This window comes from Eutrigla gurnardus (assembly GCF_963514095.1).
Source record: "Eutrigla gurnardus genome assembly, chromosome: 1".
In the NCBI taxonomy this organism is placed as follows: domain Eukaryota; kingdom Metazoa; phylum Chordata; class Actinopteri; order Perciformes; family Triglidae; genus Eutrigla; species Eutrigla gurnardus.
In genome coordinates this window covers 37,337,311-37,408,364 of record NC_139915.1, presented here as the reverse complement: position 1 = coordinate 37,408,364, position 71,054 = coordinate 37,337,311, and the positions used below count along the sequence as shown (strand labels likewise).

At 48.2% G+C, this 71,054-nt stretch overlaps 3 protein-coding genes and 1 long non-coding RNA gene across 9 annotated transcripts in view; 2 read left to right on the top strand and 2 right to left on the bottom strand.

Annotated features, from left to right (window-relative positions):
- Window positions 1-13,242: 13,242 nt before the first annotated feature.
- On the bottom strand, window positions 13,243-14,423 carry cebpa (CCAAT enhancer binding protein alpha). Its single transcript, XM_084010504.1, has one exon. It carries the CDS (start codon window positions 14,238-14,240, stop codon window positions 13,287-13,289), a length of 954 nt encoding a protein of 317 aa, XP_083866630.1. The 5' UTR covers window positions 14,241-14,423; the 3' UTR covers window positions 13,243-13,286.
- Window positions 14,424-18,636: 4,213 nt separating this feature from the next.
- cebpg (CCAAT enhancer binding protein gamma) lies at window positions 18,637-21,676 on the top strand. Its single transcript, XM_084016471.1, has 2 exons — window positions 18,637-18,796; window positions 19,700-21,676. Exon 2 carries the CDS (start codon window positions 19,755-19,757, stop codon window positions 20,241-20,243), a length of 489 nt encoding a protein of 162 aa, XP_083872597.1. The 5' UTR covers window positions 18,637-18,796; window positions 19,700-19,754; the 3' UTR covers window positions 20,244-21,676.
- Window positions 21,677-22,177: 501 nt separating this feature from the next.
- LOC311017855 lies at window positions 22,178-23,155 on the bottom strand. The gene is made up of 3 exons (XR_014597657.1): window positions 22,502-23,155; window positions 22,256-22,277; window positions 22,178-22,211 (listed from the first exon to the last, which is right to left on the bottom strand). It is a non-coding gene; the product is annotated as an uncharacterized lncRNA (long non-coding RNA).
- Window positions 23,156-49,362: 26,207 nt separating this feature from the next.
- Window positions 49,363-71,054, top strand: part of fhod1 (formin homology 2 domain containing 1) — a 44,364-nt gene continuing 22,672 nt past the window's right edge. For 5 of the 6 annotated variants that reach the window (XM_084016211.1, XM_084016210.1, XM_084016209.1 and 2 more), the window contains exons 1-7: window positions 49,363-49,619; window positions 57,317-57,423; window positions 57,659-57,723; window positions 64,739-64,806; window positions 64,965-65,070; window positions 66,375-66,469; window positions 67,019-67,130. In XM_084016211.1, coding sequence (XP_083872337.1) covers window positions 49,455-49,619; window positions 57,317-57,423; window positions 57,659-57,723; window positions 64,739-64,806; window positions 64,965-65,070; window positions 66,375-66,469; window positions 67,019-67,130 — 718 coding nt within the window. In that variant the 5' untranslated portion in view covers window positions 49,363-49,454. The remainder of the gene's footprint in view (window positions 49,620-57,316; window positions 57,424-57,658; window positions 57,724-64,738; window positions 64,807-64,964; window positions 65,071-66,374; window positions 66,470-67,018; window positions 67,131-71,054) is intronic. The other variant, XM_084016212.1, reaches the window with a different exon arrangement.

Genomic DNA, 71,054 nt, shown 5'->3' with positions numbered 1-71,054 from the left:
GGGGACTCTAAGGCTGTCTGGACCACATGATGATGATAATTTACAAATATCAACTGTTCGTCAACATTCGGCGTTCTCCCACAATGTTCCCCTGTTGATATCGTCACCATGGCAACCTGAGTGAGCTTCATGCACGTGGGACCTTTCTAGTTTATTTACTTTATTCTAGTTTATTTACTTTATTTAATAGAAACTAGATTATGTACTTCTCCTTGGTTTTGTCTTTAGGATACGTTAAATTCCACTTCTACACTGACGACACCCAGATCTACCTGTCCAAACCCAAACCCAGTTCCATGCTTCCTCCCTGGTCCCTGTCTGACTGCTCCAAACCCAGTTCCATGCTTCCTCCCCGGTGCTGGTCTGACTGCTCCAAACCCAGTTCCATGCTTCCTCCCCGGTCCTGGTCTGACTGCTCCAAACCCAGTTCCATGCTTCCTCCCCGGTCCTGGTCTGACTGCTCCAAACCCAGTTCCATGCTTCCTCCCTGGTCCCTGTCTGACTGCATAGCAGAAATGAAAACCTGGTTTGCTCAAACTTCCTCAAACTCAACAGTGGCAAAACTGAAATCCTCCTTGTTGGCTCTGAATCCTCCATCTAAAAGTCTCAGTTTCCTTCTCAGCACCGACGCCTCCATAGTCCCCCACAGTTCCAGAGTCTGGGTGTTGCATCACAAAAACACTTCAATAATCTCACTGAGTCCTCTTACTCCCTCCTCTCTGGTCCAGAACCTCCAACTGGTCCAGAACCTCCAACCAGTCCAGAACTCCGCTGCCCACATTATCACCAGAACCCCATCCACAAACATCTTCATTGGCTCCCGGTCCAACACCAGTTTTGTGGTCCACTAACTAGCTCCTTCTGGAGCTTTTGGACCACTAACCTGGTCGTCATAGAGACGGCTCAGCTGTGGCATGATAACAGGTGTCACTACTGTCTGTTGGATTGACCTTTGAGCTCTCTCCATCAGGTGAGTGGAGATATGAAGTCTTCCCCCCGTCTTCTACCGTGTGCCTGTTGTTGCGTTGCCTAGTGACCGGCCTGCGGCGGCGGTCCGACCCTGCATCAGCGGTAATGTCAGATAAGCCTCAACAAACAGCGGCGGTATTTATGAGTGTAATGACGAGGCAATCACACTTAACGTGATTCCTCCACACCCAACCAATCCAGACGGAGGGCGGGGCCTTAATCCTCCAATTAGATCGTCTGCAAACACACACACACACACACACCCACAGCAGTTTGTGAGTTGCTCATCTTTTTCAATCATTTTATTGTTTCTTCATAGGAAATTAAACAGTCCAGGTCCAGGTCTTAGATATGAGACTCAACTACGGAGACCAGCCACCACTCAGGAACAGATTAATGTCCTTGGGTCTCTTTAATTCAGTGTTGGACTGGCTGTCTGGCAACCTGGGACAAATTCTGGTGGACTCTGGACCTGTCTGTCTCTGGACCTGTCTGTCTCTGGTCCTGTGTGTCTCTGGTCCTGTGTCTCTGTCTCTGGTCCTGTCTGTCTCTGGTCCTGTGTCTCTGTCTCTGGTCCCGTCTCTGTGTTTCTGGACCTGTTTGTCTGTGGTCCTGTCTGTCTGTGGTTCTGTTTGTCTCTGTTCCTGTGTGTCTCTGGTCCAGTGTCTCTGTGTCTGGTCCTGTCTGTCTGTCGTCCTGTCTGTCTCTGGTCCTGTCTATCTGTGGTCCTGTCTGTCTCTGGTTCTGTCTGTCTGTTGTCATGTCTGTCTCTGGTCCTATGTGTCTCTGGTCCTGTCTGTCTGTGGTCCTGTCTGTCTCTGTTCCTGTGTGTCTCTGGTCCTGTGTGTCTCTGGACCTGTCGGTCTGTGGTCCTGTGTGTCTCTGGTCCTGTCTGTCTGTCATCCTGTCTATCTATGGTCCTGTCTGTCTCTGGTCCTGTCTGTCTCTGGTCCTATGTGTCTCTGGTCCTGTCTGTCCCTGGTCCTGTCTATCTCTGGTCCTGTCTGTCTCTGGTCCTGTCTATCTCTGGTCCTGTCTGTCTCTGGTCCTGTCTGTTCCTGGTCTAGGGTTGCTGGTTCCATGCTGACCTCCGTCGTCTAGTAACGATGTAGTAAATGCCCCATAAAGGTTTGTCCTGTTTTACATCAGCACTTCTGATCCTGAGGCGAGGAACGAGTTCTCATGGACCAACCTGGCTCTCTGGTCGGTGCTGGTCCCTGGGGGCCACGCTGACGGTCCTGGACCACGCTGACGGTCCTGGACCACCGGCCGAGCCCTGCGGCACTGTGTTTCCAACATTCCCAGTGGCTCCGCGGCGGGGGGTGGAGGTGGTGTAGTGGGGGGTGTAGTGGGGGGTATCAGGAATCCTGTGGTCGGAGTGGGCCGGCGACCAGAGCCGCGTCCCAAACATCTTGTAAGAATAACAAGGAGCCAAGCGAGGCCTGGACCCCCGCCATGTTTGTGTGTTGGTACATTCCTGCTGTGTGTTTTCTGTCTCCTGCTCTCTGTCTTCCCAGGGGGCCGGCGGGGTGGGCACGGATAGCTGTGGTCGGGTTGGCGGCGTGAGGAGGGGGTGGTGCCGGGCCTGGGGGGGGGGGGGGGGCGACTATCACATTCACCATCAGGACCTCGGACTCGAAACCAGCGAGTGTGAAGACAACTCCTGTTTTGTTTTCTAATTCTTTCTATTCGCTTGTTCCCTCCCCCTCCTCCTCCCCTCCTCCTCCTCCCTCCTCACTCCTTGTTTTTCTAAAGAAGCCTCCTTGCCAAGAGCTGAAACAATAGCAAAGCTTTCCAAAGCCTCCCTGGCTTTAAACAATGCCATCAATCACAGTGAGAACACACACACACATCATGTACGCTGTTTAACTCTTCACAAGGACGGAGACGGTGAACCTGTAAGTCAGAAGTCTGTCAGAATCAAAACACAACAGAGCCAAAACCTTTCACCTCTAACCTCTGACTTGTGAACTCTGACAGGTGAACTCTGACTTGTGAACTCTGACATGTGAACTCTGACTTGTTAATTCTGACAGGTGAACTCTGACTTGTGAACTCTGACTTGTGAACTCTGACATGTGAACTCTGACTTGTTAATTCTGACAGGTGAACTCTGAATTGTGAACTCTGACTTGTGAACTCTGACATGTGACCTCTGACAGGTGAATTCTGACAGGTGAACTCTGACTTGTGAACTCTAACTTGTGAATTCTGACTTGTGAACTCTGACATGTGAACTCTGACTGGTGAACTCTGACAGGTGAACTCTGACTTGTGAACTCTGACAGGTGATCTCTGACAGGTGAACTCTGACTTGTGAATTCTGACTTGTGACCTCTGACAGGTGAACTCTGACTTGTGAACTCTGACAGGTGAACTCTGACTTGTGAATTCTGACATGTGAACTCTGACTTGTGAACTCTGACATGTGACCTCTGACAGGTGAACTCTGACTTGTGAATTCTGACATGTGAACTCTGACTTGTGAATTCTGACATGTGAACTCTGACTTGTGAATTCTGACATGTGAACTCTGACTTGTGAACTCTGACATGTGACCTCTGACAGGTGAACTCTGACTTGTGAATTCTGACATGTGAACTCTGACTTGTGAACTCTGACATGTGAACTCTGACTTGTGAACTCTGACATGTGAACTCTGACTTGTGAACTCTGACAGGTGAACTCTGACTTGTGAACTCTGACAGGTGATCTCTGACAGGTGAACTCTGACTTGTGAATTCTGACTTGTGACCTCTGACAGGTGAACTCTGACTTGTGAACTCTGACTTGTGAACTCTGACTTGTGAATTCTGACAGGTGAACTCTGACTTGTGAATTCTGACAGGTGAACTCTGACATGTGAATTCTGACTTGTGACCTCTGACAGGTGAACTCTGACTTGTGAACTCTGACTTGTGAAGTCTGACTTGTGAATTCTGACAGGTGAACTCTGAATTGTGAACTCTGACTTGTGAATTCTGACAGGTGAACTCTGAATTGTGAACTCTGACTTGTGAATTCTGACAGGTGACCTCACACCAGTGACTGACCAATAGGAGCTTGACCTGAGAGTGACGAGTCCAGGAAGCAGTAAGTTTAAAATCATTCAAAGCTCAACATCCCATAATGAGGTTTCATGGGCTGTGACTCAGCTCACTCAGTGATCTAACCAGCAGCCAATCAGGGCCCTGCAGGTCATCCTCACCCACCCTGACCACTGGGTCAAGACGGCTGGACTCTGCCCTCCTGGCCTGACCCCCCCCCCCCCGGGCCCGGTATCGGCCCAGGAGCAAACAGTGAAAGGACGCCCCTCTGCTGGATGACTCCGATGGAAGGACTTTAGTCGTTGACTTATGGGAGGGGAGGAGGAGAGGGGAGGAGGGAGGGAGGAGGAGAGGGGGTGTGTGGTTAACGAGCCCCCTCCCTGAGTAAACTTGCCATGTGAACTCTGTTCTCCTCGGCCTGCATGTGGACTTGTTCATTTGTTTCTCTTCTAGAAGCTTCTGCTTCCAATCACAGCAATCTCCCACAATGCAACACTGCTGGAAAGGGAGAGCTGCACAAAGAGAGAGAGAGAGAGAGACACGGTGATATGAAACTTTGACTAACACCTTTAGTACACAAAACAGACAGACACCTGCCTGTCTGTCTGTCAAACATAGTGAGTTAGTGTCGTTAGTAAACATTAGTGAGTTAGTGTCGTTAGTTAACATTAGTGAGTTAGTGTCGTTAGTAAACATTAGTGAGTTAGTGTCGTTAGTTAACATTAGTGAGTTAGTGTCGTTAGTAAACATTAGTGAGTTAGTGTCGTTAGTAAGCATTAGTGAGTTAGTGTCGTGAGTAAGCATTAGTGAGTTAATGTCGTTAGTAAACATTAGTGAGTTAATGTCGTTAGTAAACATTAGTGAGTTAGTGTCGTTAGTAAACATTAGTGAGATAGTGTCGTTAGTAAGCATTAGTGAGTTAGTGTCGTGAGTAAGCATTAGTGAGTTAATGTCGTTAGTAAACATTAGTGAGTTAGTGTCGTTAGTAAACATTAGTGAGGTAGTGTCGTTAGTAAGCATTAGTGAGTTAGTGTCGTGAGTAAACATTAGTGAGTTAGTGTCGTCAGTAACTATTAGTGACTCAACAATCCGATGAGTCATTCTGCGTTCCTCACTCACTTAAAACTGTGTTTCACTCCATGACATTGCACCACGCTACTTCCTGTTTCTGCAGAAAAACTCTACTTCTTCTTTACTTTGGAGATGAGGAGGACCACAAACCAAAACGTGGTCTGGACCAATATGATGTGTTTCTCTTTTGACAGACAGACAGACAGACAGACAGACAGGCAGGCAGGGAGGCAGACAGGCAGACAGACAGCCTATCAGAGTATGTGAGTCTGTCTGTTCTCTGTCTCTCTGTAGGAACTGTTTGAATTGCAGACTGATGAGATGACGTCATCCAGGTGATGATATGATGATCTCAGCCAGGACTTAATGATGAGATTAAATTTCCTTTAATTGTTTGATTTTTAATTGGAATAAAATAAAACATCAGCTGTAGCTGAACTATGAGTGCTCTTATTTTGAAAACCTAGTTTCCTGTTCACGTACAGGGCGGTGTCGCTTCCAGCAGTGAACCGATAAGGAGACAAAACACTACTACTACATCAGGATGAGGCTCAGCTCGGCCTGTAGACCTCACACATGGACCCAACTGGGGCACCTGGACCGCCCCCGGACCCACCTGGACCAACGTGGGTCACCTGGACCCACCTGGGAAACCTGGCCCGCCCCTGGACGCACCTGGTACACCTGGACCTACCTGGGACAAGTGGACCGCCCCTGGACCAACCTGGGACACCTGGACTGCCCCTGGATCATCCTGGGACACCTGGTCCACCCCTGGACCCACCTGGGACACCTGGACCTACTTGGGACAGGTGGACTGCTCCTGGACCCACCTGGGACACCTGGACCGCCCCTGGACCTACCTGGGACACCTGGACTGCCCCTGGACCAGGTGTAGTCTAGCTGATTATGGAGAGTCACGATTAAAGGAGATACTGGTGTCTTCAGGAGGAACCATGGAGACACAACAGGAAGTCAGACCGCATTAAGGGACCGGACTAGTTTGACCCTTTAAGGAGACAGACTTGTTGTTACGGTGAGACACTTTGTGATAAAGATAAAGATAAGATTGTCCGATGGTTTACAGACGCAGCTTATCTCCGTTCAGACATCAGGACCTCTGTGGACTCTGGACCAGCGTGGCGGCTCAGAGCCAACTCCAGGTTCTTATTGGGGACTCATCAGAGCAGAACAGGACACGCTGCTCGACCCTGAACGCATCGTGAGGTGTCCAGGGTCACAGCAGCTCCAGCTGTTCTTCCCGCTCCCAGAGAACCGGAGCAGGGTCTGGAGTCGGGTCTGGAGCCGGGTCTGGTCTAAGTGCTGTGAATGATTAACACCGACTATCAGGGTTATCAGATTCAGGTCTGAGCTGGAGCTGCACTCAAATACTGAACACTCATTCACCCGCTCAGCTCCTTGCTGGTTCTGGAGAGACTCTAGACACGCTGTAGCGGACTCAGTCTGACTCAAGGTCTGTGGATCTGAGGGAGTCCACATAACATGGAGGAGGAAATAAGAGGTATTTTGGTTGATTCCTCAAGGCTCTCAACATCGTGACGGCTAGCCAGCGGCCAGCAGCTAACGGAGGTAATAGCGCTAACAGTGCTTTCAACAGCCATGGTGCTGGTGCTGCAGACCTCACAGTCTTTACACTGCTAGCAGCTAACGGTGTTCAGTTCTAACAAAAGCAGCAGTGAAGCCTGTATCCTCCTCCTCCTCCTCCTCCTCCTCCTCCTCCAGATAGTTGTCTAAACCTAACTAAGGGGTTTTGTTGTCTAAACCTAACTAAGGGGTTGTGGTGTCAAAACCTAATTAAGTCAGGACTTAATCTCTATTAAAAACGTGACGTGGTGAGGTCAGCACCGCCGCAGTGATGTCATTGTGAGAGTCTGAGCCATGCTAAATGCTCTGAGCTAAATGCTAACGTATTGAAGCAGATGAAAAAGAGGTTCATGTGTCCGAGGAGCTGCAGCAGCTGTAAGTTGTTAAACCAGTGGCCAATAACACTGGGTCTCATAGACCAGGACCGGCAGGCCTCGGACCCTGAAGAGTCCACGTGACTGAAGCAGCTGAGTCCGAGTCTTTTCTATCGGAGAACAAACAGTAAAAGCAAAGTGCTGCTCAGTCAACTCTGTCTGCTCCGCTGAAAAGAGCCGGTTAATCTTTAAGCTGCGGCCAAATACAAGAAGTGGATTCACACACACTCCACACACACACACAGTCTACACATACACACTCTACACAACGCAGTGAAGCACTTTGAGACAGCTAACACCGATCTGAAAATAATCACACGTCGTCCCGCATCTGCGTAGAGACTCGTCCACCAGGAGGACATGACTCCTTGTCAGTGTTGGGAGTAACGCGTTACAAAAGTAATGCATTACTGTAATGCATTACGTTTTGCTGTAACGCGGTAATGTAAGGCATTACAAAAAAAAACGGGTAATATTTTATTCGGTACAAATCTCAGTAACGCGCGTTACAATGCATTTTAATTCAATTCAATTCAATTTAAACCCGAAATCGATTGACTCTACATTCGCTATCGCGAGATGGGCATACACTCCACTTTTGGAAAAGTGTGAAAGCAGGTCCGTGTAACTCTACACTATGTTAATGAATCGCTGTTGTTAGCAGGCGGAGGCTCTGCTTTTATGTCCGCGTCATAACGCTTTTGGTGCGTGTTTAAAACAGTAGGTTTACTTCAAAACGCGAGCGTCAGACGCTGTCAGAGCGTTAATGAACAGTGTTTTAGAGCTCCCCCTAAATGTCTCGGTAGGCTTTCAGGTAATTTCACAGCATAACACAGCGCCTTCTGGGTCATTAAAAAAGCCGTACGGACAATCTGGAATGAAAAAATGGCCCTGTTATTTCATCCCCGAATCCCATTCATAAACACAATATCTAATATCAGTTAACGAGTCGTTTTCCGTTTCTCGTTTTCCGTTTTTAAAACGAATAACGGGATACGAGTCATTTTCCGTTTTTCATTCTTTTATTTTGAAGCGAAAAACATCACATCCTGCTGTGTAATGAGCTGCATTGAACACAAGAAGATCTATTGAGAACAACAAATCCATATTTCCTTTTATTTTGGCGAAAAGTAATGTAAAAGTAATGTAAAAGTAGTGTAATGCCTTACAATTCAAAGACAGTAATATTGTAATGTAACTAATTACTTTGAAATGACAGTAACAAGTAATAAATAATGCATTACGCTTTTGAAGTAACTTGCCCCACACTGCTCCTTGTTACAGAGGACATGACTCCTTGTTATGGAAGACATGACTCCATATTACAGAGGACATGACTCCATGTTACAGAGGACATGACTCCTTGTTATGGAAGACATGACTCCATATTACAGAGGACATGACTCCATGTTACAGAGGACATGACTCCTTGTTATGGAAGACATGACTCCATGTTACAGAGGACATGACTCCTTGTTATGGAAGACATGACTCCATGTTACAGAGGACATGACTCCATGTTACAGAGGACATGACTCCTTGTTACGAAGGACATGACTCCATGTTACAGAGGACATGACTCCTTGTTATGGAAGACATGACTCATTGTTACAGTTAATTTATAACTCTCCATGGCATCAATGAAAAATTCCAGTCTGGCTGTAAACCGTGCCACTGTACTGAAACAGCTCTTTTAAGAGTTTTTAATGATCTTCTGTTGATGCAGGTAACTCTGCTGTCCTTGTGCTCCTAGACCTGTCAGCTGCCTTCGACACTGTGGATCACAGGACCCTTCTGTTACAATTAGAACAGTGCGTAGGCATCACAGGTACTGCCCTCAAATGGTTTGAGTGTTATCTGTCCAATGGGAGTTTCACAGTTCACCTGGGGGAGTTATCCTCTACTGCTGCCCCTCTCACCTGTGGAGTCCCTCAAGGCTCTATTTTGGGCCCTATCCTGTTTTTACTGTATTTGCTGCCCCTGGGATCCATCTTAGCGAAACACAACATTTCTTTCCACTGTTTTGCTGACGATGTACAAATCTATATCCCTTTAAAGTCCAAGAGTAAGGATACATTGCAGCCATTGCTTGATTGCTTATCAGATGTAAAAACTTGGATGTCCATACATTTTCTCAACCTTAATGAAAACAAAACTGAGATTATTATGTTTGGGCAAAATGTTCATGATTTCTCTGCTGGTTTTCTGGGCCCACTTACTCCTAACTCCCGCACTCATGTCAAGAACCTTGAAGTAACACTAGACAGTGCTTTTAAATTTGACAGGCAGGTTAGTTCTGTCTTTAAGGCCTATCTTCCTCCCAAAGACCTAGAGAGAGTGATCCATGCCTTTATTTCTTCACGGCTGGATTATTGTAATTCTTTGTATGTTGGTGTCGACCAGTCGTTGCTCCGTCGCCTGCAGCTCGTGCAAAACGTTGCCGCTCGTCTCCTGACTGGTAAAAGACAGCGAGACCACATTACACCAGTCTTGGCCTCACTACACTGGCTCCCTGTCCGCTTCAGGATTGATTTTAAACTTTTGTTATTTGTTTTTAAAGCTTTAAATGGACTGGTACCACTATACTTATCTGAACTTTTACACAGTCACAATCCAGCCAGAGCGCTGAGGTCGGCAGATCAAATGCTCCTGAAAGTCCCCAGGACCAGACTTAAAACCAGAGGGGACCGAGCCTTTGTGGCGGCTGCCCCGAGGCTCTGGAATAGCTTGCCCTGGCATATTAGATCAGCCCAGACCCTAGAGGTTTTTAAGTCCTTATTGAAGACCCACCTGTTCTCCATGGCTTTTAATTCAGGCTGAGCATGACACCCATCTACTAGAGTTCTCAACAGGCCTGAAAATTACAACCCGACCCGACCCGACCCGGCCCGTGGCTTTTAAAGCCCGGACCCGATGTAACCCGACACATCAACATGAATTATCTGCCCGAACCCGGCCCTCCTTGTTACAGAGGACATGACTCCTTGTTAGAGAGGACTCTGTGTTACAGATGACATGACTCCTTGTTACAGATGATTCCTTGTTACAGAGGGCATGACTCCGTGTTACAGAGGACATGACTCCTTGATACAGAGGACTCCATGTTGGTTGATCCATAGCTCTGCTGTAGTTTCAGCTGGTGTTGAAGACACACAGGTCTTTGCTCTGGTTTTTGGATGATCTGGTTTTTGGATGACCTGGTTTTTGGATGACCTGTTGGATCCGTGTCTCCTGTTGGCCTGGAGACTCTTCCTGCGGATGGAAGACATTAGCCTGTTAGCGTCTGGAACTACTTTCTCTGATTTATTTCCATGTTCTGTCCAGAGATCTTCGCTCGTTGTCTCTCTGTCCTCACTGAATCCAGAACGGACCTGGCCTGACTTCAGAGGTTAGACCCCTTTCACACGGTCTTCATGCTATCCTGGGAGCTGATGCTTCATGTCCACATGCTGAATGCTACGTTAAACCTGGACAACCACCTTTACTTGAAGACAGACGTCCATTTTAAAAGCTTTTCTCTTATGTTGCTATTTTGTAGCATTACAACCGGGTATTTTAACCAGTGTAGCGTTAATGATTCGTGGTATTAGCATGCTAGCTAACTACCTAGCTGTCTGTTAGCAAGGTAGTTAGACAGCTAGCTAGTCTGTCTGCTAACTAGCCTGCTAGCTCCACGGCTTTAATAATGTGTTAGTTATGAACAAAGTAGTGAGTCGTGTGACATCATCAGTGTAGTTTCCTCCCATGTGATCAGAGTGAGGATGTTAAATATTCCTCATGTAGTCTGTTTCTGCTAGTCTGTCTGTCTGTCTTTCTTTACCTGGCTGTCTGTCTAGTCCAAGAAGTCCTGAGTCGAGTCCAGCTGCAGACAATACCAATACATCTTTCAATTTAGGAAATATCATGTGCTTAATGTTTTTAAATTAACAGACTCTAGAGGTGTGAATACGTCCCCGTGTTAGATGGAGACTCTAGAGGTGTTTAGTGTGAATACATCACCGTGTTAGATGGAGACTCTAGAGATGTTTAGTGTAAATATGTCACCGTGTTAGACGGAGACTCTAGAGATGTTTAGTGTGAATAAGTCACTGTGTTAGATGGAGACTAGTGTTTAGTGTAAATACGTCACCGTGTTAGATGGAGACTAGAGGTGTTTAGTGTAAATATGTCACCGTGTTAGAAGGAGACTAGAGGTGTTTAGTGTAAATATGTCACCGTGTTAGACGGAGACTCTAGAGATGTTTAGTGTGAATAAGTCACTGTGTTAGATGGAGACTAGTGTTTAGTGTAAATACGTCACCGTGTTAGATGGAGACTCTAGAGATGTTAAGTGTTAATATGTCACTGTGTTAGATGGAAACTAGAGGTGTTTAGTGTAAATATGTCACCGTGTTAGATAGAGACTAGAGGTGTTTAGTGTAAATATGTCACCGTGTTAGACGGAGACTAGAGGTGTTTAGTGTAAATATGTCACCGTGTTAGATGGAGACTCTAGAGATGTTTAGTGTGAATAAGTCACTGTGTTAGATGGAGACTCTAGAGGTGTTTAGTGTAAATACGTCACCGTGTTAGATGGAGACTCTAGAGGTGTTTAGTGTGAATACATCACCGTGTTAGATAGAGACTCTAGAGGTGTTTAGTGTAAATACGTCACTGTGTTAGATGGAGACTCTAGAGATGTTTAGTGTGAATACGTCACCATGTTAGATGGAGACTCTAGAGGTGTTTAGTGTAAATATGTCACCGTGTTAGATAGAGACTCTAGAGGTGTTTAGTGTAAATATGTCACCGTGTTAGATAGAGACTAGAGGTGTTTAGTGTAAATATGTCACCGTGTTAGACGGAGACTCTAGAGGTGTTTAGTGTAAATATGTCACCGTGTTAGATAGAGACTAGAGGTGTTTAGTGTAAATATGTCACCGTGTTAGATAGAGACTAGAGGTGTTGAGTGTAAATTAAAACAGTGACAACCGAGTTTGAATATCCAAAACATTGATATTAAAATCTTCCCGTTAGACTTTGATTGATTTCATGTTATTGTTTGTGTTTACTTGTTGTTTGTGTTTACTTCAGTCAGCTTGTTTTTAAATGTATACAATTTTAATGTATTTATATGAATAAAGTTTGTCAGATGATTTGATTTCTGATCCGGATTGATAGTAAAACTAGCAGTAATATCACTGTAACCCTGCAGCACTATGTCTGTCTGATGGCAGTGTGAGCGCCACCTGTTGGCTGCAGGAGGAATCAGGATGACTCTGATGTTACACATAGAGGAACCAAACAGGACAGAAAAGTGATAAAAACACTGACAACAGATTCTGATAAAACAAGCTCTTTTATTATAAGAATTCAGATTTTTGGTATATATATATATATATATATTGGCTTATTTTAAAATCGAGACTTTAACTTTGGAAGATGGTTTAACATCAGTTTGTAAAAAAACAACAACGACAACGTAACAAAAGTGCTTCCTTTTCCTCTCAGCAAGTCATCGTCATGGAGACGGTGAGCAGGAGGTCAAGGGTTGGAGGACCAGAAGGCACCGCGATGAACAGTAGAAGAAGAGACACGTTGCATAGAAATCTTTCACATTAAGCTGTTTGTGTAGAGCAAGCAGGTCTGGAGAGACCCGGGTCTCACCGGGCACAGACACCACCAAGCAGGTCTGGAGAGACCTGGGTCTCACCTGGCAGAGATACCACCAATCAGGTCTGGAGAGACCCGGGTCTCACATCCAGTTTTTGGGTTCTTATGATTCACACAGACAGAAAACACATGAGGACTGTGGACCTTCAGCTGGTCCAGCTCTACAACAGTAAACAACGCGAGTTGTACATTTATCGTCCTGTCGTTGACGAGCAGCGCGTTCATGAGAAACATCCCGATCAGAGTGTCTTTGAGATGAGAACGCGCAGGCTGATCTGCTCGACAGTAGCTGCTCGGATGTGTGACAACAAGGCACGGGAACGAGAGTGAGGGTCTCTGCGGGTCTGCAGCTTATCAAAGGAGGCACATGAAGTCCGGTAGTCCAGAAGGTCCGCCAGAAACCCGACGTGGTGCTTGTCGGTCCACATGTTGATGTGAAAGAGTTTGTTTCAGCCGCCTCAGTATAAATCCAGCAGCCCGGCCCGTGTTCGACCAGGGTTCGAGGTCCGGGTCCCGGTCCGGGTCTAGGTCCCAGTCCGGGTCCAGGCCCAGTCCGTGCAGTAGTCTCTCAGCTGCCCATGGGTTTGAAGGACCCGTCCGGCAGCTGTCTGAAGATGCCCCGCAGCGTGTCCAGCTCGCGGGTCAGGTGCTCCACCCGCCGCCGCAGCCGGTCGTTGTCGGTGCTGAGCTCCACCACCTTGTGCTGCGTCTCCATGTTGCGCAGCTTCGCCTTGTCGCGGCTCTTGCGCACGGCCACGTTGTTGCGCTCGCGCCGCAGCCGGTACTCCGGACTGCTCTTGTCCACGTTCTTCTTGGACTTCCCGCCGCCCCGCTGCGGGTCCAGCAGCTTCAGGCCGCCCTGCTGCTGCGGGTGCTGGTGCGCGTGGTGGTGGTGGTGTTGGTGGTGTTGGTGCGGGCTGGGCACCGGGGTCGGCGGGGGGGTCGGGTGGCCCGGCTGGAGGTGCATGGTGGTCTGCGCGCAGTGCGCAATCTGGTACTGTAGGTGCGGCTGCTGCTGCTGCTGCTGCTGGGAGTACTGCTGGGGATGCGGGTGGTGGTAGGTGGGGGGCATGCCCGGGTTCAGGTCCTCGTCGTCTCGCGGCTCCTGCTTGATGGCCACCGGTCGGAGGCGCGGTGGGTTGTGGTCGTAGAGCGGCTCCAGCTTGGACTCCATATAGTTGGACATGTAGTGGTGCTGGGGCCCCGGGCCGTGGGGCCCCGGGCCGTGGGGCCCCGGGCCGCAGGGCCCCGACTCGTACTCCGCGTTCATGATCTTGAGCTTGTCCTGCCGGGAGCTGTGGTGGAACAGGTCGGCCAGGAAGTCGTCGTTGAACGCCGACGGGTCGATGTAGGCGCTCAGGTCGATGGAGGTCTCGCTGTCTCCGATCTCACCGCCGAGGTCTGCCGAGTCTCTGTAGCCGGAGGGGGGCTGCTGCTGGCCGTGGTTCAGGCTGCTCATCAGGGGTCGGGGCGCGACCTCGTACAGGTTGGAGAGCTCCATGGAGAATCTAAACCCGGGCATGCATGGCGAGGAGCTCCGAGAATCCAGTTTGGACAAAGTCCGGTTGTGGGTCAGGGTCCTCGGGTGAGCCGTGGACCCGCAGGACGCGCTCGAAGTCCGGGGAGAATCTCACAGCTGTTCCGTTCTGGAGCCGGGAGACGCGATTCGGAGCTGGTTCCTCCTGCTCAGTGAACTGTGAGCTGTCAAAGTGAGCTTATATAGACGAGCGCGAGGGAGTGGGCGGGACACACGCACGCGCGCACACACGCGCTCACACACACTCAGAAACGGTTTACGGAGGCGAACCAGGATGAAATGTTCATTACAGCCCGCGTTAAGCTCGTTAGCTGCGAACTCCGTCTGGAAATCACACGCACCGAACTGGTTTCTGTTTTATTACGATCCCGGACAAGATGCACGAGAGCTATAGTCCGGGACTCCGGAGCAGCGCGAGCCGGTCTGCGATTCGGCAAAAGTTAAAATCACCAAACAGTAGTCCTCTAAGAGCGGACTGCTGCGGACGCCTCATCCGGACCGGCCTCATCTGGACCGGCTTCGCTCTGCGCCGATCTGAAGGGACAGATGGAGCTCAACGCTGCTGTGTTGATTATACATTATGATTCTAAATATGATAGGTTCATTGGTGACTCTAAATGTAAATGTCCCGTAGGTGTGAATGTGAGCGTGAATGGTTGTCTGTCTCTACATGTCGGCCCTGTGATAGACTGGCGACCTGTCCAGGGTGAACCCTGCCTTCGCCCAATGTCAGCTGGGATCGGCTCTAGCCCCCCCACGACCCTGAATACAGGATAAGCGGTAGACAATGGATGGATGGATTCTAAATATGAATTGTATTTGGACAGATTCTACCTACAGAGGCGATGCGACATTAAAGTCACAGATCTATGAAGGGGGTTCGGTGTTCTCTCCGCGAGGGCGCGTGTCAGTGAGGCGCGTGCAGGTTATTAAGTTCCTTCAACATAATGTTTCGGCACATATCCTCATGTGTCATGAGCACATTTGTTATTCTACACTCACTTAATGAGATAAGACACCGCGACGTCACCATGTGGCCTCATACGTCATACAAATCTAATTACTTTGGTCCTCGATGTGTTTCTGTGTGTTCGAGGTGAAGCCCCGCCGGGGAGAGGGGAGGCAGAGGGACTGGAGCGCCCTCTGTCGGCTGAAGCCGAAGACCTGATCTTGGTCTGTGGACCTGCCCCTCTCTTGCCAGTATTGATTTTTTTTAATGTATCTTTCCCTTTGCTTTGTTTTTCAGTCAAAATAAAAACAACAATTAAAATTCATACTCACATTATAATTATAATTATAATTATTATTAGGTCTGGTCCTGGATGGTCTCGAAGAGGAGACACCAGCCTCCAGGTGACGGGTTGACTGAACTGATCTCAGGTAAGACCATTGTACCTCACTACCTGTCCAGGTGAAATACTGCTTGAGTACACGCTGTACTTCATAGTACTGACTAGTAGTACTCACAGGGACTCAGTCAGGGTGTCGACCTTTTGGCCTCTACCATTAAATCTGACTTCTATTCAAACAAAGTTTCCTTCAGTCTTGAAATCAAAGATCAATATCTGAGTCCTATCTGGGTCCCAGTATCTGAGTCCTATCTGGGTCCCAGCATCTGAGTCCTAGTATCTGTGTCCAAGTATCTGAATCCCAGTATCTGAGTCCTTGTATCTGAGTCCTAGTATCTGAGTCCTAGTATCTGAGTCTTTGTATCTGAATCCCAGTATCTGAGTCCCAGTATGTGAGTCCTAGTATCTGAGTCCCAGTATCTGAGTCTCAGTATGAGTCCCAGTGTCTGTGTCCCAGTATCTGAGACCCAGTGTCTGAGTCCCAGTATCTGAGTCCCAGTATGAGTCCCAGTGTCTGAGTCCCAGTATCTGAGTCCTTGTATCTGAATCCCAGTATCTGAGTCCCAGTATCTGAGTCCCAGTATCTGAATCCCTGTATCTGAATCCCAATATCTAAGTCCCAGTATCTGAGTCTTTGTATCTGAATCCCAGTATCTGAGTCCCAGTATGTGAGTCCTAGTATCTGAGTCCCAGTATCTGAGTCCCAGTATCTGAGTCCCAGTATGAGTCCCACTGTCTGAGTCCCAGTATCTGAGTCCTTGTATCTGAATCCCAGTATCTGAGTCCCAGTATCTGAGTCCCAGTATCTGCTGTATCTGAATCCCAGTATCTGAGTCCCAGTATCTGAATCCCTGTATCTGAATCCCAGTATCTGAGTCCCAGTATCTGAATCCCTGTATCTGAATCCCAGTATCTGAGTCCTAGTGTCTGAGTCCCAGTATCTGAGTCCCAGTATGAGTCCCAGTGTCTGAGTCCCAGTATCTGAGTCCTTGTATCTGAATCCCAGTATCTGAGTCCCAGTATCTGAGTCCCAGTATCTGAATCCCTGTATCTGAGTCCTAGTATCTGAGTCCCAGTATCTGAGTCCCAGTATCTGAATCCCTGTATCTGAGTCCCAGTATCTGAATCCCTGTATCTGAGTCCCAGTATCTGAGTCCCAGTATCTGAGTCCCAGTATCTGAATCCCAGTATCTGAATCCCTGTATCTGAGTCCCAGTATCTGAGTCCCAGTATCTGAGTCCCAGTATCTGAATCCCTGTATCTGAGTCCTAGTATCTGAGTCCCAGTATCTGAGTCCCAGTATCTGAGTCCCAGTATCTGAATCCCTGTATCTGAGTCCTAGTATCTGAGTCCCAGTATCTGAGTCCCAGTATCTGAGTCCCAGTATCTGAATCCCTGTATCTGAGTCCTAGTATCTGAGTCCCAGTATCTGAGTCCCAGTATCTGAGTCCCAGTATCTGAATCCCAGTATCTGAATCCCTGTAGGCCTATCTGAGTCCTAGTATCTGAGTCCCAGTATCTGAATCCCTGTATCTGAGTCCTAGTATCTGAGTCCCAGTATCTGAGTCCCAGTATCTGAGTCCCAGTATCTGAATCCCTGTATCTGAGTCCTAGTATCTGAGTCCCAGTATCTGAGTCCCAGTATCTGAGTCCTAGTATCTGAGTCCCAGTATCTGAATCCCTGTATCTGAGTCCTAGTATCTGAGTCCTAGTATCTGAATCCCAGTAGGCCTATCTGAGTCCCAGTATCTGAGTCCCAGTATCTGAGTCCCAGTATCTGAATCCCTGTATCTGAGTCCCAGTATCTGAGTCCCAGTATCTGAGTCCCAGTATCTGAGTCCCAGTATCTGAGTCCTAGTATCTGAATCCCAGTAGGCCTATCTGAGTCCCAGTATCTGAGTCCTAGTATCTGAGTCCCAGTATCTGAGTCCCAGTATCTGAGTCCCAGTATCTGAATCCCTGTATCTGAGTCCTAGTATCTGAGTCCCAGTATCTGAGTCCCAGTATCTGAGTCCCAGTATCTGAATCCCTGTATCTGAGTCCTAGTATCTGAGTCCCAGTATCTGAGTCCCAGTATCTGAGTCCCAGTATCTGAATCCCAGTATCTGAATCCCTGTAGGCCTATCTGAGTCCTAGTATCTGAGTCCCAGTATCTGAATCCCTGTATCTGAGTCCTAGTATCTGAGTCCCAGTATCTGAGTCCCAGTATCTGAGTCCCAGTATCTGAATCCCTGTATCTGAGTCCTAGTATCTGAGTCCCAGTATCTGAGTCCCAGTATCTGAGTCCTAGTATCTGAGTCCCAGTATCTGAATCCCTGTATCTGAGTCCTAGTATCTGAGTCCTAGTATCTGAGTCCCAGTATCTGAATCCCTGTATCTGAGTCCCAGTATCTGAGTCCCAGTATCTGAGTCCCAGTATCTGAGTCCCAGTATCTGAATCCCTGTATCTGAGTCCTAGTATCTGAGTCCTAGTATCTGAATCCCAGTAGGCCTATCTGAGTCCCAGTATCTGAGTCCCAGTATCTGAGTCCCAGACTTCTGCTGGAATCCAAAAGTGAAACCATATTATCATTCTGATAGAAACAGAAACGATCAAGTCTTCTTTGAAGGAAACAGCAGTCACATGATCACGACAGCAGTCACATGATCACGACTATCCGAGCATTGTTTGTGACGGGCGTTCTGTAATCGTCCTTTAACATGAAGTATTGATCAGTATTTTAAAGGTGTACAAAAGCCTGAGATGGTACATTGTGATATGATATTGTTACTAGTAGTAGTACTACGAATATAACGTGTATAATTACTCGTGTGATTGGATGTCGTCACTCAGAGATGAAGTCATGCATGTTTGAACTAATTTGACCAACCTCGTATTACATAAACAAACAGCAGGCAACGGCCTGCTCCCATAGGCGCGAGGACACGTCAATCAAAGGGGGCATTGCATCACTCTGTTGCACTCCCTCCTGTGATTGGCCAACTGTTCGCTCCGCTGCCGCCTGCTCGCCTCTGATTGGCCGGTCCCGGACATGCCCGTACATGGTAAAAGATATTTCGCAATCGCCTCCTCTCTCCATGTTCCAAACAAAAACAGTGACGAGCTCACCGAGACGGAATCAAACTCGCGCTTTCTACGCGTCCGTTTTCCCGCCGTGCCGGATGGTCGACCCCGCCGCCGCCCCCGTGAAGGTAAAACGGAGCTTTACATTGTCCGCGGGACCGAGCGCGAGCGGGGAGCTTTAGCGGCTCGTTAGCACCGCGAGCTAACTAGCTGACTAGCTGCCCGGCTAAAAAGACGCGCAGCGCTCGTGAGCGGAGCAGTGGCAACGTAGTTTCTCGTGTGTGTGTGTGTGTGTGTGCGCGCGCGTGTGTGTGTGTGTGTGTGTGTATAATGTCGGACACTAAGTCAGCGTGTTGAATCTGAACGTTGAGTCTCGGGGCAGTAAATCAGCTGTGCTTCCGGTCAACACGAAGTTCTGGAAAGTGTTCTGGTGACCAGAAACCTCCGAAGCGACGACGTGTAGGGACGGCTTGATTTCAGCATCGCCCCGCGTGGCTCTCTCTCTCCCTCCCTCCATTATGATTATGATGATGATGATGCAACAGCAGGCAACAGTCGAGCTCGCTGGTTTCACCGGAGCTCTTTCTCGGTGCACCAGCTGACCGGCTGCATGGCAACGTGTCGACCAATCAGAGTAGCGCTGCTAATTGAGCATGAAGAATGATACCCGCCCCAATTATACCTGTGTGTGTGTGTGTGTGTGTGTGTGTGTGTGTGTGTGTGTGTGTGTGTGTGATCGTGAATCTGTGTAAAATGATCTGCACGTTTGTGTTTTAGTTTTAAATATTTTAGATCAAATACTGAAACACGAGTTATTAATCATTTATTTCATCAGAAACTAAACATTTGGTTTCAGCTTTTTCAAATGTGAATAATAAGTCAAATGTTTGTTTGTTTGAAATGTGTTTATTTAGGATGTTTGATCTTGTTTTCCCAACATAAAAGACTAATGAATTCTAAAAAAGACCAATACAACAACGTGAAGGTGTGTTGTGAGTGTAACCCCCTCTCGTCCTCTCGGCTCCGTCCAGGATCCGAACCCCTGAGGAGACTCAGACATCAGCACCTGAAGGCAGCGCATCCCTGATGAGCCGGCCGCCGCAGGCGAAACCCACCACACCCGACCACACCGGCGTGAGCGTCATCCAGAGTCAGGCCCACGCCGCCACCCGCCCTGCGCCCCTCGCTGGCCTGCAGCAGGTCCCCCAGCTGGTCATCCCCGCAGCGCCGTCAGCCGGAGGCGGCAAGGCCCCCCTCGCCCCTGCCAGCAGGATGAAGAAACCCCTCGCCGACAAGGACAGCGACGAGTACCGCCAGCGGCGCGAACGCAACAACCTGGCAGTGAAGAAGAGCCGCATGCGCAGCAAGCAGAAGGCGATGGACACGCAGCAGCGCGTCAACGAGCTGAAGGAGGAGAACGAGCGGCTGGAGGCCAAGATCAAGCTGCTGAGCAAGGAGCTGAGCGTGCTCAAAGACCTCTTCCTGGAGCACGCTCACAACCTGGCTGATAACGTGCAGCCGCCGCCGGGCGCTGGGGGCTCCAGCCCCAATAACACCTCCGCCAACGGGCAGTGAGGGGGCGGAGCCTCGGGGACGCTTGATGAACCTCGCTGCAGCTTTTTTCTGGAACACGGTGTCACGCCGTCTCCTGCTTTGGTTTCCTTTCTCTTCTTTAATCCTTCAAACGTTTCCCACAATCCTCCTGGGGAAGCTTAAAGTTGTGACTTCCAGAGCCGGAGATGTTTGAAATCTCAAAAAAAAAACAAAAAAAAACAGCAGTTAAAATTGTTTTAACGTAATTTATTAAATCCAGTCAAATTGAAAAGTAAAATCCAGATTCTGGACTTTGACAGAAGATGAACTCGGATCCAGTCACGTTATTGATCGATGTATTGATTGATTGGAGGAATGTGAGCTCCTACAAACGTGGTCCACCAGCAGGGGTCCATAGGAACCAGGACACTTCCTGTCCAGAGCCCGGCAGGACCAACGTGTAAAGTCTGGTTCAGGTGGTTTTGTTCGCTGAGCATCGACTCACTTCCTCTACGCGTCTGTGATCCAATCAGACGTCAGTATTTGAGTGCGAGCGCCACTTGGACCAGAACAGCCGAGTTGTTCCGTCTCATTCGTGGCCGAACGACAACAAGACGTCTGAATCCCAAAGAAGTGATGATTATTAAATATTAATACACATTCATTGTGATGATCAACTGCTTTGGATTCAGACGAGTCTGTTGTTGTTGATGTTTCACCTGATTGATTGAAATGCTCGTATCTCCTTTTCCTCACTGGACTCTGAAAGACGACTGCAGCCACTAATCAATACTGATCAGTCAGTGAGGATTAATGAGACAAACTGACTCTTCAGTCTAAAAACTCCAAGACGATCAATCAATATGAACAGCTGCAGGTGAACCTTCTCCTGATCAACTAATCATTTGCTTCAGATTAGGAGGAACATGCACCGATCAATAACTTAATTGATTGGTTGCCTGTTAGCCTGGAGTTTCCTTTGCAGTGAGTTGAAGAGCAACTTGAACACGGACGAAAAGTGTTGAACAGGTTTGAGAATAACTGATTCACTGAGCTCAATGAGAAACTGCAACTTTCCTCTGATCAATAATCAATAATATCAGGTGTGTTTTAAGGTAAAAAGGCCACAAATGAGACGAGACCCAGGTTGTTTTAAATCTTTGTTTTATATCTGGTAGGGTCATGTGACCATGAGGCCCTCCACCTGTCTATCTGACTGTCTGTGTGTCGTCCCTCTTTATGTCGTCTGTCTGAGTCCTGCTGCTCCGAGCTCAACGTTTCCCTCCCACGTTCCCCGACCTTCCCTCCAACGTTCTCCGATCTTCCCTCCCACGTTCCCCGACCTTCCCTCCCACGTTCCCCGACCTTCCCTCCAACGTTCTCCGATCTTCCCTCCCACGTTCCCCGACCTTCCCTCCCACGTTCCCCGACCTTCCCTCCCACGTTCCCCGACCTTCCCTCCCACGTTCCCCGACCTTCCCTCCAACGTTCTCCGATCTTCCCTCCCACGTTCCCCGACCTTCCCTCCCACGTTCCCCGACCTTCCCTCCCACGTTCCCTGACCTTCCCTCCAACGTTCTCCGATCTTCCCTCCAACGTTCCCCGACCTTCCCTCCCACGTTCCCCGACCTTCCCTCCAACGTTCTCCGACCTTCCCTCCAACGTTCTCCGATCTTCCCTCCAACGTCCCCCCGACCTTCCGTCCCACGTTCCCCGACCTTCCCTCCCACGTTCCCCGACCTTCCCTCCCACGTTCCCCGACCTTCCTTCCCACGTTCCCCCGACCTTCCCTCCCACGTTCTCCGATCTTCCCTCCAACGTTCTCCGATCTTCCCTCCAACGTTCCCCCGACCTTCCGTCCCACGTTCCCCGACCTTCCCTCCCACGTTCCCCCGACCTTCCCTCCCACGTTCTCCGATCTTCCCTCCAACGTTCCCCCGACCTTCCCTCCCACGTTCCCCCGATCTTCCCTCCAACGTTCCCCGACCTTCCCTCCAACGTTCCCCCGACCTTCCGTCCCACGTTCCCCGACCTTCCGTCCCACGTTCCCCGACCTTCCCTCCCACGTTCCCCGACCTTCCCTCCCACGTTCCCCGACTTTCCCTCCCACGTTCCCCGACCTTCCTTCCCACGTTCCCCCGACCTTCCCTCCCACGTTCTCCGATCTTCCCTCCAACGTTCTCCGATCTTCCCTCCAACGTTCCCCCGACCTTCCCTCCCACGTTCCCCGACTTTCCCTCCCACGTTCCCCCGACCTTCCCTCCCACGTTCCCCGAGCTTCCCTCCAACGTTCCCCCGACATTCCCTCCCACGTTCCCCGACCTCCCCAGACTGGGTGTAAACATGGGTTCCTTGCTCTTTAAATTTCGTTAACAGAGAGCAGCTTCTAATAGAACCGCCATCAGAGACGGGATTGTTTCGTCGTCGGGTAGAACAGACTCACATGTTGTTGCTATTTTTAAGACATTAATATTTTTATTTGTCCCTCAAGATCTTCACTTTCTGTGACGCCATGAAAAGTAATCTTGCCTCAAAGTAAAGTGATTCCAGGATGTTTTGGTTTTCGAGTCTGAAACACGTTTTGATGATCATCAGGATGACAATAATATATCTGGAGATGAAATGTTCACGTCTCAGCATCAGCTCTGTGTTCGGACTTCCACTGAAACTCAGGACACTTTTCTAACTTCCTGCAGGATGTTGTTATGGATGTTCTGGTGTGGGAACATTGTGGGAACGCCGGTTCCCTCGGTTCCCTCCGGTGGCAGCAGCATGTTTACGGGGATGTTTGCATGAGGAGAGGCTGCTGCTGCTGTTTGTTCTGCTTCGTCTGAATGTTGCTGGGCAGCATTTCTCTGTCGCCGCTCAGCTTTTTTATATCGCAGGAGTCCGGGGAACATTGTGCTTTGTAAATTAAAAATTGAGTAGAAAAGTTTCACTCAGTGTTTTTATTCCAAATGTGTTTCTGTTAACATTGGTTTTGACTGCAGCTGGTGAGTCATGAACTCAGAACCTCTGAGTTTTACTGCAGATCAACTCATCATTCAGCGGGAGGAGAAGCTGCTGAACCACCGAACTGACGGACGGCATCACTTCCTGCCAAGAGCTGAGCTCACCTGTATTTAATACGAAGGGAAGGTGAGCTGCACACGTAAATCCTAACAGAGGTGCTTCACGTCAGGGCACAAACCTTTGTACGATGTTAAAACTACTCGGCTAACTAGCTAGCGAGGTACCTAGCTAACTAAATACCCGGCCAACTAGCTAGCCATATACCCAGCTAACTAGCTAACGAGATACCAGATGAGCCATCCAGCTAGATGGGTATCCAGACATCGTCTCCAGAGCTGCGTGCCCTCCGTTGTCATGGTACCACAGAGACACGGGAGGACCGCAGCCAACCAGAGGCCAGCCATTCCACACCAACACTGAGACCCGCCCCTTGAATACAGACTGACCAATCAGTGACTCGTGGACTCTGTGAAGCAGTGTGTGTGTGTACTGGCTCTCACATGTTTCTTGAGATCTAGAAGTAGATACAGAAGAGGAAAGCTTGATCTGCTGCGCTCTGGTTGGTTCCTCCTTCCTGGAGCCCCCCCCCACCTCCCCCCGGTACCTGGGGGAGTGGAGGTCAGGCTGAGGGCGTGCGAGGCGGTTTTCTGGCCAGGAGAGCGAGTGGCGAGCGTCTGTAAATGTAAGCTGATATTAATGTCCGAACGCCAGCAGAGTTATCAGGAACATCACTCACCCCGACACTTTCTTCTTCGTTGGTTTCATGCACATTCTTCTGCAGAGGGTAACTGTTAACAACCAGTGAGACAGACCAGGACCGGGTCTGCAGCTCTGAGACATTCTTCATGGAGACTCAGTCCTGCAGAGACAGACACACAGCAAACAAAGCCCCGCCCCTCCCCTCCAACATGTGACCTCATTTCAGAATAAACATGGATGCTAGCCAACAGAGAGACTCGTAATGTTCTGATCCATTTAAACCGGGGAAAGTTCAGGGAACATTGCAGGAAGGTTGAGGGAATGTTGGAAGGAAGGTTGAAGGAACATTGTGGGAAGGTTGAGGGAACATTGGGGAAAGGTTTAGGAAACGTGGAACATTGGGGGAAGGTTGATGGAACATTGGGGAAGGTTGAGGGAACATTGGGGGAGGGTTGATGGAACATTGGGGAAGGTTGAGGGAACATTGAAAGGAAAGTTGAGGGAAGGTTTAAATTCACATTGTTGGCTCTGTTCTGATTCTGGTCCACCTCAGCTCTGATGGGGCCTCAGTCCTTCATCATCATCAGTCCTTCATCATCAGCCTTCATCACCATCAGACCATCATCATCTTCAGACCGTCATCACCATCAGACCTTCATCATCATCCATCACCATCAGACCTTCATCATCATCCATCATCATCTTCAGACCTTCATCACCATCAGACCTTCATCATCATCCATCTTCAGACCTTCATCGCCATCAGACCTTCATCACCATCAGACCTTCATCATCATCCATCACCATCAGACCTTCATCATCATCCATCATCATCTTCAGACCTTCATCACCATCAGACCATCATCACCATCAGACCTTCATCATCATCCATCATCATCAGACCTTCATCACCATCAGACCTTCATCACCATCAGACCTTCATCATCAGACCATCATCATCTTCAGACCTTCATCACCATCAGACCTTCATCATCAGACCATCATCATCTTCAGACCTTCATCACCATCAGACCTTCATCATCAGACCATCTTCAGACCATCATCACCATCAGACCTTCATCACCATCAGACCATCATCACCATCAGACCATCATCATCTTCAGACCTTCATCACCATCAGACCTTCATCACCATCATCACCATCAGACCATCATCAGACCATCATCATCTTCAGACCATCATCACCATCAGACCATCATCATCTTCAGACCATCATCACCATCAGACCTTCATCATCAGTAAGGAAGTTAACTAGCTCATTACAGACTTTCATGGTGCAGCTTGTTCTTTTAGGTGATCTGATTTCAGTTTATTGGTAATCAATCGGTATCAATCACTTCAGTCAGTTTGTCGTCTTGTTTCTGGTTCACGTTTGTGTGTGTGTGTGTGTGTGTGTGTGTGTGTGTGTGTGTGTGTGTGTGTGTGTGTGTGTGTGTGTGTGTGTGTGTGTGTGTGTGTGTGTGTGTGTGTGGAGACATGAAAACGTTTGAAACATAAAAATGAGCGATGTCTTCGTCGCCAAGTTCCGTTTGTTTAGAATCCCCCTCCTCGGAGAATCTGGCAGCCGCTTCGCACACAACATCTGGAAGACATGTTCTGCTTCTCTTTCCTCCTCCTCCTCTTCCTCCTCGTCTGCTGAAGAGCGCTGAGAACACCAGAGACTTGAATGGAGTGGCCTGGCCCAGAAGGTGGTCTACTGAGGACAGGATGTTTCAGGAGAGGATGAAGGCTCAGCATCTAAACCCACTGAAGCTAACTCCTCCTCCTCTTCTTCTTCTTCCTCCTCCTCCTTGGTATTGGGGGTTGAACCAGCAGCTCTGTTCCTCCGTTGGCCTTCCTTCGGCTCCAGGGATGGTGACCTTTGACGTCCAGAAGTGTGTTCTCTCCGTCTTTGTCGCCTCCCCCCTCCCTGGGCCTCCCGTTGCCACGGTAACCGCTGCGTCTGGCTGACCCTGCCGATCAACATTCCAGCTGTGACCACGCTGCAGGTCCAGAGTCACCAAGTTCTGGATCGGCTCTGGGTGAATCTGGATCACAACAGAGTTCCCAACACTCCCAGTATGAATATGAGGAAGACGTACTGGGAGAAGTTGGACATCATTCTGTTCTAATAATAATATAGTAAATAAATAATAATATAGTAATAATATAATGGGGGGGGGGGTTTAGCTCAGGAGGTAGAGCGGGTTGGCTGGCAACTGCAAGATTGCCGGTTCGACCCCCGGTTCCTCCTAGCTGAGTGCCTGGTGTCCCTGAGCAAGACACCTCACCCCATTTACATAATAAATACATATTAATATAATAAATAAATAATAATATAATAAATAAATAACAATATCCATCCATCCATTGTCTACCGCTTATCCTGTATTCAGGGTCGCGGGGGGGCTGGAGCCGATCCCAGCTGTCATTGGGCGAAGGCAGGGTACACCCTGGACAGGACGCCAGTCTATCACAGGGAGACATGTAGAGACAGACAGGTAACCAGTCTATCACAGGGAGACATGTAGAGACAGACAGGTAACCAGTCTATCACTGGGAGACATGTAGAGACAGACAGGTAACCAGTCTATCACAGGGAGACATGTAGAGACAGACAGGTAACCAGTCTATCACAGGGCTGACATGTAGAGACAGACAGGTAACCAGTCTATCACAGGGCTGACATGTAGAGACAGACAGGTAACCAGTCTATCACTGGGAGACATGTAGAGACAGACAGGTAACCAGTCTATCACTGGGAGACATGTAGAGACAGACAGGTAACCAGTCTATCACAGGGAGACATGTAGAGACAGACAGGTAACCAGTCTATCACTGGGAGACATGTAGAGACAGACAGGTAACCAGTCTATCACTGGGAGACATGTAGAGACAGACAGGTAACCAGTCTATCACAGAGACAGACTAAATAACAATATAATAAATATATATTAATATTATAAATAAATATTATTATAATCAATACATAATATAATAAATACATAATCATATAATAAATAAATATGAATAGAATTAATACATAATATAATAAATAAATAAGAATATAATTAATACATAATTTTATAATAAATAAATATATTTAATATATAAATAAGAATAGAATAATAATAAGTTAGAGGGTGATAAATAGTGCAGGTAAGACTAAAAACAGAAACATTTTCCTGATAAGAAAATAAGAAGAGACCAGGAGGAGAGGAGGAGGAGAGAAAGGTGGAGGAAGGGAGGAGAGAGAGGTGGAGGAGGAGGCCGAAGGTGAAGCTCCTCATCCCGACTGTGGACCAGGACTAGCTCCAGGCTGTCAGACCTCCAGCCTCTGCTAGTAATCAGGTCTGAGTGACAGGTGGGGCTCCGCTGTCAGCAGGCCGACGCCCCCTGAGTTCTGATTCATGGCGGAGGTTGATGATGTCACGGCGAGCTTGGCAGCGCCGCTGATTTATTCCAGCTTTCACAACTCATAAACAAGATAAACGCTGCCGAGCTGATCTGGACCTGGATGTGGATCCGATGAGCTACGATGATGGGAATGTTCCCGTGAGGAGGTCTGGAGACATGTGGTGCAGCTCAGACCCGCTCCCCTTGCTGGCCTTAGCTCACTCTGAGGACCCCCAAGACCTCTATCTGACGGAGGGTCCACCAAGCCCCCTATCTGAGGGAGGGTCCACAAAGCCCCCTCTCTGTCCTCTGAACTGTATCCCAGTCCGACCAGTATCCCAGTCAGACCAGAGTCTGGTATGTGTGTGAGACAGCAGGCGTGTGCAGCGTGGCAATAATTAACAGAGTAAACCGGTCCTGGTCTATTGAGGACCTGCTGGTCCCTGCAGTCTAAATATTGACCCCCCAGATGGACCTGGATAGACCTGGATATGACACAAAGGACCGATAACGCTGCTTTGTGTCGCTCTGATAACACCGACCTACTTCTACCTGTCTCACCTGACTGCAGGTAGACAGGTCTCCAGATCAACCACAGCCAATCAGCTGTCTGATCACAGGACAGCACACACACACATAAACACACACACACTGAACTGGGCTGAAGGTGAAGCTGCGCCTCAGGCGTCTGCTGACCTTTGACCTCCACAGCTCTAAGCGGAGAACTCTGGTTGATCCAAGGGGGGCACGAGTCATCTAGACTGGTGGTTCTCAACTGGTCTGTCTGGGGCCCCCACCCTCAGACGGGTACGTGGTCCTGGACTGGGTCGGTAACGGTCCCCTCTCTGCACGGAAACTGTGAGTCAGATCTGCTGCTGCACAGATGCATTCTGGGATGGGAGGTTACTGCGTCTCTGCGTGGCAACGCGAACCATGACTCAGCGTTTGGCGACAGGAAGCTTAGCACTAACATTAGCATTAAAAGGAACATGACTCAGCATCTGGCAGCAGGGAGGGTAGCATGGCGAACCATGACTCAGTGTCTGTGGCCTGGCAGCAGGGAGGTTAGCACGGCACCTAACGTTAGCATTAAAATTAACCATGACTCAGCATCTGGCAGCAGGGAGGGTAGCACGGCAGCTAACATTAGCATTAAAGCAAACCATGACGCAGCGTCTGCGGCCTGGCAGCAGGTAGGTTAGCACTGTGGGTAACGTTAGCATTAGCTCCAAGTCTCAGACGTTACTGATGAAGTCAGAGCTGCTCACGAGGTGAGGACATCTGACTGCATCCCTCAGGTCCCCTCTGGACCCATCTGGAACCATCTGGACTCATCTGGACTTTACTGGGTAAATGAGTGCCCAGGGACCTTTGAGCAATCCTTGAGTGTGCCGTTCACGTGTCCTCTACGTGGTCTGCCTGGTGGGGGGGGTCACTGCAGCTGAGCCAATCAGGTTGTCCATCTGCTTTAAACCGCGTCGACCCTGACAAGTCAGCAGAGAGGCAGAGGGATGGACCAGGTCCAAGTAGAGTCCTCTTTGAGGGATGGAGCAGGTCCAAGTAGAGTCCTCTTGGAGAGACATGGGGATCAGACTGAAGCTGCTTCAGTTCTTACGTGGCTGTTTTTCAGTGGATTCATTGAAATGAATTCAATTTTATTTATAGTGTCATATCACAACAGAAGTCATCTCAGGACACTTAACACATTGAGCAGGACTAGAATACGCTCAAAATTTCCAGAGTCAACACAATTTCAAAGTCCCAACATCACCCAGGGGCAAGCGTTACAGCGACAGTGGCGAGAAAAAACTGCCTTAATAGGCTTTTAGGCAGAAATCTGGTGCAGCCCAGGCCCTTGGCTTCCAACTGCATTCAGTCTTGGTAGTAGTATAGTAGTAGTAGCATTAGTGGTGGCATTAACAGAAGCATGTATCAACAGTAGAAGTCCATGGCAGCAGGCACAGCCACGCCCAGATGGATCCATCCCAACCACGTCGCCATAGACATGGTTGACATGAACACATCAGGATTACAATACTTGATATAAAGGACTCGAAGTTTCCCACAATGCACCTTGATAACTGGTGTACAGCCGCTGGTCACTACATAGAGGACTACATAGAAGACTACATAGAAGACTACATAGAAGGCGACATAGAGGACTTCCTCGTGGTCCCCCAGAGGTCTAGATAGTAGCTCACATTAGAGACCAGACTATGTGGAGGAACCAGAGACTGTCTGTGGTCCCCAGGAGGTCTAGATAGTAGCCCACATTAGTCCAGAGACCAGACCAGACTATGTGGAGGAACCAGAGACTGTCTGTGGTCCCCAGGAGGTCTAGATAGTAGCCCACATTAGTCCAGAGACCAGACCAGACTATGTGGAGGAACCAGAGACTGTCTGTGGCCCCCCAGAGGTCTAGATAGTAGCTCACATTAGTCCAGAGACCAGACTATGTGGAGGAACCAGAGAATGTCTGTGGTCCAAACAACAAGGTCTCTGCTGTATTTATGTCTAGATGACCTTATTTGGAGTGTTGATGGAGCAGCTACAATGTTAGCGTAGCCTAGCATCCATCAACCAGACTCCATTCAGAAAACCAGCGTTTTAACAGTAGTTATCTTGTGGTCTTGCAGACAGACCTAACAAAGCATGACTCAGCACTTTTTACTGATCCCCATCATTATGGAGTTATTTCAGCATCCTTTTCATCTGGTTATTGATATTAAATCACAGATCAATTCTTTATTCTGGTTCCACCAGCTGTGGTAGACCAGCCCACGTGGGTCTTGCTGGATCCAGTGGATCCAGCTCTGGATGATGTCATGAACCTAAACAGGACAACACACTCAACTGACCCCTAAACACACACAAAGATGTCCGCTCCTCATCAGCAGGAGTCGACCTTGTGGGGACAGACACAGTGTGTGTGGGCGCGCGCGCGCACACACACACACACACACACACACACACACACACACACACACACACACACACACACACACACACACAGAGAGGTGCCTTCATTTGTCCGTTATCAGTGACTCTGCTGGTCGTTGCATCAGCAGGTTTTAAACTCCGCCCCCTGGGAGCGTGGACACACGCGGAGACACGAGGCAGCTCGCCGTTTTCGGGATGATGGAGGGTCTCTGGAGGGTCTCTGAGGGGTCTCTGGAGGGTCTATGGAGGGTCTATGGAGGGTCTCTGGGGGGTCTCTGGGTCTCCGGCAGCAGAGCAGGAAGTCTGGTCCAGCAGGCTGCTTGAGCAACAGCAGCCAGGCCAACCAGCACCCTTCACCCAGTTGGTCCGCGCTCTGATTGGCTGACGATGTGGGGGGAAGGTGGGGGAGCAGCACGACCCCCTCTGAGAGGTGACTCAACACGCTGCCAGAGTCGAGGGTTCAAATCCCTGCTGTTCAATACGAGGAGCCCAGCGGCAACATCATCGCAGTACTGTAGTACTGCTATAATACTCTAGTACTGTAGTACTGTAGTACTGCTGTAATAATGTAGTACTGTAGTACTGCTGTAATACTGCTGTAATACTCTAGTATTGTAGTACTGCTATAATACTGTAGTACTGTAGTACTGCAGTACTAGTACTCCTGTACAGACTGGTGGTTGTGACGGGGGTGAACAGGAACCAGTATGTGGTCTCAGGGAGGACCCCTCTGGATCAGGATCTCAGAGGGCAACAGAAGCCACAAACAGCTTCAGCAGTAAACCATGTAAACACACGTTTCAGTGTGATCCAGCAACAAACCCCTGGGGTCCAGGTGGGATCGGATCCAAGGACCAGGTTAACTCAGTTCACTGGAAACCCTTTCAGAATAAAATCAGTTGCAGCTTTCTTCCATCTGATCCTATTTCACTCTTTTATTGTCTAAAGTTCTGGCATCGCTGCGGTCCAAACCCCGCCCCTCTGTGCTGCAGACACGTCGAAACAAACGCACCCGGCAGCATGCCACTGCTCGCCATCCCCCCAGATTACCAGATCACTAGATCAGCCCCCGCCCTCGCTGGTTTCTGGACCTGGTTCCAAGAGGAGCTGAAGGTCTTCCTCAGGCTGCACGCTGACTAGCGACCTTGTGACCACGCAGCAACACCACGACCCCCCTACCACGACCCCCCCGCAGCAACACCAAGACCCCCCATGACCCCATCCAGCCCTGGTACTCAGGTGTGCTCCAGGGATCCAGACCTGGTGCTCAGGTCTAGTCCTGGGATCCAGACCTGATACCCAGGTGTGGTCCTGGGCAGGACCACCTTCTCACCTGGAGGTGTTTACAGTAATTACACTAATGAGTCTGTAATGAATGAGCTCATGATTTATAAGTGTGTTTGTCATCACGCCCCTGAAGCAACGCGGCACACCTGCAGACTGAAGCGGATTCACCTGTGTGGGACTGGTCTAGTCTGGACTGGTCTGTGTTTCATCAGTACTGGTCCCGTTGATGGAGAGATTAACGGCCCTGTTGTTGTAATCCTGCAGCCGCAGCATACCTGGCCCCAGACCAGCATAGCTGGCCCCAGACCAGGTGCAGGTCCACACTCATCGTTACCTGTGTTGTTGGCTCCGGTCAGACCGGATCACATGACAGGTGCGGAGGTGTGAACGCAGCACGCCATCATGGTGGAACAAGGACTCGCTACGGTTCAACAGCAACACGCTGCAGCAGCTGTCAATCACAGAGCTGGAATACCAATGTGTGTGTGTGTGTGTGTGTGTGTGTGTGTGTGTGTGTGTGTGTGTGTGTGTGTGTGTGTGTGTGTGTGTGTGTGTGTGTGTGTGTGTGTGTGTGCGTGTGTGTGTGTCTGTGTGTGTGTGTGAACATGGTATGCCTTAACATGACTAACTTTGTCGTCTTGGTTACAGCAAAGATTGTGTCGAATTGGTCGTCGTCATGGTGACCACATTTCTGAAGTCTCCAGTTCACCATCTTAGATTCTTGCAACCAGTACAAGGAAGTGACCATATTTGGACTGTGGAGGAGCACCCTTACTGGATCTGGATCCATGTGGATTCTGGTGCGAAGCTGCTAAATTAGCATCTGTAATTCAAGGTCAACTTTACAGCTAAGTGTTAAAGTCATCTTAGTAGCGAACTAGCATTGATAACATGGTAGCGACCTGTCAATCAGCAGGTAAGGCCCGCCCCCTAAAGCATCCCCTGCTTTCTGGTCTGGTGGACTCTAAATGGACCATAATGTACAAAATGAACATCATGCTGGATTGAAGAAGACTTGAAACTAGAGATTGAGACCATAAACTCATGTTTACAATGTTTACTGAGATAATACATCAAGAGAGAAGTAGGACCATTTTCTCATAGACTTCTATACAACCAGAGAGGAGTCGCCCCCTGGTGGCCAGCAGAGAGAAGTAGGACCATTTTCTCATAGACTTCTATACAACCAGAGAGGAGTTGCCCCCTGGTGGCCAGCAGGGAGAAGTAGGACCATTTTCTCATAGACTTCTATACAACCAGAGAGGAGTTGCCCCCTGGTGGCCAGTAGAGAGAAGTAGGACCATTTTCTCATAGACTTCTATACAACCAGAGAGGAGTTGCCCCCTGGTGGCCAGTAGAGAGAAGTAGGACCATTTTCTCATAGACTTCTATACAACCAATTCAATTCAATTCAATTTTATTTATAGTGTCAAATCACAACAGAAGTCATCTCAGGACACTTAACACATCGAGAAGGACTAGAATACGCTCAAAATTTCAAGAGTCAACACAATTTCAAATTCCCAACATCACCCAGGGGCAAGCGTTACAGCGCGTTGGCGTGAAATAACTTCCTTAATAGGCTTTTAGGCAGAAATCTCGTGCAGCCCAGGGCCCTCATTTATAAAACTGTGCGTAGGATCCTTACTAAAAGTGTACGTACAGCAAAAAGCCAAAGTTTGCGTGCGCCAAAAAAAAATCAGATTTATAAAACTGTGCGCGCAAGCTGTAGGCCTACGCAATGTTTCCTTTATAAATCACAGGATCACCTACAAGTGTGCGTACCTGAGTCCCGCCCTGTACACGCCCACATTTTACTATGTTAATGAGCCGGCATGCAATCGTTTCCGTGTGGTGAATCACGGCGACAGGTCAGAAAAATAGCGAAGAAACGTAACTTTTCAGAAACGGAGAAAGAGACACTTGTTGGGGAGGTGGAGGCCCGGACAATAATTTAATTTAGTGGCCACAGCAGCGGGATCACGAATAAAAAGACGCAGTGCGAAGGCAACACATTGCTGCTGCAGTCAACGGCGTCAGCTGGACGGAGCGGACGGTGATCTGAAGGTAAATGACATCTTTCCGCTCCTAACATGGATTTAATGTATTGCTAGAGTATTTGAGGAAGTTTGATTTTGATGTGACTTTGACGGGGATTGTGTCTGAAAAGGAGGGAGAAACAGACGCGACTGAGACCAGAGGTATAAGGGTGAATAGATTTTAAACTTTTATTGTATATAAAACAAAACGTTAAATCGTTTCTGTCCTTCCAGAGTCTGCAGCGTTGGGCTCAGAGGAGGGTGACGGTGAGGAGGGTGATGTGAGGAGGGTGAAGGTGACGGGCCCTCGGCACAGCGTCCGGGTCCGGCGCAAAGCAGCAGCGCACCCCGGACGCATGGCACATCAAGCGGTCGGGTGCTCACTGATGCCGTCCTGCAACTTCAGCGAGACACAATCACCGCCATCAACAACGTTGCAGATGAGCTACGGCAAACGCGCACTGTGATTAATAAAATAATACGTTTACAATGAACATTGATTGTTGTCTTCCTTACAGACGCAGCATGACATCCTCACGGATTCTTGCGCCCTGTTGATACCCCTCCAGTCGGGCAGGGGGCCGAGGCTCATCATGCTGGGGACCCTACCACCTTTGCCGGGTGGTAGATTCTGCCTCCTGAAGTTCGGTACCACTCATTATAGCGCATTTCCTCTGCGCTCTGGTGGTTTAAAAACGAGGATAAGTGTAACAATTATACGATGGCTTAATGGCTGTATGTATGTGCGTTGATGATATATGCACATAAATAAGGAGAATATTTAGTTATTCCCGCTGTGTTCTACAGTGATCTAATGGAAGGTATTGTATTACATGCATTTGGGCCGTCTCCTCCTCCTGCGGTGACAGCGCTGATTCAATATTTCAAAATGATTTTGATTTAAGATACAAGTCAGATTTTAAAAGAAGGTGTTAATATGAAAAAAAATCACTAATTAAAAGCGTCAAAAACATTGCTGGAGTTCATCATGATAACGCAGATCTAACGTGATATGGAGTGTAATTAAATGTGTGCGAGTCATCAAAAATATATAGCTCTTCTCACGTTTACTGCTGATTCCCTTCCAGTCTCCAGAATGTGCGTACCGGTACGCACGCCTCAGAGTTTGCTTACGGGTACGCACACTTTCCCGTCAAGTTTGGTTTTTATAGATCACAACATTTGCGTGGAAAGTGGCGTACGCACGTTTCCAGCCCCGTTTTGTGCGTACGCAAGCTTTATAAATGAGGGCCCAGGCCCTTGGCTTCCAACTGCATTTGGTGTTGGTAGTCTGGTAGTAGTAGCATTAACAGTAGTGGTGGTATTAACAGAAGCAATAGTTGATCAACAGTAGTAGTCCATGGCAGCAGGCACAGCCACGCCAAGATGGATCCATCCCAACCATGTCGCCGTAGACCAAAAAGCAGGAGTAGTTGAGCAGTCACACAGCGGGCAGGTGGAGCTACAATGTGGTGTTTCCAGCATCAGGCCAGTTAGCAGTCTGCATCAGTCAGGACCTCAGTGGACTCTGCTGGACCAGAAAGCATAGCCAGACTCCCGGGATCACTCCAGTCAAGTTAGTGACAGTAGAGATGCCGATTTTAGTCAATTACTTTAATTAAAAATACAGGCGGTAAGAGGCAAACAAGACCACAACATCGGTGCGGTCAGGTTCCACCACGGTCCAGGGAGACCTGCTAGGCAAGAGAGCACAGGGACTCCGGGGGAACATACACAGAGAGAGCGCGAGAGAGAGAGAGAGAGAGAGAGGCTCAGTGTGTCACTATAATCCCCCAGCAGTCTAGGCCTATAGCAACTTAACTAAGAGCTGGCTCAGGGCAAACCTGAGCCAGCCCTAGCTATAAGCGGTGTCAAAGAGAAAGGTTTTAAGCCTACTCTTAAATGTGGGAACAGTGTCCGCCTCACGAACCAGAACCGGAAGACTTTTCCACAGAAGAGGAGCTTGATGGCTGAAAGCTCTGGCCCCTGTTCTAATTTTGGAGACTTTAGGAACTACAAGTAAGCCTTTATTCTGAGAGCGCAGTGCTCTAGGAGGACAGTAGGGTTTAATGAGCTCTTTAAGATATGATGGTGCCTGTCCATTAAGAGCCTTGTAAGTGAGGAGAAGGATTTTAAATTCTATTCTGGATTTTACTGGCAGCCAGTGCAGAGAAGCTAATACAGGAGAAATGTGATCCCTTCTTCTGGTTTTAGTCAGAACACCAGCTGCAGCATTCTGGACCAGCTGGAGAGATTTAAGAGATTTATTTGAACAGCCTGATAATAAAGAATTACAATAGTCCAGCCTTGAGGTAACAAATGCATGGACGAGTTTTTCTGCATCTTTTTGAGACAGCATTGGCCTAATTTTAGTAATGTTACGCAGGTGAAAGTAGGCTGTCCTCGTGGTTTGTTTGATATGCGAGTCAAAGGACAGGTCCTGATCAAAGATAACTCCAAGGTTTCTTACAGTAGTATTTGAGGCGATGGCAATCACATCAATAGTCGCTATATTTAGACAGCGAGCTTCGGAGGAGTTTAGGCCTGTGAGAGACTGAATATCCGCCTCTCACTTATATGAACTTACTGTTTGCCACTTTATTGCAGGTGCGGGAGAGAGATAGTTAATGTATGCACGCACGCACACACGCACACACACACACATACAGCTCTGCGGCATCTCTCCTCCTGGTTCGCGTTTACATGAACACTTGGGATTTCATTGACTCGTCGTGTTATATAAATATCGTGCTTGTGTGGGATACGGCGCGCAACCGGCTCCTTGTCTGGTGCGCCGCGATCGCGAGTTTAGTGTGTGTATAAAATATGTCCTAAAACTTTGTATAACTCCGATTTGGCCAACTATAATTGTCTACAGTGTGGTACCCACTGTTTCAACTTCCAGTAATCATTTACATGTCTATATTGTCCATAAGCCGGTTAACCTTCACTCACGCTTACTTCCTGATGTTCTGGCTTCCTCGCAGCCATCCCGTTGCGGAAGCGCACGCCACATAGGGGTGGGTCTTTTACCTGGTCCAACAAGGGGAGGAAGCGGGGCATTATGTTGTAGGGGTGTTTGGTCTCATAATCCGTATGTTTAATGATAGTCATGTATATGGGTATTGTACATATTGTGTGTAATGGGTAATTGGATTGTTTTTATTTAAAAGGGTTATGGTAATATATATGTTCACTAAAGGTAACAATGCGAATATGGAGCAATATGTTTAGTGCTTCCCCTACATGGTGGTTTAGCCCTATTAGGCCAATTTGGGCCAATCTGTCTTCATGGGGAGGCCTACTTAAGGATCTCATCATTTTTGAAACGTCAAATTCCTCTCCTCCATATCCTTTCCACCTCCAACACCTCGCCCACATCCGGTATTGTGGGCTGGCTGCGCTAGCCGTTCACATTTGGTGGCAGTGGTGGGATGTGTGGCGCCCCCTAGGAAGCTGGAGCATAGAGGTGGAAGAAGAGGACAGGGAACCAGACGTGGAGGAGGAGGACTGCAGGCTCGCAGTACCTGGCAACGAATGTTCCGTCGGCTAGTCCGGGATGAAGAGATGATCGACCCGCAAGGCGCAGAAGGTGGAGCGACAGACAATAGAGAGTCCAGGCTGGAGGAGGAGAAGCCCACTGAGGCAAGCATGGCTGCAATGTGTGAAATGCTACAGAAGACATTGGCACGTGAGTCTTATAAGCAAGAGCAACGCTGGCGAAGTGTGCAGGTTCAGTTAAACCAGCCTCGCGAGGACGTCGACGAGGGTCATCGAGGGTCGTCGAGGGTCACGTCCGGCCCCGCTCCAGCCAGAGCAGCTGCCGCAGCCAGATGGATCACCACCTCCACAGCCATCAACAGCACCACCCCCAATACAGCCCGGGCCTCTGCAGCAGCCAGAAGGGCCGCTACCGTCGCAGCCACAACCAGATGCCCCCGCACGACCACGACCAGCACCACGGCAACTGGCACCGCCATTTGGTCCAAACCGGGACGGAGATGACGGCGCCCCAATGGCATGGAGACGAGCTGCTGTGCCCAGGTATGAAGAGGGTGAAGATATTGAACAGTACTTAACCACTTTTGAGCGACTCGCCACTGCCTATCACTGGCCTAGGGAAGACTGGGCTGTGTACCTGGTGCCGTATCTTAATGGCAAGGCCCGCAGTGCCTATGTGGCAATGGACATTAACCACAGCCTAGATTATGCCAAGGTGAAAGAGGCGATCCTCGAAAAGTTTGAAATTAATGAAGAAGTCTACAGGAGGCGGTTCCGGGAACCAGATATCCGTGCAGGAGAATCTCCAAAAGAACTCTACCAGCGACTGAAGGACTTGTTCCGTAAGTGGATTAGACCTGAGGTGAAGACGGTCGAAGACGTAGCCGCAAGTATGTGGCAGCCAATGGCAAAGATTGGGATCGCTGGCTGCCATATTTGCTGTTTGCTTACCGGGAGGTGCCCCAGGCATCTACTGGCTTCTCCCCATTTTAACTGCTGTATGGGAGACCAGTGAGGGGGCCCCTGCAGAGAAGCCTGGGAGGGGCCAAAAGCACCACAGACCACCAGCATCCTGGCATTCACTGTCACTCGCAAAGTGGGGCCTGCCACATATGAGATCGACATGCCCGGGCGAAGGAAGAAACAGCAGGTCTTCCACATGTAGTAAACCTTTATTTTACCAGGCAAGAATTGCTAAGAATACATTCTTATTAAGGCAATGGCCTGGTAGGAGGTGAAAGACCTCCTAAGGGGAAGGGAGAATGGGAGTAACTTTAAAAAAATAGACAATAAAACACATACAACAACAGTGACACAAAAGAAGAAAGAATAAAGACAATAAGCCAACATAATACAATGACATACCACAGAATTACAGTTAGTTTGACGTACAGTGACATACAACAAGTTATGTAAGGACAGAGACACTAAAAGTAAAAACAGTGATACTAGACAACCATAGATGAGACAGTAACAAAACAACAACAGTAACAGACAGTGTTAGTGAGGTTAGTGAGGTGACAGGATCAGAGAGAGCTTTGGCTGGGACAGCTGCAGGTATACTTTATGGATTTGGTTATGACGTGTTTGAAGGAGTTGACAGAAGTAAGAGTTTGTAACTGTAAGGATTTTTGGAGTTGATTCCAGCTGTCGGCGGCAGCAACCTGAAAGGAGGAGCGGCCCAGGGAAGAGTGCGCCCTTGGGGCATTTAACAGGATGAGAGGGGCAGAACGGGTGTTGTGTATAGGGGGAGGGCGCAGATGCAGAAGCTGGGTTAGGTAGGGAGGAGTAAGACCTAGGAGGGTTTTGAATACCAGCATCAGCCAGTGAATGTTGCGCCTGGTTTCCAGGGGGGGCCAGTTTGCCAGGGTGTAGAGGTCACAGTGATGGGTCCTGTACGGGGCGTTGGTAGCAAATCGAATGGCGGAGTGGTATAGAGCTTTGAGCCGTTCGAGTGCTCCTTTGCAGGCAGATCTATATATGACGTCACCGTAATCAAAAAGTGGAAGTACAGTAAGCTGGACCAGGGAGCGTTTGGCAGTGGCAGTGAACGAGGAGCGGTTACGGTAAAGAAAGCTGAGTCTGGCTTTCACTTTTGACTGCAGAGAGGATAAGTGCTCAGTGAATGACAGGCTGCTATCTATCCAGACTCCCAGATATTTATAAGAGGATACCAGGTCAAGTTTATGGCCGTCAGCGGCCAGAATGGTACCATCTTGGACAGCGTGCTTACGACCAAACCACATGACCTTGGTTTTCCTGGAGTTTATGGATAGGCCGAGGGCCGAGAAACCAGACTGTACGGCTTGGAAGCTCTGTTGGAGTGTTTCCAGGGCGATTGCATGGGAGGGGCCGGTGGCATAGAGCACTGTGTCGTCGGCATACAAGTGAATAGATGAGTTGGCAGCTGATTTAACTATATCATTTATGTAAATTGAGAATAGGACTGGGGCTAAGATTGAGCCCTGTGGAACACCATTTAAGATAGACAGGGGTTGTGAAGAAATACAGTCAGATTTCACAAATTGGGTGCGTCCAGTGAGATAGTTCTCGAACCAGGCTAATGAGCTGTTTGAAGCACCGATGGAGTTGAGGCGAACCAAAAGCTGTTTATGTACAACGTTGTCAAAGGCCTTAGCCAGGTCGATGAAGACGGCCACACAGTATTGCTTGGGGTCCAGAGCACTGATGATGTCATTAAGTACTTTGAGCGTCGCAGTCTCACAGCTGTGGCCTGCACGAAACCCAGATTGAAAATCAGACAAAATATTGTTGGTGTTCAGGAAGCTAACCAGCTGTTTGCAGATCAGTCTCTCCAGTACTTTTGCTATGCATGGTAAAATAGAAATAGGACGGTAGCAGTTGGGGTCAGCTTGATCTCCGCCTTTAAATAGGGGGCGTACTGAGGCTGTCTTCCAGGCAGATGGAAGTTCAGCTGACTGTATGGATAAGTTGCAAAGGTAGGTGATGGGTTCTGCAATAATAGGGGCTGCAACTTTAAGAAAAAAGGGGTCCAGACTGTCCGGCCCAGGTGGTTTTTTGGGGTCAAGCTTGCTCAGGGTTTCAAAAACCTCCCTCACAGAGACATCCTGCAGGGAGAAGCTGTGGGCGGGGACTAGGTCAGGAGAGCTCAGAGGAGAGAGGTTGGGGGAGGGGTCCTGAGGTGTTACAGAAACAGGTGGAGTGGAAATTTGAACAAAATGCTGGTTAAAAATATCAATCATACGTTTGTTATCAGATACAATGTTTCCTTCCCACATGAGAGAGGAAGGAAGTTGGGATGGTGCAGTTTTACCCTCCATGTCTTTAACTGTCTTCCAAAACTTTCGTGGGTTAGAGCCACACACTTTAAACTGCTCTTGAAAGTAGTCAGTTTTGGCTTTGCGGATGGATTGGGTGCATTTGTTTCTGATTCGTCTGAAGGATAACCAGTCAACAGAGGATTTTGATTTACGAGCCCTGCGCCAGGTGGAGTTTTTTAGACGAAGCTGTTCAGCAAGGTCATGATTAAACCATTGGCTGCATCTGTTCCTTAGCCTCATCTTTTTGATGGGGGCATGTTTGTTTATTATTTCAGTAAAGGAGTCGTAAAAAAAAGTCCATGCATTGTTAATATCAGGGATCAGGCTGAGTCTGTCCCAGCTGACCTCAGCTAGATCATGGAGAAAGGCTTGATCATTAAAATTTTTGAACAGACGTCTCTGGGTAATGATGGTAGGGCGTTTCATTATGCTTCCATTCCGAATACAGGCAGTGAAGCAGTGGTCACTAAGGTCGTTGCAGAAAACACCAGTGCAGTATCTGTCCGGGTTATTAGTGAGGATGACGTCAATAAGAGTAGCCTTATCCGGGTTTTTGGGATCATAACGGGTGGGAGTGGCGATGATCTGAGAGAGGTTAAGAGAGTCCCATTGGTTTAGGACTTGGGCGGGGGGTTTGAGCATGTCCCAATTGAGATCCCCCATCAGGACAAATTCAGCTTTGGTGTATGGGGCCAGGAGGGAGCTGAGGGTGGGCAAGGTGCAAGAGGGGGCCGAGGGGGGACGGTAGCACCCAGCAACTGTCATTGTGGAATTCTTAGTCAGCTTAATGTTGAGAATAAGTAGGTCAAACTGTTTGGAGATGGATTTTTGGAAGACAATTGAGGAATGGAGATGTTCTTTAACAAAAATAGCAACCCCGCCACCTTTAGAAGACCTGTCTTGTTGAAAAACATTATAACCCGTGATATCAACAGCAGAGTCAGGCACAGATTTTTTTAGCCATGATTCGGTGACAACTAATATATCAGGATTGGAGCTATGTGTCCAGACTTTTAGCTGATCAATCTTGGGTAGTAGGCTTCTGGAATTTATATGAAGAAAACCCAGAGCTTTACGGGAGCAAAAGTCAGTGAAACTGATGTCTATCGGACCCAGGTTGGCATCAGGGCCAAGGTCAGTAACAAGATTAGGGTTGGAAGTAACAGCCGGACCAGGGTGCACATGAACATTTCCAGACAAAATTAAAAGTAAGACAATCAGGGCCCGACACAAAGGTGACAGAAAGCCATAGGGTTTCTTTTTAGATTGCACAATAATGCCAGAAGGCAGCAAAGTCATTCTTTGTAGTGATCTCATTATATGACATGCCATAGGAGGTAAAATAAGAAACCTGGTTCCATTCAAAGGAAGCCCAAGTAATCTGGTTATCATAAAATTAGAGTCTCTATCAAATACATAGTCACTTGATGTTACTGAGGTGGGCAGTGATAAGCGCAGAACGTAGCAGGGAGAGTGCTTGCATGTACAGTGAGAGGAGGAGATTATGATGAGGAGCACAACAGTAAGGTAGAGCATGTCTGCTTTGGCCATGGCCAGGGCAGCAGTGAGCTTAGCAGGTTAGCAGGAGAGGCTTTACCAGCCCAGCAGCAGCAGCAGCAGCAGCAGAGGCAGGCCAGCAGTGATGTTAGCAGGTTAGCAGGTTAGCAGCAGAGGCTTTGACAGCCCAGCAGCAGCAGAGGCAAGCCAGCAGTGATGTTAGCAGGTTAGCAGCAAAGGCCGTCAATTAGCCGCCAAAAACCGCTCCCTTCCGGTCGTTCCGTGGACTTTCTTGTGGCCGACATCAACCTGCTGAAAGAGTGGCGGGAGCAGGATCCTGAGGGCAGCCTACAGCTCATGGTACAAGCCGTTGGAGAAGAGGAGGACCATTCTGAGCAGTATTTCCCGACTGCTCAGCCACCCACACTACTGGACCTGGCCCACCTTACTTCACAGCAGCAGAGGGAGCTGGAGGACATAATTCCCCCAGGCCTCTGCCAGGAAAAAACAGGGTACCGTACACCACTGTGGTGGAACACTCCATCCCGCTGAAAGACACCACTCCTGTGCGTCAGAGGATGTACCGGATCCCAGAGCGTCTACTTCCTCTACTTAAAGAGGAGGTGGAAGAAATGCTGTCGCTGGGGGTCATCGAGAGATTGCGCAGTGAGTGGAGCAATCCAGTTGTTCTTGTCCCTAAAAAGGATGGGAAGATCCGATTCTGCATTGACTTCCGGAGGGTGAATGCACAATCACACTTCGATGCCTATCCGATGCCCAGGCTGGAGGATCTGGTTGAACGCCTGGGTGAGGCACACTTCATCACGACCCTGGATCTGTGCAAGGGCTATTGGCAGGTGCCCCTTGCCGAGCAGGACCGGCCTTACACTGCCTTCAGAACTCCACAAGGACTGTTTCAGTTCCGTGTGATGCCATTTGGCACACACAGCTCTGCGGCATCTCTCCTCCTGGTTCGCGTTTACATGAACACTTGGGATTTCATTGACTCGTCGTGTTATATAAATATCGTGCTTGTGTGGGATACGGGGAAATGTATTTCTACTTTGATACTTTGAAAGCTGAATTTATTTTTGTTTGAAAAGTGGTTTGTTTCTTTATTATTACTGAAAATGCAAATGACGTCTGACTGGGAAAATAAAATCTCATCATTTTTGAAACGTCAAATTCCTCTCCCCCATATCCGGTATTGTGGGCTGGCTGCGCTAGCCGTTCACAAGGCCCAAGTACAATAACTTCCGTTTTATCTGAGTTTAACATCAGGAAATTGCAGGTCATCCAGGATTTTATGTCATCAACACATGCCTGGAGTTTAATCGATCGATTGGATAAATAGGACTTAAACCAGCTTAATGCGGTTCCTTTGATGCCAATTAATTTTTCCAGTCTGCATATTAGAATCTCATGGTTAATGGTGTCAAATGCAGCACTAAGATCTAGCAGAACAAGTACAGAAACCAGTCCTTTGTCAGAAGCAATAAGAAGGTCATTTGTAATTTTTACCAGAGCTGTCTCTGTACTATGATGTACTCTAAATCCTGACTGGAAGTCCTCAAGTAGACTGTTATTGTTGAGAAAGTCACACAGCTGATTGGCGACTACTTTCTCAAGGATCTTAGAAAGAAAAGGAAGATTTGATATTGGTCTGTAGTTTGATAAAACCCCTGGATCTAGAGTAGGCTTCTTAAGAAGAGGTTTAATTACAGCTACTTTAAATGACTGTGGCACATAGCCTGTTAATAAAGACACATTGATCATATCTAATAGCGACGCGCTAACTAAGGGTAAGACTTCTTTCAGTAGCCTGGTTGGTATCGGGTCTAGGAGACAGGTTGAAGGTTTAGAAGAAGAGATCATTGACGTTAGTTGGTTTAGGTCGATTGGAGAAAAGCAGTCTAAATATATATCAGGTCTTAATGCTAGTTCTAAAACTCCTGTGTTTGAGGGTAATGCGGTTCCAATTGAAGGCAAGATGCAAGTAATTTTGTCGCGGATTGCTAGAATTTTATCATTAAAAAAGTTCAGAAAGTCGTTACTACTAAGATCTCTAGGAATGCATGGCTCAGTAGAGCTGTGACTCTTTGTCAGCCTGGCTACAGTACTGAAAAGAAATCTAGGGTTGTTTTTATTTTCCTCTATTAAAGATGAGTAGTAGGCTGCTCTGGCATTACGGAGAGCCTACCAGAGAGGAGTCGCCCCCTGGTGGCCAGTAGGGAAGAGTTATAGTTTATATCTGGGTGATTGATTGATGATATGGTAATCATGAGGCTCCATTGTGTCCTGAGGTGTCCAGACTAACCAGAGCTCAGGTTGTGGTCCCGTCCTGCCCCCCCCCCCCCCCCCCCCGCCCATCACCTCCTCACCCTCCTACACCCAGGGTCTGAGTCCAGAGTTTGCAGGCCGTCCATCACTAGTCTTGTCCTCCCCTCACAGCTCAGCAGAGCTTGCATAACCCCCCCCCATCAGGCTCCTTTATCTGATCGCTCGCTGGATTCCGTCTCCTCTAGAAACTGGACTGGTTGTGAAACCGCTGGCGAGTCCTCGTGTCACTGGAGGGCTGATCTGGCTAGAAGTGCTGACTCAGCACAATGATGCTGGAGGGGAACTAGAGGAAGGTTCTCCTAGATTCTCTCCTGACCATCTTCCTGGTTCTCCTGGTCCTCTGTCACTGTGGACGTCCTGAGTGTCCTCCATGTCCTCATACACCTCCTCACCGAAATGTTCTGACATCAGTTCTCCGTCAGGTCAGTTCGACCTCAACAATGTACACCTTCAGGAATCATCTGTTACTTCCCGTTTCATACATAACCTATTAAATAAAACATCAGGAACCTCCTAAAGGAACTAGAACCACCTAGAACCTCCCCAGTCACCACGGAAACCTCCTTAAGGAACACTACAACGACCTAGAACCTCCCCAGTCAGCATGGGAACCTCCTAAAGGAACTAGAACCACCTTGAACCTCCCCAGTCCCTACGGGAACCTCCTAACGGAACACTGGAACCACCTAGAACCTCCTAAAGGAACTAGAACCACCTAGAATCTCCCGAGTCACCATGGAACCTCTTAAAGGAACACTAGATCCGTAGTATGTTCACAACCCCTGAGTAGACCCCTAGAACCCTCTTAGAAGTCGAGACAGGAAGTAGAGTATGATGGTTAATGACGACCCAGGAAACACCAATACAGAACTCATGTAAAACAGATGGTTTGAACCTTCCGGCCATCAGAGTTCACTTCCATCGTCGTCATGGCAATGATCACTTCCACCCACTATTGATTGATCCACGGCTCAGAGGGAATAACTCACACTGGCTTCCTTTATCAGTTTGGCCAAAGTTCAGTGTGTGTGTGTGTGTGTGTGTGCGCGTGTGTGTGTGCGTGTGTGTTCGTGTGTGTGTGTATGTGTGTGTGTGTGTGTGTCTTTCAGCGTGTTTCATCACCTTTCTTATGCAATCAGACTGCAAACTGTCCAGACTCATATTGTAGAGAAACAGCTCTGCCTGGTGGACGACGGCAGAACTACACCCTAACTACAAGCAGACAGATGTGGTTTACAGCTGGTATTTATAAACACCACAGATGGAACCTGGACCGGGGGCCTGTACTACGAAGCGAGTTCAACATACCCAGGGTATCTTTCAGAGATCCAGCTTAAGTAACCCTAACAAAGGCAATCGGAGATAAGCGGTCACACGAAGCTGGTTATCAACTCGTTAACTCAACCCAGGGTTTACCTGTCCAGCTATGAGCGCGTGCACATGAAAGAGGCGGCGTTTGCAGCATTTGACCAATCACATACAGGGATCAGTCTACGGCAGCGGAGCGGCGTATTTCACGTACGAGGAGCGAACCGTAATCTTACAGAAATACGAAGAAGTTAAACATATAATGCAGGCAAAAAGCAACAGTTTAATCTGCCAAATGCAGGAAGGACAGCTGGCAAAAACTCACCGACTGTGTGAATGCGGAAGTCGTATTAATAGTATTAGTAGTATAATATGACTGCCCCATCATAAGGGCACTACGAGATCTGACTGATTTGGGTACATTTGCCCCATGTACCGAGGCTTCCTGCAGCAGCCCTGGGTTCGAATCCGCCCTGCGGTGTTCTTTTAAATCATGTCGTCACTCTTTCTCTCGTCCCTTTAACTCTTACGATGTCCTTCAGCAATAAAAGGCCGAACACATACCTTTAAAATGATGAATGTGTTGCTTGGATGTATTCTTATAACGTGGTTTATGACAATATCAGCCTCAATCTTTCAGCTGCAATCCCGGCGGTGTAAAACGGACTTGGGAGCAAATCAAATCAAATAAATATAAAAACATAATTCATAGTGGTCAGTAGGCTGTATGCTGACAAAGAAAAGTCTTTCCCTCCGATGAGAATCTGGATCTCTCATATAAAACATCATCAGACACAGACAAAAGGGTTTTGCTGGTCTCTGTACACTCTATAGTTCTCCTACGAGACCCTCTCACGATCCACCGAGCTTCTTTTTTTTTATCCGCACACCAAGACAGCTGATTGGTCAGTCGGCGGTGTGTTTCTCCACGTTGATCTCTTATCAGGAACATAACCTGCTCCGGAGCAGGTTAGCTCCACCGCGTAAGTTACCATGGCGATCTACCCCGGTAAGAAGTGAACCAGCATCGTAGGACGGAAAACCCAGAGTTAACGCTTAAGTTACCTCGCTAAGCCCAAATCCTGCTTTGTAGTACAGGCCCCTGGTCTCAAGTCCAGAGGATGCACCCCGTTACAAAGAGGCTCCATGGCAACGTTCAGTCTGACCCACTACATTTACATTTAGGTCATTTAGCAGACGCTTTTGTCCAAAGCGACTTACATTAAGTACATTTGTCAAATGAAAGAAACAAAGAAACCACAACATATCATTGCTGATAAAGTAAGAGCTAAAAATAGAACTGTTAGGTCCTCGTCTGAGTAAAGTAGTAGCTGTTCAGTAAACATACCTTAAGAACAACAGTGCTATGATCAATGTGCTATAGGTAAGGGTTGTTGTTGTTTTTTTGGGGGGGGGGGGGGGGGGGTGTTAGTGGGTCATGCTATAGAGTCGAGGTGAAGTCTGAACAGGTGAGTCTTGAGCCTTTTTCAGAAGATGGCAGTGACTCTGCTGTCCTGACATTGGTCAGGAGGTCGTTCCACCACTGAGGACCAGAACAGAGAAGAGTCTGGACTTTGCTGAGCCACATTTGTTTGATTTGACCCACTACAGGGTCCAAGTAAATCTAGATAGGCTGGAGACATTATGGGGTCTAGTTATTATTATTATTATTATTATTATTATTATTATTATTATTATTATTATTAAATAATGTATTGTAATGTAAATGTGAAAAATCGTGAGCAGGAAAACCAAAACGCCGTCCTGTCTGGATTCATGACATCATCTTGGCATCATCCAGAGGTGTTCGGTGGATTTCACCAAGCTGGATTCACTGGATCTAGCAAGACCCACGTGGGCTGGTTCACCACAGCTGGAGGAACCAGAATCAAGTATTGATCTGTGATTTAATATCAATAACCAGACGGACTCAGAAGGACCACGGAGACACTGCAGCTGGTGCACCGCTGTCCATCGGCCACCAGGGGGCGCCGTTCAACAACAACCCGCCCGGCTCTCTGACGCGTCACTCAGCTGTAAACTGACCCCAGAACAGCTGCGCCTCACTGTTTCCATACGTCATCATGTCATTCTGCTGCTCGGCTGTGTTTCCAGCTGCACGGCGGGACGTCACGAGAGGACCGCCCACCGTCAAGTCACCCGTCATCGAACCGGATGTTCGATAACACGTCCTTCAAAATAAGAGTATGTAAACGTCACTGGTTTGTATGTTCCACTCCAATGTTGTGATGTCACGCGATTCTAGTCGAAGGTTACCGATGGTGACAGACCAGGGCCCCCCTCCTCATTCAGAACCAGGGCCCCCCTCCTCATTCAGAACCAGGGCCCCCTTCCCACCTCACAGACCTGCTCCAGCACCACATCCCCCCTGTAGCCTCCCTCCCTCTGAGGTAACCTCCTCTCCCATCAAGACCCTAAACAGTCCAGGACAGACCAGGGCCCCATTTCTAAAGCCTGCGTACCAAACGGGCCTGGAAACGTGCCGACGCCACTTTCCAGGCAGCTTGTGATCTCTAAAAGCCAACTTGAGGGGAAAGTGTGCGTAGCTGGAAGCAAACTCGGAACCACGCCTACATTCTGGAGACTGGAGGGGATCTGTGCTGACCTGAAGTCAGATTGTAGGACGTCAACGTGAGAAGAACTATTCTAGTTCTGATGACTCGACACTTTAATTCCCTCCATATCATCCGTTGGACCCCTTCATCATGAACTCCAGCAGGGTTCTTTGTACGGAGGGATCCTTGTTTCACAAACACCTTCTTTGAAAAGCCAAATGATTTGTAAATATTGGATCAGCGCTGTGTCGCTGCAGGAGGAGGAGACGGCCGTCTGACGGAATCCAGGATCCAACAAACCCTCCATGAGATCACTGCAGGACACAGCGGGCAATTACATCATCCTGAGTTACTGTGCATGATCATCAGCACACAGAAATACAGCCATGAAGCGTTGGTTAGGTAGCAAGACCTGGATCTGCAATTCATGTAGCAACTTGTTGCATTACTTCTCTCGTCTGCCCAAGCTCATCTGCAACGTTGTATATTGTAGAGCATGTTGCTCCATGTTGGTCCGCTCATGTTGCTTCATGTTGGTCCACTCATGGTGGTCCACTCATGTTGCTCCATGTTGGTCCGCTCATGTTGCTTCATGTTGGTCCACTCATGTTGGTCCACTCATGTTGGTCCATGTTGGTCCATGTTGCTCCATGTTGCTCCATGTTGGTCCACTCATGGTGGTCCACTCATGTTGCTCCATGTTGGTCCGCTCATGTTGCTTCATGGTGGTCCACTCATGTTGGTCCACTCATGTTGGTCCATGTTGGTCCATGTTGCTCCATGTTGGTCCACTCATGTTGGTCCACTCATGTTGGTCCACTCATGTTGGTCCATGTTGGTCCATGTTGGTCCATGTTGCTCCATGTTGGTCCACTCATGTTGGTCCACTCATGTTGGTCCACTCATGTTGGTCCATGTTGGTCCATGTTGCTCCATGTTGGTCCACTCATGTTGGTCCATGTTGGTCCATGTTGGTCCACTCATGTTGGTCCACTCATGTTGGTCCACTCATGTTGGTCCATGTTGGTCCATGTTGGTCCATGTTGCTCCATGTTGCTCCTTTAGTTTTATAAATCAGGCCCCAGGACAGTCCAGGTGTATGATAGATGTTAAATCACACAGATGCTCCAAAGAAGATATTTTGTGTGTGTGTGTGTGTGTGTGTGTGTGTGTGTGTTTTTAAGTCGCTGCCAAGAACGCCATTTATTTTGAAAGGATCTCACCGGAAGTGGTCCTACATACGCGCAGCAGCTTGGTCCGGGTCCACAGCGGAGCGGCGAGGACCGGGTTCAGTCAAGAACGATCTTCGAGTGCTGGACGTCTTGGGACCGAGCACAGGTACGCGGTCTCACGGCCATGGCCTCCATCGTCTGCCGGGTCCAGTTTCTGGAGGACTCGGACCCGTTTATCTGCACAAACTTCCCCGAACCTCGGAGACCTCCGACGGTGAGCGTGGAGGAGAACCTGCCGCTCAGCGAGCAGATCGCCGGGATCCACAAGCTGCTGGAGGCGCCTCTGAAGGTGGGTGGAGGACTAGCAGGTCCACTAGCTGACACGCTAACAGGCTAGAACTCACCTGGTCAGGTGAAAACAAACATGAAATTGATCGACGCGCCAACCTCTGTTTAAAAATCAGGCGATTTAACTTGTCCTCGGTTATAGGGTTATCTCGGTAAAGTGTTTAAAGTCCTCTTAATGTGAGGAGCGGCATCGAACCTGTGACGGTCGGGCGTGATGCCGCTGGGTGCCGAGCCAACCAGACCACACGCTGCCCGCGTCGCATAGGCGGGTCGCTTATTATCGGTTCCGTTTTTTAAAAATGCTACTTTTGAATGGAGTCTGGTATGCCCTTTTTTCCAACTTGAGAAGTTTTTGAAGGTCCTCTGGCTCCCCGGTCTACCTCGGGTATCAGGTCTGTGTTCAGGTTCAGGTTGTGTTTCTCCGGGTTTAGTTTTGACAGTAGGCTATTCAGGGACAGCAAGCAGACCAAATCCCAGACCTCTGAGAGGTCTGGATGGTCCAGACGGAGCACAGGATCGTTCAGTGTTTATAAACCAACAAGAGTAAGCTGGACTGATGTGGTCCACGTTCAGGGGCCTGTCGGTCCACACTGAAACATCTCAACTGTCATGGTCCCCTCAGGATGAACCACAGAGGTTTCATGTAGTCTTCATCAACTGATGACGTCATCAGCTGGTACGGAACCATGTGACCATTACAATTCACCATTACCTCAGTATTTATAAAAACCTGCTTCAAACTTTGTAGAATGTCTCTAAAACATCCTGCAATCACATTTAGTTCTAGCTGTCCTTTAGATGCTTCTAGTGTTCCTTTAGGAGGTTCCCCCGGTGACTGGGGAGGTTCTAGTGTTCTGTTAGGAGGTTCCCGTGGTGGCTGGGGAGGTTCGGGGTGGTTAAAGTGTTCCTTTAGGAGGTTCCCGTGGTGACTGGGGAGGTTTGGGGTGGTTCGATTGTTGTTAGGAGGTTCCCGTGGTGACTGGGGAGGTTCTGGGTGGTTCTAGTTCTTCTAGGAGGTTCCCCAGGTGACTGGGGAGGTTCTGGGTGGTTCTAGTGTTCTGTTAGGAGGTTCCCGTGGTGACTGGGGAGGTTTGGGGTGGTACTAGTGTTCCTTTAGGAGGTTCCCCTAGTGACTGGGGAGGTTCGGGGTGGTTCTAGTGTTTCTTTAGGAGGTTCCTGTGGTGACTGGGGAGGTTCTGGGTGGTTCTAGTTCTTCTAGGAGGTTCCTGTGGTGACTGGGGAGGTTCTGGGTGGTTCTAGTGTTCTGTTAGGAGGTTCCCGTGGTGACTGGGGAGGTTTGGGGTGGTTCAATTGTTGTTAGGAGGTTCCCCCGGTGACTGGGGAGGTTCGGGGTGGTTAAAGTGTTCCTTTAGGAGGTTCCCGTGGTGACTGGGGAGGTTTGGGGTGGTTCGATTGTTGTTAGGAGGTTCCCGTGGTGACTGGGGAGGTTCTGGGTGGTTCTAGTTCTTCTAGGAGGTTCCCCAGGTGACTGGGGAGGTTCTGGGTGGTTCTAGTGTTCTGTTAGGAGGTTCCCGTGGTGACTGGGGAGGTTTGGGGTGGTACTAGTGTTCCTTTAGGAGGTTCCCCTAGTGACTGGGGAGGTTCGGGGTGGTTCTAGTGTTTCTTTAGGAGGTTCCTGTGGTGACTGGGGAGGTTCTGGGTGGTTCTAGTTCTTCTAGGAGGTTCCTGTGGTGACTGGGGAGGTTCTGGGTGGTTCTAGTGTTCTGTTAGGAGGTTCCCGTGGTGACTGGGGAGGTTTGGGGTGGTTCAATTGTTGTTAGGAGGTTCCCCCGGTGACTGGGGAGGTTCGGGGTGGTTAAAGTGTTCCTTTAGGAGGTTCCCGTGGTGACTGGGGAGGTTTGGGGTGGTTCGATTGTTGTTAGGAGGTTCCCGTGGTGACTGGGGAGGTTCTGGGTGGTTCTAGTTCTTCTAGGAGGTTCCCCAGGTGACTGGGGAGGTTCTGGGTGGTTCTAGTGTTCTGTTAGGAGGTTCCCGTGGTGACTGGGGAGGTTTGGGGTGGTACTAGTGTTCCTTTAGGAGGTTCCCCTAGTGACTGGGGAGGTTCGGGGTGGTTCTAGTGTTTCTTTAGGAGGTTCCTGTGGTGACTGGGGAGGTTCTGGGTGGTTCTAGTTCTTCTAGGAGGTTCCTGTGGTGACTGGGGAGGTTCTGGGTGGTTCTAGTGTTCTGTTAGGAGGTTCCCGTGGTGACTGGGGAGGTTTGGGGTGGTACTAGTGTTCCTTTAGGAGGTTCCCGTAGTGACTGGGGAGGTTCGGGGTGGTTCTAGTGTTTCTTTAGGAGGTTCCTGTGGTGACTGGGGAGGTTCTGGGTGGTTCTAGTTCTTTTAGGAGGTTCCCGTGGTGACTGGGGAGGTTCTGGGTGGTTCTAGTTCCTTTAGGAGGTTCCCGTGGTGACTGGGGAGGTTCTGGGTGGTTCTAGAAGTCAAGCTTTATTTTTAATGTTTCTACCATAAAACAAGACTTTTTAAAGTCACAGTGACCATATCAACGATTGTCACGATAACCATCGACTCATCGTGAGTGTTGAAGAGACGGATGTTTTGATGGCGACCAAAAACGGAGCTAAAAGAGCTTATTGGACTCGCATTCATTTGGCGACACTGATGAGGTCCGACGCCGCTGGATGCTGCTTCCTGATTGGTTGATCGGGATTGAGGTGGGACGGTGCCGTTTTCTGAGAGGAAGTGAGTCCAACATGACGTTGCTCTGCGGGGATCGTCGTAGGTTGTGGCTCGCTGTGAGAGTATGACTCGGCAGTCTGTGCTGGCACACGCCGCGTCATGTTTCTCACCTCACAGGCTGCGGATGGAACTGTCTCTGTTCAAATGTGTCTCAACAGATTCCCCGTCAGAGTTTAATGAACATGTGACTTGAAAACAAAGATCCTGGTTCCTGGTCCCGCTGGAATCTGCAGGATCAGATAAAGACCAGAGTCTGCTACAGTACATTCCTCCACCGACCCCCTAATTGTTCCCATCATGCCCTGGGGCTCGACCTGCAGAGATCCAATGAGATGATTCGACAGAAACGGAGACACCCCCCCCCCCCTGGAGGAAGAGGGTGGGACCTGTAAACAGGAGATAAGCTGGATGGATGATGGACGGATGTAATACTAACAGCACTGTGTTGATAACAACTCAGCAGCCTTTTCCTTCCACACAGCTGCAGGAAAACTGCCTTTATTTTCTACACTCATTGTCCAATACAGAGACATGATTAGCCTAGCTCAGCACAAAGGCTGAGAGCGTGGGGAAACTAGCTAGCTCATTCAACAAAACTATTTCTTCTTAAAACCCATTTAAAGTTGAGCTGAAGCGTCTTCTCCACAGTTTCTACCTTCAGTGTGGCTAACAGAAGGCTCGGGAGGTGTTACTGTAGCTTAGTGTAGCCTAGCACTTATCAACCAGACTCCATTCAGAAATCCAGCGTTTTAACAGGAGTTATCTTGTGGTCTTGCAGTCAGACCTAACAAAGCATGACTCAGCACTTTTTACTGATCGCCATCATGATGGAGTTATTTCAGCATCCTTTTCATCTGGTTATTGATATTAAATCACAGAAAAATACTTTATTCTGGTTCCTCCAGCTGTGGTGAACCAGTCCACGTGGGTCTTGCTAGATCCATTGAGTCCAGCTTGGTGAAATCCACCGAGCACCTCTGGATGATGTCATGACAGGACGGGGTCTGGGTTCCGGGTGGATCTGGGACTTCAACATGTACAAAGCAGCAATAGTGGTGATTTCAGCTGTGATGGAGGAGACCTGGTTGGGGTCTATGTGGAGGAGACCTGGTTGTGGTCTATGTGGAGGAGACCTGGTTGGGGTCTACGTGGAGGAGACCTGGTTGTGGGTCTACGTGAAGGAGACCTGGTTGGGGTCTACTCTCTCAGTGAGGCAAATAAACACAAATGATCCTGCGAGCAAATTTGCTCCAGTAACGTGAGGTGAAAATAGACATTTACTGACGTATACCAAAGTATACCGACGTATCCTTACGTATACCCACGGATACCCGCGGATATCCACGTGTACTCGCATATAATTTCGTATATCCACGTATACTCACGAATACCTGCGGATATCCACGTATACTCAAGTATACTCGCGTATATCCACGTATACTCATGTATACTCACGAATATCCACGTATACCCACGTATACTCACGAATACCCACGTATACTTACAAATACCCACGTATACTCGCGTATACCCATGTATTTAAACGTATACTCAAGTATACTATAAACCCTGAACAATGGTTGAAAAGATGAGCTCAGCACCTTCTCAAGCTCTAATTGGTTGATGGATGGATGCCATGATATTATTGGGTAGTAGCAGCTGATGTGTTTTCCAGGTCAAGGTTTACAAAGGTGCTTTTCCTTTCAACTCTACTTTAAAACCGCTACAGATTCTAACATTTGCGAATGTTTCTTATTTGTTCTTAAGAGCAGAATCTACAGTCAAACACGCTGTTTCATTGTACTCACAGTGTGTACTTGTATGTGTGTGGGTGTGTATTTATTGTGTTAGGCCACGTTGGAGAGGAATGTGGCCTCGCTGGTTCAGACCTTCCACCCTGTGCAGACCTGATCCCAGCCTCCTAAAACCTGACCCCAGCCTCCCCAGACCTAGCGCCTGCCTCCCCAGACCTGATCCCAGCCTCCTAACACCTGACCCCGGCCTCCCCAGACCTGGTCCCGGCCTCCCCAGACCTAGCCCCGACCTCCCCAGACCTGTCCCCGGCCTCCCTAGACCTGGCCCCGGCCTCCCCAGACCCGACCATGACTCACTCTCCTCAGCTGCCAGACGTTCTGCCTGCCAGCCTATAAATAGACAGAAAGCAGTGAAAAACTGCATGAGTAGAAGGTTAAACTCACAAACTGTTGCAGAGACACTGACCGTCTGTAGCCATAGTAGCTGTGTCTGTAGTCGTAGTAGCGGTGTCTGTAGTTGTGGTAGCGGTGTCTGTAGTCGCAGTAGCGGTGTCTGTAGTCGTAGTAGCGGTGTCTGTAGTTGTGGTAGCGGTGTCTGTAGTCGCAGTAGCGGTGTCTGTAGTCGTAGTAGCGGTGTCTGTAGTCGTAGTAGCGGTGTCTGTAGTCGTAGTAGCGTTGTCTGTAGTTGTGGTAGCGGTGTCTGTAGTCGCAGTAGCGGCGTCTGTAGTCGTAGTAGCGGTGTCTGTAGTCGTAGTAGCGGTGTCTGTAGTCGTAGTAGCGGTGTCTGTAGTCGTGGTAGCGGTGTCTGTAGTCATGGTAGCGGTGTCTGTAGTCGTGGTAGCGGTGTCTGTAGTCGTAGTAGCGGTGTCTGTAGTCGTGGTAGCGGTGTCTGTAGTCGTGGTAGCGGTGTCTGTAGTCGTGGTAGCGGTGTCTGTAATCATAGTAGCGGTGTCTGTAGTCATAGTAGCGGTGTCTGTAGTCGTGGTAGCGGTGTCTGTAGTCGTGGTAGCGGTGTCTGTAGTCATAGTAGCGGTGTCTGTAGTCGTAGTGCCGGTGTCTGTAGTCGTAGTGCCGGTGTCTGTAGTCGTGGTAGCGGTGTCTGTAGTCGTAGTAGCGGTGTCTGTAGTCGTGGTAGCGGTGCATTGTGTGATGCTCTCGCCTTTAAACTGTGAAATGTCATGTTGTTGTTTTTTTGATCGTACATTTATTACGATCAAATCATTACTGCCACTGAACTATCTTTATGTTTTTTTAAATGTTCTTTTTTTATAACTTGTTAAGAGGGAGTGTCTGTAGTCGTGGTAGCGGTGTCTGTAGTCGTAGTAGCAGTGTCTGTAGTTGTGGTAGCGGTGTCTGTAGTCGCAGTAGCGGTGTCTGTAGTCGTAGTAGCGGTGTCTGTAGTTGTGGTAGCGGTGTCTGTAGTCGCAGTAGCGGTGTCTGTAGTCGTAGTAGCGGTGTCTGTAGTCGTAGTAGCGGTGTCTGTAGTTGCGGTAGCGGTGTCTGTAGTCGCAGTAGCGGTGTCTGTAGTCGTAGTAGCGGTGTCTGTAGTCGTGGTAGCGGTGTCTGTAGTCATGGTAGCGGTGTCTGTAGTCATGGTAGCGGTGTCTGTAGTCATAGTAACGGTGTCTGTAGTCGTAGTAGCGGTGTCTGTAGTCGTGGTAGCAGTGTCTGTAGTCGTGGTAGCGGTGTCTGTAGTCGTGGTAGTGGTGTCTGTAATCGTAGTAGCGGTGTCTGTAGTCATAGTAGCGGTGTCTGTAGTCGTGGTAGCGGTGTCTGTAGTCGTGGTAGCGGTGTCTGTAGTCGTAGTGCCGGTGTCTGTAGTCGTGGTAGCGGTGTCTGTAGTCGTAGTAGCGGTGTCTGTAGTCGTGGTAGCGGTGTCTGTAGTCGTAGTGGCGGTGTCTGTAGTCGTGGTAGCGGTGCATTGTGTGATGCTCTCGCCTTTAAACTGTGAAATGTCATGTTGTTGTTTTTTTGATCGTACATTTATTACGATCAAATCATTACTGCCACTGAACTATCTTTATGTTTTTTTAAATGTTCTTTTTTTATAACTTGTTAAGAGGGAGTGTCTGTAGTCGTGGTAGCGGTGTCTGTAGTCGTAGTAGCAGTGTCTGTAGTTGTGGTAGCGGTGTCTGTAGTCGCAGTAGCGGTGTCTGTAGTCGTAGTAGCGGTGTCTGTAGTTGTGGTAGCGGTGTCTGTAGTCGCAGTAGCGGTGTCTGTAGTCGTAGTAGCGGTGTCTGTAGTCGTAGTAGCGGTGTCTGTAGTTGCGGTAGCGGTGTCTGTAGTCGCAGTAGCGGTGTCTGTAGTCGTAGTAGCGGTGTCTGTAGTCGTGGTAGCGGTGTCTGTAGTCATGGTAGCGGTGTCTGTAGTCATGGTAGCGGTGTCTGTAGTCATAGTAACGGTGTCTGTAGTCGTAGTAGCGGTGTCTGTAGTCGTGGTAGCAGTGTCTGTAGTCGTGGTAGCGGTGTCTGTAGTCGTGGTAGTGGTGTCTGTAATCGTAGTAGCGGTGTCTGTAGTCATAGTAGCGGTGTCTGTAGTCGTGGTAGCGGTGTCTGTAGTCGTGGTAGCGGTGTCTGTAGTCGTAGTGCCGGTGTCTGTAGTCGTGGTAGCGGTGTCTGTAGTCGTAGTAGCGGTGTCTGTAGTCGTGGTAGCGGTGTCTGTAGTCGTAGTGCCGGTGTCTGTAGTCGTGGTAGCGGTGCATTGTGTGATGCTCTCGCCTTTAAACTGTGAAATGTCATGTTGTTGTTTTTTTGATCGTACATTTATTATGATCAAATCATTACTGCCACTGAACTATCTTTATGTTTTTTAAATGTTCTTTTTTTATAACTTGTTAAGAGGGAGTGTCTGTAGTCGTGGTAGCGGTGTCTGTAGTCGTGGTAGCAGTGTCTGTAGTGGTAGTATCGTCGTATAAATAATGATAAACAGGTTTTATTAAAATACAGAATTCATTGAACAATCATAGTAACCATGGGAACACAGGTTATTATTAATAACCTCATGGTGCATTAAAGTGCTCACAGGGTGGAGCGCCAAACCAGTCCAGTAAGTTCTGGGTGAAACAATGACTCGGCATCGTGATGCGTTCATGGTCTAATAGACTCATCAGGAGAACTGGTTGGGGAGGTTTTGTTTGTGTGTGGCTACAGCAGCTGCTCCAGGAGGCTCCAGGAGGCTCCAGGATGCTCCATGGTGCTCCAGGACCAATCTAACCCTCCTGACGGTGCGTCTCTGTTTGTGTCCCAGCTGGAGGACTGCACCCTGCAGCTGTCCCCCAACGGGAACTATCTGGACCTGGACTCGTCTCTGGCGGAGCAGAGGGACGAGCTGGAGAGCTTCTATGAAGATGTGACGTAAGAACACCTTTACCTGTCCCAGCCCAAGGAGGCTAAGCCCGCCCCTTCCTGTGTCCCTCATGTGACCTCATTCCAGATTAAACATGGACGCTCGTCAGCAGAGTCATACTTCTGAGTCAGAACTGAGTCATACTTGTGTGTTTTTGTCCGTTGTTCGAGTCCCGTGTGGACAGGAAGTGAACGTGGACTCGTGGTCTTCCTGAAATAAACCCTGACTGTTGCTCTTCCACAGAAAAGGGAAGAAGCCCATCCTGGTCCTGAGGACTCAGCTGTCGGTCCGGGTTCACTCCATTCTGGGTAATGACGTTCTCTATGTTGTCTGTCTTCCTGTCCCTGTCATCTCCTGATGACTCGGGGTAACGCTTCCTTCGCCACAGTGACGTGGAGTTACCCAGCAGGAGGATTTCCTCTCCCTTCCTCCCACTAACACATGTGTTTCGGCTTTTTTATTGGTGTACGAGCTGTGGATCTGTGTCCAACTGGCGGGGGGCCGGTGGTCTGACCAGCGGGGGGCTGGTGGTCCGACTGGCGGGGGTCGGTGGTCTGACCGGAGGGGGGTGGTGGTCTGACCAGTGGGGGTTGGTGGTCTGACCGGCAGGGGGCAGTGGTCTGACTGGCGGGGGTCGGTGTCTGACCGGCGGGGTTCGGTGGTCTGACCGGTTGGGGGGACCGGTGGTCTGACCTTATTTAGGTTTAGACAACAAAACCACTTAGTCGGTTCCATGTCCCTGACACTGTGAGACTAAACCTCCAGGCTGGTTTTAAAGTGATCTGAGTCCTTTGTGTTCCTGTTGTCTTCCTGTTCACAGCAACTGGACAAGTTTACACTCCAAGAATAACTTTTCTATTCTGGAAGGATTTAAATCTCAGGGGTTAGGGTATAGAAGGTCAGGGTTGGGGCATAGAAGGTCAGGGTTGGGGTATAGGAGGTCAGGGTTTGGGTATAGGAGGTCAGGGTTGGGGTGTAGAAGGTCAAGGTACCTCGCTCCCCCTAGTCCCTCCCTCCTTCCTACCTCCTTCCTCCCTTCCCCTGCTCCTTTCTCGCTCCCCCTCCTCCCTTCCTGCTGTGGAGGGGATTTCCCAGCATTCCTCCTTGCTGGGTGTTGAGTGACAGTGTTGCCTTCAGGGGAAACCGAGCAGTTGTTGTACTTCTTCTTCTTCTGTGGAAGTAACTGATGATAGTAACCCGATATGAACCCACTGAACGCTGCAAGACATTGACGTGTTTCCTCATGAATCGCATTTGTTCACGTCCTCGTCTCAACTCGCTCCAGCTCCTTCACGGTGCGTTCAGGTGCTCCTCGAACTTCAGTGAACTCCTCCAGGTCTCAATCTCTAGTTTCATGTCTTCTTCAATCCAGCATGATGTTCATTTAGTCCATTTTGGTCCATTTAAAGTCCCTGTCTCTCTGTGGTCCTGTCTGTCCCTGTCTCTCTGTGGTCCTGCCTGTCCCTGTCTCTCTGTGGTCCTGTCTGTCCCTGTCTCTCTGTCATCCTGTCTCTCTCTCTCTGTCTTCCTGTCTGTCCCTGTCTCTCTGTTGTCCTGTCTCTGTCTCTCTGTCATCCTGTCCCTGTCTCTCTGTGATCCTGTCCCTGTCTCTCTGTCGTCCTGTCTCTGTCTCTCTGTCATCCTGTTCCTGTCTCTCTGTCGTCCTGTCTCTGTCTCTCTGTCATCCTATCCCTGTCTCTCTGTCGTCCTGTCTCTGTCTCTCTGTCTTCCTGTCTGTCCCTATCTCTCTGTGGTCCTGTCTGTCCCTGTCTCTCTGTGATCCTGTCCCTGTCTCTCTGTCGTCCTGTCTCTGTCTCTCTGTCATCCTATCCCTGTCTCTCTGTGGTCCTGTCTGTCCCCGTCTCTCTGTCATCCTGTCTGTCTCTCTGTGAACCTGTCCTCGTCTCTCTGTCGTCCTGTCTCTGTCTCTCTGTCATCCTGTTCCTGTCTCTCTGTCGTCCTGTCTCTGTCTCTCTGGATTTAGATGAAACCTGAGCTGGGTGTTGTGGAGCTCATATTAACGGTGTGGCTTGAATGCAGCATGAGTGTGTGAGGGGCTGCAGTCAGAACAGGAATCCCTCGCTCGCCACAAACCAGCGACGGCTCTCTCTAATCCTCTCAGCTGTTGTCGTGAAACTGCGTCTGACTGGTGGCCATCTTGGGTCAAAGTTATTGTGTGTGTGTTTGTGTGAGTGTGAGTCATCCTCGTCTCTGAGCGGAAACACAGAGTCCTCCAGAACACAGTGAACACATCATTCACAATAATAATGAAAATGGGAAAACTACCTAATTTTGCAACAGGAAGTCAATAAACGCATCAGCTAACAGGAAGTAAATTAAACCATCAGCCAACAGGAAGTAAATGAAACCATCAGCTGTCAGGAAGTCAATAGGCACGTTTCCAATCATGCATGTGCATGCATTTGCCTCGCAAAACAAGGCATTCTGGGATAAAAACGTCAGAAATGTTGGTGATAACTTCCCTTTGCGACATGTCACATGGCTTTAAAAACTTGCGGTATCTCCAGGTACCTCCCTCCGCATGCTTTTCTGTGCAGATGGTCTCAAATAAGTGCGGACATAAGACACTCCCCTCAACGTTGCCCTAGTTGGTTAGAATTATCACGTGGTATTTCCCACGGGAGAAAATTCCTCAGCCTCCGTCAATAACGGGAGTTCAAATGCCTCGGCTCGGGTTCGTCAGCGACGAAGAAAGCCAGCGCCACTGGGCAGGCCATATTCTTTGTGCAAAGTCCGTGAAGTTTCCCCTGGAGCGACAGTTTTTGTTATGTATATAATTATTAATAAAGTAAAAAAAATAAAATAAAAAGAAAGTCCGTGAAGTGCACCTGTGTCCGACTTGACGTGGTGGGAACTTGACGTGTTTATGACGAGTTCCGGCAGATCCTCTCAAGTCTCGTGCATGCATAGGAGCAAATGCATGCGATCCGAAACGCAGCCACTAAGACCATCAGCTAACAACAGGATGTAAATAAAACCATCAGCTAACAGGAAGTAAATAAAACCATCAGCTAACAACAGGATGTAAATAAAACCATCAGCTAACAGGAAGTTAATACAACTATCAGCTAACAGGAAGTAAATAAAACCATCAGCTAACAACAGGATCTTAATAAAACCATCAGCTAACAGGAAGTTAATAAAACCATCAGCTAACAACAGGATGTAAATAAAACCATCAGCTAACAGGAAGTAAATAAAACCATCAGCTAACAGGAAGTTAATAAAACCATCAGCTAACAGGATGTAAATAAAACCATCAGCTAACAGGAATTAAATAAAACCATCAGCTAACAGGAAGTAAATAAAACCATCAGCTAACAACAGGAAGTAAATAGAACCATCAGCTAACAACAGGATGTAAATAAAACCATCAGCTAACAACAGGATGTAAATAAAACCATCAGCTAACAGGAAGTAAATAAAACCATCAGCTAACAACAGGATGTTAATAAAACTATCAGCTAACAGGAAGTAAATAAAACCAACAAGGTCTCTGCCGTATTTATGTCTACATGACCTTATTTGGAATGTTGATGGAGAAGCTACAATGTTAGCATAGCCTAGCTACCATCAACCAGACTCCATTCAGAAAACCAGCATTTTAAAAGCATATGGTTATTGATATTAAATCACAGATAAATACTTTATTCTGGTTCCTCCAGCTGTGGTGAACCAGCCCACGTGGGTCTTGCTATATCCAGTGAATCCAGCTTGCCAAAATCCACAAGCACCTCTGGATGATGTCATAATGATGTCATGAAGCCAGACAGGATGGTGAGAACACATGAATCTAGACGTTAGAATCAGTTTAATCTGTAGCAATGTGAAACAACAGACGTGAGATCAGCTCATAACTCTGATGTCAGCTTTTTATTTTTACCTCTGAGTTGTAGCCTCAGAGAGGTATTATGGGATGTTTACAGCTGGGCTGCTTATTCCACAGAGACACCAGATCCGTCCTGTCATCAGCTGTTTGTCCCTCCAAGTGTATTTATAATCTTGGGATACGTGTCTCTGGTCTCTGATACGGGTCTCTGGTTTCTGGTACGTGTCTCTGGTCTCTGATACAGGTCTCTGGTTTCTGGTTTGGGTCTCTGGTCTCTGATACGGGTCTCTGGTTTCTGGTACGGGTCTCTGGTCTCTGGTACGGGTCTCTGGTTTCTGGTATGGGTCTCTGGTACGGGTCTCTGGTCTCTGATACGGGTCTCTGGTTTCTGGTACGGGTCTCTAGTACGGGTCTCTGGTCTCTGGTACATGTCCCTGAGCAGAGGAGTCTTGATGTCTCACCCAGTTGACAAATGTCTCATCCTCCTGTTCATCATGACTTCATAGCAACCAGCTGCTGTTCCTGGATTAGACCGCTGTAACAGTTTACTGTGTAGGGACCCTGAAGGCAACGTGTCCTCTGAAGAGAACCTGTCCTCTGAGGGCAACCTGTCCTCTGAAGACAACGTGTCCTCTGGAGACAACCTGTCCTCTGGAGACTACCTGTCCTCTTGAGACAACCTGTCCTCAGGAGACAACCTGTCCTCTTGAGACAACGCGTCCTCTTGAGACAACGTGTTCTCTGAAGACAACGTGTCCTCTGAAGACAAGGTGTCCTCCTGAGACATGTCCTCTTGAGACAACGTGTCCTCTGGAGACAACGTGTCCTCTGAGGACAACGTGTGCTCTGGAGACAACGGCTGTCAGATAAATGAGTTCATGAGATAAATGTCCTTGTCCTGTCTTCTTGTCTCTGACGTCCTTGTGTCACTATTTCCTGCTGGAGAAGTTTCACAATAAATGCTCTTTCACTTGTTTGTCTCCTCAGTTTTTATCTAAACAGTTTGTTCTAAAGTGTGTGTGTGTGTGTGTGTGTGTGTGTGTGTGTGTGTGTGTGTGTGTGTGTGTGTGTGTGTGTGTGTGTGTGTTTATCTGATTGGTCATTTTCTCATGAACTGTTTAGATGTGGGGTTTGTTTGTGTTTGAACTACTTCCTGTCTGAGGAGACTATTTTATATTTCTCGTTAACGTCGTTGGAGGGTTGACACTGAGAGCTCATATTTCGGTTGCTTCCCTGAACGCGTCATGAACAATAATAACGCTGAGTGAGTCAGAGGTCCGGACCTCTGATGGAACAAACAGGAAACTGTTTCCTGTCCCCCCAGACCTCCGACACAGATCACATTCACAAGCTTTCTATGGTAGTTTTAGGTTCACGTCTACGACGGCGTGTGAGAGCCGAGAGAGGGGGCGATAATCCCAGAAAAAAGGTCACAAATTTACTCTTTTATAAAGTGACAAATTAGCAAGTTTAGAAACTCGCAGATTTTCGAGTTGTTTACGATGCTGACAACCGGCATTTATGCTAGCTAACTTTTTTTAAATGTATTTTTTATATATTCAGATCCCTATTAGCTTCCACAGCTGTGGTCGCTAATCTTCCTGGGGTACACATAATATATAAAACATGACACAGACATATAAACATACATACATACATACATACAGTACAAAAACCTCCGGTATCAACGTCACAGAAGTCAGAAACAATGTAAAGTGTAAACACTGCAACACTTAAGTACATTGTACAAACAAAACCAAAAAAAACAAGTCCAAAATGAGCTTTAAAACTGAGGATATGCAATAAATAAGCATTTTACAAATCTCTAACTGCAGCATCTCTAATCTCTATTTTGGGCTGTGGGAGGTCAACACAGCTCTTCCTCACCAGTATGTCTACTGACTACTGTGCTGAAAAACAGGTTTGTCCTCAGCAATGGCATTATGGGTAAACATTACAAGATGGATGTTCTTTTTAACAACCACAACAGACTATTGTGTCATACATTCGTCCTAAAAGAAGCCGATCCTGCAGCTGTATTTTGAGCCAGCGGACCACAGAACCGTACGTTACCCTAAGTGAGAGAACGAGAGCCTGAATCACCTGAGGGGTATTCCATCAAACTTGCTAAGCGCAAAGCCGGGCTAATTTCGATAAGCCTCGCTACCTTTAGCGAGAGTTGCGTTCCATCAACGTGACTTAAGGCACTCTCCGCTAAGTAACCATGGGAATTTATCCGACCAAACTAGCCTGCTCCGGGGCAGGCTAACCATCAGGCTTACTTTAGCGGGGGTTTCAGAGAAGTCCGTCTGTCGGAAACAACTGTACCAGCAGAAGGTTCCGCCAAGCCTAGTCCTCGTGATTTCGTCACGTGAAAGACCAAATATTACCAAAATTACATATAAAGTACAAACAGACCCCAGAACCCAAATATAACTTGCAAAAACATGATAGGCATAAAGATGTTATTATTAATAGCATGATATAGATCCCAATGACAAAGGCATTGCTGCATGCAATTTTCAGCCACATAAATTCCTTTCAGATGAGTTCATTAATAAGTTAATTGAATTGTTGAGATAAATGTAGATGCATTTACTAGGCCTATCTAAAAAAGGAGAGAGAGAGAGAGTGAGTGAGTGAGTTCCGGCTAAAGAAAGACATTTCTCAAACTTCCATAGTCGGGAATTGAACCGTGGCCGGCCGCGTGCAAAGCCGGCGCGTTACCTCTACACTATCCTCAAGTTAAAGAAATCGTTGTCAGTGTTATATTAGAACATGTTACTCTTAACGGTACTTCCGTATTTAATCGCTCGGCAATTCTTGGCAAGCAGCCTCGTGATTTTTATTGATCACTACAGTATTCCCTTTATCGGTTATGATGGGTTTGTACTCCTCATACAGTTCCATCAATAATTTTTGCTCTGGTCTTTTCTGCCATTTTCTCGATGATTCGACATTCACGGTTCTGGTCTGGCTTCATATCCCGTGAACGGCGTAACACACGACAACGTTAGCCTGGCTTGAATAAGCTTCAACAAGGCGCGGCTGAAATGCGTTAATGGAACGGGTTTAGCCGCAAGTGGAAGTTGGCGTTAGTTCTAACCAGGCTTAACCAGGTAAGCGCCGCTTTAATTAGCGAGTTTGGTGGAATACCCTTCAGGTTCCTGACTGAGGGTGGTGCATGGCGAGAACACTTCCACGATAGAATCAATATGGTCAGACCGTGACAATTGATCATCTATCATAATGCCAAGCCTATAAATTCTCCTTACTTGCTCTATTGGACTACCACCCAGAATTATTATTATTATTATTATTATTATTATTATTATTATTATTATTATTATTATTATTATTATTATTATAATTGTTGTTAGTAGTAGTAGTAGTAGTAGTAGTAAACGTGAGGTCCCACACGTGTTTGGTTTGTAAAGTGACTTCCTGTCCCCGGTCTTCTTCTTGTGTTCCAGAGAAGCTGTATAACTCTCAGGGTCCAGAACTCCGACGCTCCCTCTTCTCCCTCAAACAGCTCTTCCAGGTAACAAGTGATGTCACGATATAGACCCGGCAAGGTCCCTGTAGACCCGGCAAGGTATCTGTAGACCCAGGGACCTCACTGTAGACCCAGTGGGGAGCTCTTCCAGGATACCCGGGGACGGAGGGGAGTAACGTCCTGTTGTCCCTCTTGCGTCCCAGGATGATAAAGACCTGGTTCCAGAGTTTGTGGCCTCTGAAGGTCTGACGTGTTTCATTAAAGTGGGAGCCGAGGCAGACCACAACTACCAGAACTACATCCTGAGAGGTGAGGCTCCTCTCTTTTTCCTCCTCTCCTCCTCCTCTCATCCTCCTCTCGTCCTCTCTTCCTCCTCCTACCAGAATGATTTAACAGCAGCTCTGTCTTAAACCTCAGACGATGGAAAGAAACCACAGAATGCTGAGTCAGCGCTTAGGATGAGTGCTGAGTCAGCGCTTACGGTGAATGCTGCCACTGGAAACCTGGAAGCTTTCACTGACCTGTCTCTCTCTCCCTGTCTGTCCCCCTCTCTGTCCCTCTCCCTGCCCGTCCCCCTGTCCGGGCCCCTGTCTGTCTCCCCGTCCCCCTGTCCATCCCCCTGTCTGTCTCCCCATCACTCTGTCCGTCCCCCTGTCTGTCCCCCTGTCCGTCCCTGTCTGTCCGTCTCCGTCTGTCCGTCCCTGCCTGTCCCCCTGTCAATCCCCCTGTCTCTCTCTCCCCGCCCCCCTGTCTGTCCCCCTGTCCATCCCCCTGTTCGTCCCCCTGTCCTCACCCTGTCTGTCCCCCTGTCCGCCTCCCTGTCTGTCTCCCTGTCCGTACCCCTGTTCGTCCCCCTGTCCTCCTCCTGTCTGTCCCCCTGTCCGTCCCCCTGTCTCTCTCTCCCCGTCCCCCTGTCCTTCCCCTGTCCATCCCCCTGTTCGTCCCCCTGTCCTCACCCTGTCTGTCCCCCTGTCCGCCTCCCTGTCTGTCTCCCTGTCCGTACCCCTGTTCGTCCCCCTGTCCTCCTGTCTGTCCCCCCTGTCTCTCTCTCCCCGTCCCCCTGTCCTTCCCCTGTCCATCCCCTGTCTCTCCCCCTGTTCGTCCCCCTGTCCTCCTCCTGCCTGTCCCCCTGTCTGTCCCCCTGTCTGTCTCTCCCGGTCCCCCTGTATGTCCCCCTCTCCGTCCCCATATATCTGTCCCCCTGTCTGTTCCCCGTCCGTCCCCTGTCCGTCCCACTGTCCGTCCCCCTGTCTGTCCCATGTCCGTCACCCTGTCTCTTCCCCTGTCCGTCTCCCTGTCTCTTCCCCTGTCCGTCCCCCTGTCTCTTCCCCTGTCCCTCCCCTGTCTGTCCCACTGTCCGTCCCCCTGTCCGTCCCCTGTCTCTTCTCCTGTCCATCCCCCTGTCCGTCCCCTGTCTCTTCCCCTGTCTCTTCCCCTGTATGTCCCCCTGTATGTCCCCCTGTCCGTCCCACTGTCCGTCCCCCTGTCTGTCCCCCTTTTGTCCCCATCTGTCCCCCTGTCTGTCCCTCTGTCCGTCCCCCTGTCCGCCCCCCTGTCTGTCCCCCTGTCCACCCCCGTCTGTCCCCCTGTCCGCCCCCCTGTCCGTCCCCCAGCCCTCAGTCAGATCATGCTCTTCGTGGATGGGATGGACGGGGTGATCCAGCACAGTGAGACGGTCCAGTGGCTCTACACGCTGACAGGAAGTCTGGTAAGACGATCGATCAGTGTGATCAGCGTTGGTATTGATTGATTGATGATCAGAACGAACATCAAAGAGAGCGTCCATCTTGTCCTAGAAGCCTTGATCCTGGTCCAGGTCTGGTTTAGTGATCGATCCTGAGCTAATCTTCTCAATGTCTTTGTGTCTCTGAGACACTGAGACCAGTTTACAGGTCTGAGACCAGTTTAAAGGTCTGAGACCAGTTACCAGGTCTGAGACCAGTTTACAGGTTTGAGACCAGTTTACAGGTTTGAGACTCTCTCTCTCTCTCTCTCTCTCTCTCTCTCTCTCTCTCTCTCTCTCTCTCTCTCTCTCTGCCTGTCTGTCTCTCTCTGCCTGTCTGTGTCCCTCTATCTGTCTCTCTCTGCCTGTCTGTCTCCCTCTGTCCGTCTCTCTCTGCCTGTCTGTCTCCCTCTGTCCGTCTCTCTCTGCCTGTCTCTCTCTCTGCCCATCTCTCTCTGCCTGTCTCTCTCTCTCTGCCCGTCTCTCTCTGCCTGTCTCTCTCTGCCCATCTCTCTCTCTGTCTGTCTGTCTCAGTCCCGTCTGGTGGTGAAGACGTCTCTGAAGCTTCTCATCGTGTTTGTTGAATATTCAGAGTTTAACAGTCCTCGACTCATCAACGCTGTTAACCTGGTGGACGGGAAGAGAGGTACACACACACACACACACACACATACACACCCATTCATACACACATACCGTAAATCCTCTAATACTGGCCTGTATTCTATCACCGGCCGGTCTCTAACATTGGCCGGTCTCACTGTTGGCGGAGGTAAATAACGGCCGGTCTCTAATGGAGGTCGGTGTCCACGGGCAGCGTTATTTCCACGCTTCCCATTCATTGTCAGGTTCGCGTCGCGAAGATTTTGGCTGAGGCTATATTAGAGGATTTACGGTAAGCCCTGCAATGCATTCGACTGACGGCGAGTGTGGAGAGACGGTGCGCCGCAATCTTTTAAACTGACCGTTGTTGATCTAAAATAAAGACAGATTCAGCAACTGCATAGCTTATTTCTCGCATAAAATGTTTTTAAGAAACACACTTCGGTGAACTATATTCGTAAAATAAGAGAAAGTTTCCAAACGAGCCGCCATGTTGGTCGGTTTGAAATCCGGGAGCAGACAGGACAGCAGTGAAAGCGTTCGTCCAATCAGGTGCAGCCATGAAGTGTGATTGTATGAAGGAGAGCGCCTGTCAATCATCCTCCTAGTGGCAGCCCACCAAGCGTGCAATACTGGCAAGAGGTAAATGTTGTTTACTGTAATATGGCAGCTGTGAAGCATCTAGTATTTTATAGGTTCAAATAGACACAAAATCTGTTTTTGATTCATTCTACGGTAGTCCGTTTTGCTCAAATAGAAATAGAGGCCTGTCTCTAATTCTGGCCTCCTTCCAATAAAGGCCTAGGCCGCGATGCACTTGAGTAAATAAAGGCCCGGGCCTATATTAGAAGATTTACGGTGCACACACATACACACACACATACACACACACACATACACATACATACATACACATACACACATACACATACACATACATACATACATACATACATACATACATACATACATACATACACACACATACACACATACATACACTGTAAGAAAAAACGTTTGAAATACATATCCTAATTCAAATAAAGTGCAAAAACATTACTATTACAGAAAATTTCATTAAATGTTCTGCAGAAAAATACCATTATTTTACAGATTTTTCTTCAATTTTTATGATCAAACACCTTTAATAAAGTGAAAATGCTATAAGTTCTGCCGGAAAATACTTTTATTTTACAGAATTTTCCTAAATTACTACAATCAAACACCTTTAATAAAGTGAAAATGCTAAAAGATCTGCAGAAAATACTGTTATTTTACAGATTTTCCCTATTTTTTTATGATCAAACACCTTTAATAAAGTGACAATGCTAAAAGTTCTGCAGAAAAATACAGTTATTCTACAAATATTTCTTAATCTTTTTACAATCAAACACCTTTAATAAAGTGACAGTGCTAAAGGTTCTGTAGAAAAATACCACTATTCTACATATGTTTTCTATATTGTTACAATTAAACACCTTCAATAAGTGTGTTACATGCTAAATATTTAATGATTCAGTTTTTGTAATATTACAGTTTTAATGTAATACATTGAATATTTTAACTACTGTACTGACTGAAAATATCATGTAAAGATTATTGTGAAATATCCTCAACTCAAAACATACTTAGGAAATTCAAAATCGATACATCTAAAGGTTTTCACTGTTTCAATTAAAAACAAATAATAAACGAAACTTAATTATAAATAAAATACACACCAATATTGATTCTAAAACCCCTTTATTTAATGTATTGAGTTGTAAATTTACAATATCAACCAATTATTCACAAACAGTTCTTCAGAGACCCCCAAGGAAGAATTGAAAAACTAAAAATTAAATTTCTCCATGTGTCTATCTTGTCTGTTAGCTGTACTATCATGACGAGGTGATGGCGTTTCACTTTTGAAACAGGTGGAGAGCTGCTGGGCTGAGGGGGTTGTTGTCAGTTGTTTTTTAGCTTGTATTTTCCAATTCAGTTTTATATTGTTTTCCACAATGTTTTCCTGTCCCTGGGGGCTCTGTAGTTCCAATAATATTTGTAGTATTTGTGCACATGCATTACATTCTTAATTTAGCCTATTTAGCCCTCTTAATTTAACCTTAAATGTACAGTGTATTATCAAATAAAATCAAAGCATACCACAAAAGGTCAATTAATCTGTACCAGAGGTGACAGTGCAATGTAGCAGATCAAGAAGAATCCTCCTCTAAATTGCCAGTAATCAGCTGGATCTTTGGTGCACCTGGGGGAGGGGGAAAGGAAAAAGGACAAAGTAAGATCCACTGAAAAGTCCTTACTATAAAAAAGGATTTTATTTATCTATTATTATTAGTTGATCCAGAGTCTTTTTTTTTTTTACGCTACTGCCGCTTGCCAGTATTGCACGCTTGGTGGGCTGCCACTAGGAGGATGATTGACAGGTGCTCTCCAGTCAGCCGTGCCTGCCCTGGGCTGGAAACTGTTTATTTTATTAGGGTTTTGTTTTTTACCTCTGAGTGGCCCACTCTCTATTATTCCTATCTCGGTTTGTCGATACAATTCAACCAATCCAATCAACGAACAAACGTGCTGGCCAATTGCAGGAGTTGGGGAGGCGGGTCATTGAGTCATACTCATGAGAGGGACGCTGTTAGTGCTTGATGTTCATGGTCGCAGTTGCTCATAGAGTCGCTAGTTAGCTGTGGTGTTCTGTATGGATATCCGTATTTTTTTTTCCCAAAAATACGCGGACAAGAAGTGACGACGCGAACGGGAGCGAGCAGGAAGCAGCGATATTCACTTCTACTGGAAACGTCAGCACTGAAGTCAACAGTAACACTAGAGTAAACATTCATGCTAGGAGAGCTAGCTGCCTAGCTGCTGGAGCTCTCCCAGTATGAATGTTTACTTCAGTGTTCAGGTTGACATCAGTGCTTCTGTTTCCAGCAGAAGTGAAGCTGTATGGTGCTATCTGAATGCCACAAACCTTATTGCTGTTCTTGAATTAATGCTTGAGTTGAATAAATGGACACAGCGCTACACTATTTTGTTTGTTTGCCGTGCAATGGCTTCGCGGCGCGGCGAGTTCTGAGAGACAGGGTGCTGCCTCCCGCAAGCTGTCGAAAATCTTTTAAACTGACCGTTGTCGATCTAAAATAAAGACAGATTCAGCAACTGCATATCTTATTTCTCGAATAAAATGTTTTCAGAAACACATTTCGGTGCTGACCGAAATGACCTAAATGTACTAAAATAACGTTATTCACCTATGACTATACGATAGCGTTAGTTAACGGTTAGCTAACAGTTTGACAAGACCATCACTGTAAATGAAGGGAATGAACACAAACACTGCGTTAGGTTATGATTTTACAAAGGGAAGGGAAATGTATTCTCACCTGATACAGCAGAACAGTTATGTAGTGAAGTCCAAGTAATGTTAGCTGACCAAACAGATCCGTCTGACCCTTCAACTGTGTCCATACTCCACGTTTTTGTTCTCCTTTGAAATCCCACAACTCAGATTCGCTCCAAATGAAAACATGGCGAGCAGATGTAAAATAGTCCAGGTAATAATCCAGGTAATACGTTAGTGTAAGGTAGTCCACTAGTGCACGACTGCCAGCGCGTACCCATTCAAACTGACGTATTTTCAAAAAGAAGGCGCGCACAGTTGTCATTGGCCAGTTTTCGTGATGACAGCCACATCAACCAATCACATTCAAAGCAACATGGCAAGACAGCCAATAGCAATTGTATCAGCGTGGTATCTTTTTCTTTATCAAGAAAAGATGATAAAAAAAATAAATGTTTATTTATTTTTATTTGTAGGCGGGTATATATTTAATTACATAAGTATCTCTCTCTCTCTCTCTCTCTCTCTCTCTCTCTCTCTCTCACACCCACACGATCTACTATGGAGCTAGAACAGTCTCATAATTCATAAATGCACACAGAAATTCATAAATGCACAAAAAAGATT

Coding starts and splice junctions, on each gene's coding strand:
- cebpa (XM_084010504.1), bottom strand. CDS start 14,240: ATGCCCGGGTTTAGATTCTCCATGGAGCTCTCCAACCTGTACGAGGTC.
- cebpg (XM_084016471.1), top strand. CDS start 19,755: ATGAGCCGGCCGCCGCAGGCGAAACCCACCACACCCGACCACACCGGC.